The sequence below is a fragment of the Salvia miltiorrhiza genome, chromosome 7, assembly GCF_028751815.1.
Source record: "Salvia miltiorrhiza cultivar Shanhuang (shh) chromosome 7, IMPLAD_Smil_shh, whole genome shotgun sequence".
NCBI classification, from domain to species: Eukaryota; Viridiplantae; Streptophyta; class Magnoliopsida; order Lamiales; family Lamiaceae; genus Salvia; species Salvia miltiorrhiza.
In genome coordinates, this window is record NC_080393.1 from 48,932,130 (window position 1) to 49,004,218 (window position 72,089).

Genomic DNA, 72,089 nt, shown 5'->3' on the forward strand with positions numbered 1-72,089 from the left:
TATAGAGAGTTGCATTCTATGACAACCATTCCCCTATATAGAAAACAAAGACCAAATCAATGCCATTCATTGAATCACAATCAACAATCCAGATTGCATCCGAATTTAATTTTTCATGTAATTAAAAATAGGTGTGCTTAGCATTTATTTAACAAATCCCGGAAATTCTTCTCTTTCCATTCTGGGACCTGATCTATTTCGACGAACGTATCTGGTGGACGTCGTATTCCACCAAATAATTCCTGCAATAGCTAAGAATTAGTATAGTTAGTAGCAAGCAGGGTCGAACCACAGAGTACGGGTAATTGTAATCAATTTCCCAAAGATCTAAATTTTGGTGTAGCCACCACGCCTTAAATTGAGAGAAAATATTAATTAACCTAAGAAAGCTGTAGTGTGTGGTGATTGGTAAGTACAGGTCATATATAAAAAGGAGTTAGTTGCAAATATCAGCTGAAGAAGGACTCAAATGCAAAACTAGAAGGAAGAAGCCAAAGTCAGTTATACCAAACCGACTCCAGCAGCTTTCTTCATGTAGTGAATCTTGCGGTTTTTTTTTATCTTCAACGACTGAGATTACTTTCTACTGGCAGTATATATATTGTATTTTCTAGCTACATTTCTCATTATTTCTTTTATTCTCTGTGATTGAGTGGTAAAAAGTGCAGCAAAAGAGAGAGGAAAATTGTGAGTGCAGAGTCTTGTGATTAGGCTTAGTGTTTGCTGTTTTTCTTCAATTTCTTTAGCTGTGTTGTATTGGTTTGATTCTTGTTGTTGATTAGTGAAAAGAGAGCTCTACAGTGGATGTAGATCTATATAGATCGAACCACTTAAAAATCCGTGTGTTCTTCAATTCTGTTTTGCCTTCTTCATTTTCATTTTTAGTTCAAATCTTGATTAGATTACAAGAGTTTTCAGCTCGTATTTAGAGTTGATTTCTCAACAAATGGCGCCGTCCGGTGGGAAGCGAAGATCACGGGAAAGAAGACGGTAGAGGAATCTTGTTTTCAACGCAAGAATCAACAGGAAATCGAAGTATGGCAACTGCGAAGTTCGATACTGAGAAGTTCACAGGCAAAAATGACTTTGCTCTGTGGAAATTGAAAATGAAAGCTATCCTAACTCAACAGGGTTTGCTTGGGGCATTACATAGCAAGAAAGCTCCAAAGGAGGAGGATAAGGAGAAGCATCAAGAAATGATGCAGAAGGCACACAGTGCCATCATATTGTGTCTAGGAGACAAGGTTCTAAGAGAAGTAGCTCGGGAGGATACTGCAGCAGGGGTTTGGGCCAAATTAGAGTCTCTTTACATGGCTAAGTCTTTGGCTAATAGACTCTATATGAAGAGGAGGCTTTACTCATACAAGATGGTAGAAGATAAGAGTATTCTTGACCAACTTGATGAGTTTACAAAAGCTGTAGATGACTTAGAAGATGTTGAAGTCAGCCTTGAAGATGAGGACAAGGCTATTCTCCTGCTGAATGCTCTACCAAAATCTTTTGATAATTTGAAAGATGCTATTGTCTATGGTAGAGAAAGCTCCATTACTTTGGAGGAAGTGCAGAATGCACTAAGAGCTAAGGAACTTCAAAAGGCTGCAGAAACCAAAAGAGCAGCTGCAAATGAAAGTCTCAATGTGAAAGGCAAGTTTTCAAAGGGAAAACAAAAGAAGCCCTGGAAGGACAACAAGAAGGCAGGAAATTCTCAATCTAAAGAGGAGGATGGAAAAGAGACAAGGACCTGCCACTATTGTAAAAAGCCTGGCCATATTAAGAAAGATTGTTTCAGCTGGAAGAATAAACAAGCACAGAAAGCTCCTGCAAATGCAGATACAACAGACATTGCAGAGAAATGTCAAGAAATAGAAGCTCTCAATATACTAGCTTCAAAACTGGGCGATAACTGGATTCTTGACTCAGGGTGCTCTTTTCATATGTGTTACATTAAATCTTTGTTCACTGATTTGCAGGTGGAGGATCAAGGCTCAGTGATTCTTGGGAATGATCAAATCTGCTCAGTGAAAGGCATTGGAACAGTCAAGCTTAAACTACATGATGGCTCCATAAGGTTGCTCAAGGAGGTCAGGTACATTCCTACATTAAAAAGGAATCTCATATCTCTTGGTTCTTTAGAAGCAAAGGGATATGAATTTAGTTCATCTGAAGGAAATCTGTTAGTGACTAAGGCCAATAAGATTGTTTTGAAAGGTGTTAGAAAACACAGTCTATATCATCTTGTTGCTAAAACTATTGTTGGACAATCTGATAATGCTGTCACTGATGATGCAAATATCTGGCATGTGAGATTAGGACATGTTAGTGAGAGGGGACTAAATGAATTAAAGAAACAAGGTCTGTTGAAAATAAATCAGGACACTAGCATAAAGAATTGTGAACAATGCATATTAGGGAAAAGTAAGAAACTTCATTTCTCTAAAAGTAAGCTGATAACTAAAATGCCTCTTGATTATGTTCACTGTGATTTATGGGGTCCATCTAAAACTTCTACTATTGGGGGAGGGAATTATTTTATGTCTTTAATATATGACTATTCAAGAAAAGTTTGGGTATATGTTATTAAAAACAAATCAGATGCTTTTGATAAATTTGTTGAGTGGTGCAGAGAAGTTGAAACTGAAAAGGGCTGTAAACTTAAGTGTTTGAGAACTGATAATGGACTCGAGTTCATATAAAAAAAGTTTCAAGAATTCTGCAAACAAGAAGGTATCAAAAGGCACAGGACAGTTCCCTCTAATCCCCAACAGAATGGAGTAGTAGAAAGAATGAACAGAACCCTTCTTGAGAGAGTCAGATGTATGTTGTACAGCTCAGGGTTACCTGCTAGATTCTGGGGTGAAGCAGTAACAACAGCAGCCTACCTTATAAATAAATGTCCTTCTTCAGCAGTGGAGTTTAAAACTCCAGATGAAAGGTGGTCAGGACAGCCTCCAAACTACAGTTTTCTGAAGAGTTTTGGGTGTTTGGCATATGCACATGTTAGACAAGATAAACTAGAACCTAGGGCAATCAAATGTGTGATGATTGGATATCCCACTGGTGTTAAAGGTTATAAGCTATGGTGCATTGAATCTAGGAAAGGAAAGGCATTAGTTAGCAGAGATGTGATCTTTAGAGAGGATGTAATGCCATATCTTAAACTCTCAACTCCTGCAGATACTACAACAGTGGAGGTGGAGTTTTCAGATGCAGAAATTGGAAATGATAAATCAGATGGTGTTCATTCTGAGGAAGAACAAGAGACAGAACAATGGGAAGAAGGGCAAGTAGCAGACTTTACTGCAGATGATAATCTCAGAACCTATCAACTAGCTAGAGATAGAGTTAGGAGAAGCATTAAACCCCCAGATAGGTTTGGTCATGCTGATCTTATAGCATATGCTCTTAATATTGCTGAGAATATAAACTACCAGGAACCTAGAACTTACAAAGAGGCTGTTAGTTGTACTGAAAAGGATTTCTGGATAGAAGCAATGAGAGAGGAAATAGATTCTCTTGTTAAGAATAATACTTGGAGGTTAGTGAGCAGGCCAAAGACACAGAGGTGTGTTAGTTGTAAGTGGATTTACAAGAGGAAAATAGAGTTAGTTAATGGGAAAGAGACTGTTAGGTATAAGGCTAGATTAGTGGCTAGGGGTTTTACCCAAAGAGTGGGTATTGAATTTAATGAGATTTACTCTCCTGTAGTGAAACATAGTTCAATAAGGATACTCCTAGCTATAGCAGCTCAGTTTAATCTAGAACTTCACCAACTTGATGTAAAAACAGCCTTCCTAAATGGAAATCTTGAAGAAACTATCTTTATGAACCAGCCAGAGGGATTCATAGTTGATGGTCAAGATTCTAAAGTGTGTTTACTTCAAAAATCCCTATATGGTCTTAAACAAAGTCCTAGGCAGTGGAACAAACGTTTTGATGAGTTTATGACTAGTATAGGATTTCATAGGTCCTACTTTGATAGGTGTGTTTATCTTAAAAGGACTAAGGATCAGGGTCTGGTATATCTCCTCCTATATGTAGATGATATGCTTATTGCTAGTAAGTCTAGAGCTGAAATAGAAAAGGTTAAGAAATCTTTGAGTTCAGAATTTGATATGAAGGATTTGGGGGAAGCTAGAAGGATCTTAGGTATGGATATTCTGAGAAATAGAAGCAAGGGTGAGTTATTTCTGTTTCAGTCAGATTATATCAAGAAGGTGTTACTAAGGTTCAATATGCATGAAGCCAAACCTGTTAGTGTTCCTTTAGGACAACATATTAAGCTCTCTGAATCTCAAAGACCAGAAACTGAAAAAGATAGGCAGGAAATGGGTAGAGTGCCATATGCCAATGTAGTTGGCAGCATTATGTACTCCATGGTTTGCACCAGACCAGATTTAGCTCACTCCATTAGTGTAGCTTCCAGGTTCATGGCAAATCCAGGAAAAGCTCACTGGGAAGCTCTAAAGGTAATTCTCAGAGTTTCTCAGGTTATATTTTTCATTACTTAACAATCAAGGTGGAGATTTGTAGTGTGTGGTGATTGGTAAGTACAGGTCATATATAAAAAGGAGTTAGTTGCAAATATCAGCTGAAGAAGGACTCAAATGCAAAATTAGAAGGAAGAAGCCAAAGTCAGTTATACCAAACCGACTCCAGCAGCTTTCTTCATGCAGTGAATCTTGCGGTTTTTTTTTATCTTCAACGGCTGAGATTACTTTCTACTGGCAGTATATATATTGTATTTTCTAGCTACATTTCTCATTATTTCTTTTATTCTCTGTGATTGAGTGGTAAAAGTGCAGCAAAAGAGAGAGGAAAATTGAGAGTGCAGAGTCTTGCGATTAGGCTTAGTGTTTGCTGTTTTTCTTCAATTTCTTTAGCTGTGTTGTATTGGTTTGATTCTTGTTGTTGATTAGTGAAAAGAGAGCTCTACAGTGGATGTAGATCTATATAGATCGAACCACTTAAAAATCCGTGTGTTCTTCAATTCTGTTTTGCCTTCTTCATTTTCATTTTTAGTTCAAATCTTGATTAGATTACAAGAGTTTTCAGCTCGTATTTAGAGTTGATTTCTCAACAAAAGCAAATTAAATCAAATAAAATAACTCTAGAAAATAATCAATAAAAGGTAACTCGGCTCGAATAAATCCACACTAATCTCTGATCATCGACGCAAAAAATAATTAACCCTATCAACCAACCAGTTATAGGATATCGTGAACGCAACAGACGTACCCCAATTCATTCTTACCGTGTCGATAGACAACCGGAGACGCCAGACCTGCCTATTTCTCTTATTAAAATATAACCTAACTGGAGACACCAGACCTAAATTTAATATTCTATAATAGCTTTAAGATGAAGGAACCCAATTTAGATAAATTATCCTAGAGACGCTAGTAATAATTCATCCACCAATTTATTCCTACTACGAACATGGTAGCTTTATCACGAATCAGCCATATTCTAACAATTACGGATTGGCAGGAACCGATTGACTGTAATCCAATTCATCCTAAGTTGATCAAGCTTAAATTAAATCAGAACTATCTTTAAACACAAAAAACAAATCGAAATCAACAAGAATCAATTATATGAACAATTAGGTCTCACAGGTATTAAATCAGTATTTCATTATTCTCGCCGAATTAAAGATTTAACTACTCATAACTAAACTAATAACAATAAAACAAATATAAGCAACATAAAACAAGAGAAATAACATTACAATTGAATTAAATAAGAGATCACCACTATGAGAATTAAAAGAGGAAATATTCGTCTACTGCACTTGATCTCCAACTAGCCGCCAAGTACCAAGAATAAAATAATAGCAAAAGTCAAAAGCTAATCAAAAACCTAAGCAAATTAAAGTAAAAGAGTTTTAAACAAAGTCTCCCTAACTCCTAATCTAAGAAAACCTAACTCCTAATCTAAGAAAATAAAATGTGTCCCTCAAAAAACTAAACTAATTCCTATATATATTCCTAATGTGGCGGCCGCTAAGTGGAGCACAAAAATAAGGTTTAGGGAATTAAATCACTTCATGGCCGTTGTTAGGTCCGGAGGGTCTCGAATAAGTGTATGGGGGGAGAATACACCTATGTGCTATTTTTTGATAAAATGTAACTTTAAATACAAACTGACTCAACCTGTTTACTGAAAAGAATTTTGTCAAAACAGGGTTGACGACTGATACCGAACACTCTTCAGTAAGGAGTTATCAGTTAAGTCAAAGACTTTATCTGATACACGTAAGGCTTCAGTCGAGTTTGATAAACAGAGAGATGTTATGAATCTTACTAACTATCAGAAGATAGATCAGTTAGACTGATAACACACGCAGCGGAAAACTTTTATTTCGAAATAGCCTGTGATATTAATCACGTTGTCAACAGTTAAGTTTCTCTTTACAATTAATCAGTTTTCAGTTTAGGAAGGTAAGAGCACAAGTAAGAAGGTAAGTGCTGAAAGCTGTAAATAACACAGAGATTTTTACGTGGTTCGGAAAACACTTCCTACATCCACGGTCGGTTGATCAGACCAACAACTTCACTGGGCATGTGCTTACGGGTGCACATCAAACCGATGTGTATGCTTACGGGTGCACAACAAACCTGAACGTGTGTTTGCGGGTGCACAACAAAATAAGACTACTGAAGATCCTATCTTCAGTACCAACACACTGGGTTGGATTTCTCTCTCCTAGCGCGCACTGGGGACTAAGATCTCACGGAGACAGAACACTGGTCTGAACTCCTTTTCGACACAAACACTCAATTCGGTTCGTTGAAAAGAGGTTTGAAAGCTTGTCAACTAAACCACAAAGAACAAGTTCTTTGCAGTCAGTTTTACCTAGGCTTTGGATATACAATATTTGCCTAAGTTCTAAGAGAATGTATGTAATCAGCAGTGACTGATTTTTGACTTTGTGATTCTCTTCTTCGATTCAAACTTTTGGGAGGTTTGGTTTTGCTGAGTAACGAATTCGGCAGCGTTTCAGCTTATGTTGTTGAATCGGTGAAGATTGAAGTGATCCTCGAGCGCAATTTATAGGAAACGTCTAGAATAGAGCCGTTGGTGGAGATGGTCTTCAAGATTTCTTCCGTTAGAGAGTAATTTGAACTTGGGCTGAGGCTTCAATCTTCGAGGTTCCTTGTTTGGTGAGAACGGCTACTTTGAAGAGCAGGAGATGCGACATCTCTGAAAAGGTGATCACCAAAAAGAAATGGCCTCTGCAGAAAAAGGACGATCCTGAGATCTCTGCATTTAATGCGGCTATACTTCTGGAGTGCATGGCTTCCTTTGAACGTTAGAGGTTCAGTCCGAGGAAGAATGTTTAACTGATACTTGATTTTAGTAGCAGTCCGCTGAATCCACGTGGCGTGCATTAAGTAATCAGTCGAAACTGATCCTTCGACTGATAAGTCAAATATCAGTATTTGACTTTGCCTTAATCGTTACATCAGTCGGCATCTTCAGTCTTCAGTCTTCAATCCTTCGTTCTTCAGTCTTCAGTCTTCAGAACAACAACTAAACTAGAAAAAGAACTCTAACACTTGAGTTCGAACAGTTCTAGTCTATTACAAGTGAAACCTATTGATTTTGGTATCATCAAAACTAGGATTAGGATATTTCATTAAGTTCCCAACAGTCGTCTATCACTTAATAAATGGGCCAATTACAAAATAAAGCCCAAAGGTAATTAAAACACAAGAGTTTAAAGGCTTAATTAAATCTAGAATAATTAACTTCAAGCCAAATCTCTAATTCCTTCTTCAAAAGCACACGAACTTCATTAAATTCACACCATTCTTGAGCTTTCTTCATCCATGAGTCTTCAACTCCGATCCATGCAATTCCTGCGCCAAAACACCAATGAACTTGGGCAATATTAAATAAAAACACACGATAATAAACATGAATCTAGACAACTAAATCGCACACATCAAATCTCCTCACACTTGAATCACACTTGCCCTCAAGTATGAAGTGAAGAAAAGACTCAAAAGTGGAAATAACTATCTAGACACGACCTTCCCCCGACTCGACATACTAACACACGGAAAGGAAAAAGAAATATGGAAGATAAGAGGTGAGACTCGAAAACACAACCGCCAAGTAAATGCCAACAGCTAGCTTGTAACTTAAACTGCCAAGATGAACCAAGTAATTTATAAATAACTCTCAACCTTCAAAATGAAAAATTTAGAATCTCAAGAATGCATCTCTATCATCAAATTAGTCAAAATCAGGCAATAACAAGTACAACTCACGACTTCATTCATACGCTCAGATTGCAATTAAGGACATTCACACATACAAGAAAAGATCCACTCAGTCATGATATGTCGCGGTCAAATAGTGACTCAAAAAGGACTTTGTTCATTTGGCGTAATGGGGCTAGGGACAATTCATAAGATTGGACGGATCAAAGGGGTTCCTAGGCTCAAGCAATGAAAATCAAAGTGTACACATCTAATACAAACCATCATCCAAAATTTCAAGTTCATAGAGAAAGAAAGAAAGCAACTAAACTTAGGGGAAAAACTCCATCAATAACAATGATACTACTTGCTCAACTCAAACTGGTGCAACATCTTTTTTTTCTCTTTTTTTTTTCTTTCTTTCTTTTTTTTTATTTTTTTTTCTATACAGAAGTACCCTTCTGATTTTTTTCTATGTCACTCCTCAACATGCAACAATTATTTCCATAATATCCCCACAAATCGTCTTCCAAACACAATCTGAAATCACTGCCACTGTTTGGTCAAACGGATCACAGATCCTTATCATCTAGCACAAAACAGCAGTTTGGGCAAACGGCACATGTAACACAGCTTAAGGTTCTCTAGTAATTAATGGAATGAAGTTCAAAATTAGACATGCATCACTGGGCCAAAGAGAGAGTCCAAAACAGGTCTTGGCTAATTATTTAGTGACTAATAAGAACAAATGGTCAAGGCTTCAAAACTGGCTCACTAGGGGTTAATGTATGGGTAGGCAATGAAACGCAGGCCAAATGGGCTTTCCTAGTGCCTTTTATCATTTGTCACATATGACACACTTAATATCACGACCTCATGAACATTAAAGCACTCAAAAATAAATATAGTAGAGAGTGCTCTACTCTATTAAGCTCATATCTCACTTATGTGTGGTTTTTACTCACTTATTGCCTTTCTTCGTCATCCCAATTTTCATCTAATAAAGATTCATCCATAAAATCACAATTATTCAATTCTAAAAGTATCAAGTCATCTGCTTCATCACAAAGTGCAACTTGGCAGCATGCATACACAAAACTAACAAACCAACACTCACTTGACTAACATGCAAGACAACATAGTGACTCAACATAGACACACAAAAACAAAGACACATCCCCATCCTTACACTTAGACGTTGCTTGCCCTCAAGCAAACAAGAAAAAGCATAAAAAAGGGATGCACACAAAATACTAACAAAAACACAAGACAAAGTGAAACAAAAAGAAAAATCAAACACAAGAGAAGGACATCACCGTGTACGCTGCCTTGTGGAGATGCCGGCAGAGGGCGGAGGGCGGTGGTTCTAGAGGGGGTCACGGCGGCGGTGTTTCAGGAGAAGAGATGCGAATGGAGATGGAGGGCGATAATGGAAGCTGGTGGTGATGATTTCCAGATGCAGATGAAAAGATATGATGGTCGGAACATGGAGGTGTTGGATTGTGGAATTGGAGAGCAGCGGCGGGTGCAGGTTGGAGGTGTGTGGCTGCTGCGGCGGTTCTAGAGTGGTTTTGGAAGAGGTGGAATTGAGAGGGAAACGATAGGGGGAATTTTGACTAGGTCAAACCTTCCATTAAATCCTAGAATTGCAGTTAACTCCACCACACTTAGCATAGTGTCCAAACCCTACCTCTTTCAAGTCTACCTTGGATAGCTTCACAACAGATGGCATAATCGATTATGTGATGGTCGATTTGGGCATCCTGCTCGATAGGTGGCGAATTGGAATTTCGTCCGTGGAGTACAACTGCATGATAATCTCTCGAATAGCATCATTCTCCTCTATTTTAGCATCCTCATCATTCAGCACACTAAAAATAACTTGCTCGAGCTCCTCTTCCCTGAAATTCTCAACAAAATCATCAACCGAAATATCAATCACAGTTATGAAAATAGATTCAGGATCCTCTTCGATTTCTGTTTCTGCTGAGTCAGGATCCGTTTTGGCAAACATATCCTCTTCAACAGTGGAGGCACTGAGTTCAGCTTTGAGAAACAGTTTTGTTTGGACAAACAGAACAATTTTCGATTCTGACAGTTTTCGCAGCTTCCTCGCCTTAGCCTCTTTTCTCAACCTGGACTTTTTTTTTTATTTTTTATTTTTTTAAATCCTACTCATAAACAACAAAAGAAAACAAATAAAAATAATGAAAATAAATAAATAGGAAAAAGAAAATAATCAGCATCGTTCTCCAGCAACGGCGCCAATTTGGTGGACGTTGTATTCCACCAAATAATTCCTGCAATAGCTAAGAATTAGTATAGTTAGTAGCAAGCAGGGTCGAACCACAGAGAACGGGTAATTACAATCAATTTCCTACAGATCTAAATTTTGGTGTAGCCACCACGCCTTAAATTGAGAGAAAATATTAATTAACCTAAGAAAGAAAATTAAATCAAATAAAATAACTCTAGAAAATAATCAATAAAACGTAACTCGACTCGAATAAATCCACACTAATTCAATCTCTGATCATCGACGCAAAAATTAATTAATCCCTATCAACCAACCAGTTATAGGATACCGTGAACGCAACAGACGTACCCCAATTCCTACTTACTGTGTCGATAGACAGCTGGAGACGCCAAACCTGCTATTTCCCTTATTAAAATATAACCTAGCTGGAGACACCAAACCTAAATTTAATATTCTAATATCTTTAAGATGAAGGAACTCAGTTTAGATAAATTATCCTAGAGACGCTAGTAATAATTCATCCACCAATTTATTTCTACTACGAACATGGTAGCTTTATCACGGATCAGCCATATTCCAACATTTACGGATTGGCAGGAACCGATTGACTGTAATCCAATTCATCCTAAGTTGATCAAGCTTAAATTAAATCAGAACTATCTTTAAACACAAAAAACAAATCGAAATCAACAAGAATCAATTATATGAACAATTAGGTCTCACATGTATTAAATCAGTATTTCATTATTCTCGCCGAATTAAAGATTTAACTACTCATAACTAAACTAATAACAATAAAATAAATATAAGCAACATAAAACAAGAGAAATAACATTACAATTGAATTAAATAAGAGATCACCACTATGAGAATTAAAAGAGGAAAAATTCGTCTATTGCACTTGATCTCCAACTAGCCGCCAAGTACCAAGAATAAAATAATAGCAAAAGTCAAAAGCTAATAAAAAAACCTAAGCAAATTAAAGTAAAAGTGTTTTAAACTAAATCTCCCTAACTCCTAATCTAAGAAAATAAAACGTGTCCCTCAAAAAACTAAACTAATTCCTATATATATTCCTAATGTGGTGGCTAAGTGGAGCACAAAAATAAGGTTTAGGGAATTAAATCCCTTCATGGCCGTCTATCACTTAATAATTGGGCAAATTACAAAATAAAGCCCAAATGTAATTAAAACACAAGAGTTTAAAAGCTTAATTAAATCTAGAATAATTAACTCCAAGCTCAATCTCTAATTCATTCTTCAAAAGCACACAAACTTCATCAAATTCACACCATTCTTCAGCTTTCTTCATCCATGAGTCTCCAACTCCGATCCATGCAATTCCTGCGCCAAAACACCAACGAACTTGGGCAATATCAAATAAAAACACACGATAATAAACATGAATCTAGACAACTAAATCGCACACATCAGTATCGATGAACATTAGTATGTTTATTTGTTTTTATACGAACAAATCGACGAACATATCAACGAACATTAGTATGTTCATTTATTTTTATACGAAAATATCGACGAAAATTAGTATGTTCTTTTATTTTTATATGAACATTAGTATATTTATTTATTTTTATACGAACATATCGACGAACTTGATTCTGTAATGGAACAAGTTGGGATTGGGCTCATGAGTTACAAGGGATAGGAGAGAAGATTGCGAGTGATTGTGGTGGGCTTCCTCTAGCTATCAATGTGATTGGAGGGTTGTTGTCTAAGGTGGAGAGATTAAAATATGCTTGGGAGAATATTGGGAACGATGTAAGAGCTGCAATTGGTGAAGCAGACAAGCAATTCTCCAATATACTATCCTTAAGTTATAACCATTTGCCGCTTCACTTGAAACTAGGGATGTAAACGAACCGAATCGAATCGAATATCATTGGATTCAATTCATATTCGTAAAAGTAATTGCATATTCGAATCTGTATTCGAATATCTTTCGAATCATATTTTACTATTCATATTCGATTCGTATACTGATTCGCGAATACTCGAATCGAATCGAATATTCGTTTCATTTTTTCACAAGTGTATGTTATACAATTTAAATCGAATATTTTATTAGAAAATTCCTACTATTTAGTTTAATTCGAATATATCCAATTCGCGATTTTAATAAAGAAAAATTCTAAAATAATATTTCAAATAATATGGAGATCACGCACATTACATTTACTTAAAATTCAATAATATATGTTAAAAATGTATTCTTCTGTTTCAAAAATCCAACTCCCAAATTATAATAACTAATATTCAAAAGTTTGGATAGCATTACTAAGCATTTGAATAAAGCAAGCATCAATAAGAACTCTTATATAATACTTCAATTAATAGAAGTACGTCGTACTATTTCAATTCACTAGAATTATTTGAATAAATAAAGCAAGCATGCGGAAGCTATCAACAATGCTATTATTGTAAATCACTTTTATTTTAATAAATATTACTAGTATTTTTTATTTATTATACTTTAAATCTATTTTATTATTTATTTTTTAGTATATATATGTATATCGAATAATTTCCAATACCGAATCGAATATCGTGATTCTCAAATCGTATTCGATAACTAAACGAATCGCAAAAAGTATTTGTATTCGTATTCAAATCATAAAATTTCGTATTCGAATATCAAAAATTCGAATCGAATACCGAATCGAACCAAAATTATTTGATATCAGTACTTGAAAACATGTTTCCTCTATATGGCACCATTCCCCGAAGATTGCGAGATGAAGGCCTCAGGACTCATATGGATGTGGGTAGCAGAAGGATTTGTGAAATCAAATGGAGATAAAAGTTTGGAGGATGAGGCAGAGGATTATTTAAAGTCCCTTGTAGAAAGGAATGTAGTTTCGGTTAGACGTTGTAATTGGTATGGAAAAGCAAAGAGCTACAACATGCATGATCTTTTGAGAGATTTATGCATTCGGAAAGCTGATGATGAGAAGTTTCTACATGTCAAGAATTCCATCGAGCTCACATTCTCTAACCAGCCGCGTCGTGTGAGTTTTCACACATCATATGGAATGGAAGATGATGAGTATGCTTCATCAGAGATGTCACTTGTTCGATCATTTCTATTATTTGTCAAGGTCATGATATAAATCAGAAAAATTGACAATCTTTAGGTATTTTCCGACAATAACCCCTATATTTTGAGTTTCACGCATGGAGATTAGATTTAGAACCTTATTTTCTATTTGGTCAATTGGACTCGTTATTTATTGTGAATTCTCATGAGGATATTTACAAATCACTTAGTGTTATTATAGATCAACTTTTAGAACATGGAATTCAAAGTAGGATTTGACTATATTTCTTGTATCATTTAGTGTATCCTTGAACCATTTGCTAGTGGGAAATGTAGGAAGTTTTGCCTTGATTTTTGTTTGAAGATTGCTTCAATGATTAGTGCTTAATAGAATTGGCCTCTGGGATACTGCAGGTTGCGATTATGCATTGTTGAATGAGTATTATCAATGAATAGTAAATGATTGTTGAAGCATAATTAAGTAGCACTAGTAGAATTGTGGATTGAACCCTAGATTATGATATTCAAATACATGAGTTTGCACCGCTTAGATGTCGTCTCATTGGGGACGACTATAAATAATTAAAAGTTTGAAAAAGTCTTTTTATCAATTTTAAATTGCCCCATTGTTTTTTTTATTTGTTTTTTTTCTAGCAAGTTGTCCTCCCCTCCTATTTTTCTCCTTTAATTTCTTTATATATGTAAGTTTCTTGGTTTGATGCAACTTTCAAATCCAAAGAAACCGAAGTATATTAATGCATGAACAAGTCTTGAAGAATCAATCTTCAACAAAGATGAAAATTTTGTCAATTGTTTAAAAAGGCTTACTTCTTGAGAACCGTGTATTTTAGAATGTCAAGGTTCATATTGATTTTGTCACATTATCTTTAGTAGAATAAGCTCGTGATTTCGGGAACAACAAGAAAAATATTTTGTATGAAAAATGGTACTATAATTTTGTTGGTCATTATGTATTGTATATCATCATCATGTGAACTACATATGATCTTTATGGTAATAATAAATTAATAAACACGATCTTGTAATTTGTGATTGTGCTAATTGTGTCACAATCATGTTGTGGTTCTTGGAACATGATTATGTAAAGAATACCATTACCGTGTGAATTTTAAAACGATCATAAAGAATTGCATTTTATGTTACAAACAAACACATACTCTTATCTTTCATGTAAAAAATAATTCTATGAGAAAATGATACAGATTTTAATAATTATGATTGAGTTTATTATGAGAGAAAAAAGAAACTCGCTTTAAATAAAGTATTAAAGTAGATAAATGACACCTTAGTGAATAATGAACTTCAGATTAAATAGTTAACCATGTATGATACAATAGATAAAATAAATTGATATAAAGATAATATGTACTAGTATTAATTTGTTGTGGACAATGTCTGAAAATAGAATAGGACTATTTTTTGTGAACATTTTTAAATGAAAATATATGACTATTTTTATTAGACGAATGGAGTATAAGGTTATTCGAAAGTCTATTTGATTGGGATTCTGTAGGATTTTAAAGGACTTTAAAAAGTCCATGAATTTTAAAGGACTTTCGAAATCCATAGACTCCGCGTGGAGTTTAGAGAAATCCATCAAAATCTCAAGTCTGAAGCTCAAATTTCATCCTTTGTATTTTTTTTTTTTTTTGATAAATCCATCAGAATTCATGAATTGTTAAAATCCATGAAATGTTGAATACCATCTAATTTTAAAAGACTTTAAAAACTTTGGTTTGAATACCTCTGGATTTTAAAAGACTTTAAAAAATCTGGATTGAATACCTCTGAATTTTAAAGGACTTTTAAAAGTCTGGATTGAATGCACCCACTCTTTCAAAATCCTACAGAATCTCAATCCAATACACCCCCCTAAGACAAAGTAGTAATATGCATAAATGTCTCAAAATTGTGCAATGTCAAACTCGAATCCAGTCACAACTTGAATATTTTCTTGAACAATATGAAATCTCGAAGTTGAGGTAACATGCCACTTGTGATGATATCAACATCTTGAAACAAATTCTAAGCAAAAACAAACACACCTCTATCTAAGTCGATCATCCTTTTTGCAGCAGCAGATCCAACTATTCTCTCAAGCTGATCACAAACACAAACAAAAACAAGATGTATCACTTTAAATAAATATTTAAACAAGTATCCTAAAATATACACTTAATATAAGAATGGGACTCGTACAAAAGAAGAAGCATTGCAAATACAGAATCAACAAGCATGCAGACCATAAATAAATTTAATTTAAAAAAAATCCAATTTAGAGGTGAGAAAGAATAGGCCATCAAACATCTAAATATTGTGAAGGAAAAATGTGATATTGACTACTCTCCATTGCTTTATGGTGTTTGTAATAATATTTAACATAGAATAAATGGAAGAATAGATTGTGAATCTATGAATGTCAAAACCAGTCTAATCCCCAATGTAAACTGAAACAAAGACTGGTATAGTATACAAGTGATCTAAATATAGAAAAATAAATGACCAATTTATATGATAAATATAGAAAAATAAATATAGGATACTAATCTCTTTCCGAAAACAAACTATTTTAAAGATAAATGACCAATTTATATGATCTTGCACAGATAAACTATTTTGTTGGAGGATTTAGATTTTTCACAAGTTAGGTGGAGAATTGTTATTTTTAACTTGTGTAAAGTCGTTTCTCAAAACTAAAGAAAGGCACGATTTCAAAGTCGGAGGGCCTTATCTGCAAATAAGCTTCTCAGAAGGATTTAGTTGTGCAAATATGTGCTTATATCGTAGCTGTTGGATTGAAGCTTACGGTTGAGATCTAAAGGGAATGATCTGGTTAGTTTAGTTATAACTAACCAGCTACTGTTGTTTGTCTTCTACGTCGTGAGGAAATTTCCAGAAAATACAGTGAGGGAATTTGTTTTTCTATCCTCTTCTTCAAAGCTAGGGTTTGTAGCGATAGAAAGTTTCTGAGTCTGTACTCTCTTCTAATCAAAGCTTGATTGATCAATAAAAGTCTCAGTTTTCTTTGGCCCGTGGACGTAGGATCATTGATCCAAACCACATTATATTCTTGTGTCGATTTCTTTTATTTTTCGTCGATTACTTAGAGAACCCACAATGGTGAGCCAAATGGGAGAGCCCACATTGGCTCTCTATGTTGGGAACCTTGTGGAATATCCTAATCCTTGTTTTGATGATACCAAAATTCATAGGTCGTAATTGTGATAGACTAGAATTGTTTTGAACTCAAGTGTTAGAGTTCGGTTCTAGTTTAGCTTGTGGTGTCGAAGACTGAAGACTGAAGACTGAAGACTGAAGACTGAAGAACGAAGGACTGAAGACTGAAGACTGCAGATACCAACTGAAGTATCAGTTGAAGAATCAGTTAGGAACTGATTACTAAATGCGTGCCGTGGACTGATACTAAAGTCAAGTATCAGTTGAATATTCCTCCTCGGACTGATCTTCCAACGTTCAGATGAAGCCACGTACTCAAAAAGTACAGCTGCATTAAATGCAGAGATCTCAGGATCTCCTTATCTCTACAGAGGTCATTCCTATCTGGTGGTTACTTTTCAGAGACGTCACATCTCCTGTCCATCAATAGAGCCGTTTCCACCCAGACAAGGAACCTCGAAGATTGAAGCCTCAGCCCAAATTCGAATTGCTCTCCAACGGAAGAAATCTTGAGGACGTTCTACGCCAATAGATCTATTCAAGAGTTCTCCTACAAATAGCGCTCGAGGATCACTTCAACCTTCACCGATTCAACGACATAAGCTGAAGCTCTGCCAAAATTGCTACTTAGTCTAAAGCTTAATCTCCCCAAAGCTTGAATCGAAGAAGAGAATTCCAAAGCCAAAATCAGTCACTGCTGATTAAACACATTATCTTAGACCTTAGGCAAACCTCTGTTTACCCAAAAGCCAAGGTCAAACTTGCTTCAAAGAACTTGTTCTTTGTAGTATAGTTGGCACTCGTTCAAACCTCCCCCCCAAAAGAGTGTTTGAGTGATTCGGAGTTCAGGAAGGTACTCTGACTCTGAGTGAGAAGTCTTAGCGCGGGTTGTGCTAAGCAAGAGAAATCCGACACGAGTGAAGTGTGGGTACTGAAGAAGGCTTCAGTGGTACGGTTGTGTGCACCCGGCAAGCACACGGTTTGGTTTGCAGTGCACCTGTTAAGCACTTGCGGAGTGGATTATTGGTCTGATCAAACCGACCGTGGATGTAGGAAAGGGTTTTTCCGAACCACGTAAAATTCTCTGTGTTGTTTACAGCTTTCAGTTTTACATTCATATTTGTGTTGTTTCAATTGATAAACTGAACACTGATTAACTGCAAAGAGAAATCTAAGACCAACAACGTGCTCAATCGAGGCTATTGCGAAACTAAGTTTAATTTCCGCTGCGTATGATATCAGTCTGACTGATCTATCTTCTGATAGTCAGGAAGAGTGTTTTCATCTCTGTTTTTGCAAACCCGACTGAAGCCCTTACGTGCATCAGTTAAGTTCCAGCAACTTAACTGATAACTCCTTACTGAAGAGCTTTCTGTATCAATCGTCAACCCTGTTTGGTCAAAACTGTTTTCAGTAAAACAGGAGTCTGTGTTTGCATGTAAAGTTTTGTTTTGATCTCTATCTGAGATCTCTCTGATTGAGGATTTTAAAAATAGCCCATAGGTGTATCCCCCCCCATACACCTATTCGAGACCCTCAGGACCTAACAATTGGTATCAGAGCAGGTTGTTCGCAAGAACTCTCTGTATCTGATTAGGTTCTAACTGAACTAGATCCTAATGAGGGTAGTTTGTTTTTGATCTAAATCTTTTCTCAAGATTCCTCTTGAGATTGGTTGCTTCGTGCTCTCTTCCTGTTTTCTGTGTGCTTCTCCTTGTTATCTCTCCAACGAACAGGAACAAGAAAGACTCCTCCAGCGATTATGTTCATACATACTTTCGAGGAATCAACGGACTTGAGATCGGGAAATTAGATTCTGACGACGACGACAGATTCATCTATCCAGAAGAAAATCAGAGTCCAACCCACTCACAGTCAGAAGGAACGAGCAAATATGATCAAACACGATTAGACTATCAACACCTAAGTACGAGATTTGAAAATCTCCTTAGGGAGCACAGACAAATCATCAGTGAGATTGATCATATGCAAGATGCTCGAAGAATCGTCATGCGCCACTTCATTTCAGATGAAGACGAAGCTGATAGAAGAGATGTTCAAGAGCGCAGACTGATCAACAGACTGATCCTACTTCAGTCTCAGAAATAAGAACTTCTGCCACGCCTCAAGGAAACAGAGACAGAATTCAAAAAGGCGTCAGAAGTATTTGAAGAAGTGATTCATGAAGAAACACTTCAGTTCAGAAGAATGATGAAACGAGAAAGGAACGTGCAGCAACAGTCGATAGATTAGAAACCGAAGAAGAACCAGTCATTCACTTCAGGGGGAACTTGCACTTCAATCAACGACTATTTTAGTGGTAGTCACTGTGTAAGCTTCTCTCAATAATCTTACTTGTAATTATGACTGCTTCTCTTATCTTTTTCGACTGTAATGTGCTTAGTCTGACGTGTCATTTTATTAACATTCTCATTTCTTTTTAATTGACACGTGCAAACTTCGTTCAAAATGGATGACACACGATCACACGATCCCTCCCTTTTTACTAACAAGCGGAGTGATCCACGTGCCACGTCTCTATTCACACGGATTTCAAAAGTTTATTGAAACCGCCTCGTGCACGATCTTTCACATTCTCTACTAAAACGTTTCACCTTCGACTAAAGATTTACTCAATCTCAGAGAAATCATTTGTGCAATTTTCCTTGAGTGTGCTTTCCTACAAGGCTAACAGTGAAAATCCACAGTTCAATCTCTGTGAGAACCAATTTACAGATTTTTGCAGAAATCTTCTTCACTCAAAATTCCACATGGGAAAATCAGCATCTCAACAAGTTGTATGTTACGAATCCCTTGTAACATTTGAGGCACTCCAGAATCTTGCTGAGTTCAACAAGATTAATGAAATCTTGGAATGCCATGGATGGATGAAGTTCCTTCAATGCTCACCCGAGTTTCTTCTTGATGAGTCGACCATCAGAGAATTCTACGACAACATCAAGACTGATGAATCACCTGGTCATCTCTCAAGACCTCACAAACTGGTGTTGATCGCCCTGCTTCAGAAAGGCCCATTCAACTGGGAGAAGGCCTATCTTCAAATCCTTGCTGAAGAAAAGAAGGAATCCCATTCCACCAAGCATCTTCATCAGGGAACCAGAGTTTCATCACTGATTCTTCACAGTGCAAAAGAAACTCGATGCTTCTGGAAGAACACCACTCAAGTGTCTTCCACCATCCATTTGTTCGAAGGACAGAAAAGCTCGACCAAAGGGAATGTCAGTCTGACAACTGAAACCCCTCTCTCCACTGCAGAGCCACGCTACAAGACTCGAGGCTCGATCAAAAGAAAGTTCGACAGTTTGTCATCTCCAGTCAAGATCTCACTTGACACTCATCAAAGGTCTCTCAATGAGGAGTCAACAGAAGCTGCACAGAAAGCTTCAGAAGAAGTGTTAATTCCAAGCACTAAAACATCTCAGCAACAGTCTCCCACTGTTCCTGTCACAGCCCACTATCCCAATGACGGGTTAACCGGGGTTATGACTTGGGTGAACAATAAGAAATGGAAATTTAAAAGGGATTTACTAAATAACCAACATTAAAAACAACAAACTAGTGGTATATATATATATAACCACTTGAGTAATTAACAAATGAGCCAGCCATAACGACTAAACCCCAAATGAAAGTTAAACAAAATGAAGGAGTAATAAGTTCCACAATACGATAACAAATTCAGAGTGTTTGCAGCGGAAAAACGTGTGAGTTATGCATATGGACATGCATACTCAAGGTTTCATTACATAAACATCAAAAGGGAAATCCGCTCAACACCGATCCATTCCATCGCCTGCTCAACCTGCACATTTAGAAATACATGCAGGGCTGAGTATAAAAATACTCAGTGACATAAGCCGAAAATACAACATGCATACATATATAAATTGAACTGCCATAACAGTAACACACAGGGGTTTTCATAAATGACCTGCGCTTACTAAAACATTTCGTTCATTTTCATAAAGGTGGATGCATCCCATTTTCAGTCTATATGATCCATATCTGTCCTTTCTGTCACGCGCCGGGAAGGAGGCCTCCTTACCACGGACGCCAAGACCGGTCGCAAGCGACTCGCGGTCTCCATGAGTGTACACGTTAACCCTAGCTAGCGACCTTTGTCTAGCATAGGATCCCAATTGGATTTACTTTAAAGTTGGCGAACCAACACAGATAGGATACATATAAAAACATAAACATTTTGGCAGTCAATCATTTCATAAACATTTCATTTTCATAACATTTTCATTTTCATAAAGGGCATTAAACATATAAGCATTTCATAAGAACTGAATAAATAGTCAAAACATATCATGCATATATATTCGCATATGAGGCCTACGTCACGCAGGGGATCTCTATATACGTAATAATAAAATAATGCCCACCTCAATTGTTCTTAAAGCTGGCGTGGAGTCGTTTCTTCTTCTGCTTCACTTTCTGTCGCCCGGACCTTCATTGATGAAGAGTCGATAAGTTCGTGAATAAATTGTCATAAGACAAAGTCTAATTCTACGTGCCTAAGGTATATTTTAATGTTTTAGGGTTCTAGCATCCATATTAATCTCGTTTCATTCAATCAATAAAATGTAACCACTTATCATGTAACTATCATATAGGTTCGAACCCATTTGTTCGAACATCAACATGTACATAATCCATAACTTCCTTCTACACCCGTCATTTAGTCAAGTACTCCATTAATTAAGAACAAGCTATATATTATCACCCTGAAAATTTAATCATTATAAATCATGCTTTCTCATACTTCGCACATTTTCATCACTTAAATAAATAAATCATTTATAAACACATGCTTAGCAATTTAATATCTCAATTAAATCCCAAGCTCATTTGATAAAGTAAATCATATACTTAATCATTCTATAACACAATTCCACATTTTTTTATCATGTAAATAAATAAGAAATTCCATTATTCATTTATAAATAATAAAACATTTTAAAATCCATTGAGATGAAATAAAACATTTTAACCATTTAAAAAAAAATCCATACTCGTAAGCTTTGAAAATAATTTTATCATGTAATAAATGGGGCTTAATCCCAAAATATTTGCTTCAAAGTCCATTAATAAATTTAAATAAAAGAACGGACTTCATTTAAAATAAATAGTCCCAACTTTCAATATTAAAATTAAGTCAAGAGATTTAAATTCACTAAAATAATTTAGTGAAAAAAATCAAGCATTTTTAAAAGAAATTAGGCCAAAATTCGTAGGCTTCATTAATCAATAACAGCCCAAAATTAATTAAAATGAGCCCAATCAATTAAATAAAAACCCATCAGCTTTTAAAACGAAATGGGCCCAGCAATTTAAATAAAAACGGCCCACTCTCTCTTTTTTTTAAAAAAAAATTTGGGCCCAACCCACAAGATTGAAGGCTTGAGCCCACAACTAATCCTAGCCCTAATCTAACACACATAAACACAAGACACACACACACAGACAAGCATCAGCGCCTCACTCTCCCTCTCTGCCTCTCGGCTCTCTCGCCCCTCTCGCCTCTCTGCTCGGTCGAGTGCGGCGCCGCCTCCGGCGCGCCGCCTCGCCGGACGCCTCCCTCCTCTCTCTCTCCCCTGTTTCCTTCGTCCGTTCCTTCTCTCTGGCCCTCTCACTTCAAGAAACGCACACACACACACAGCTCATCTCTCTCCCTCTCCTCGTTTCTGCCGCCGCCGCCCGAGATCGGCGAAGGTCTGGCATATCGCCGTCGTCCTGCTCCTGTCCCGGTGAATCGACGGCAGCCGCGCCTCCTCACGGCCCATCCCCTCTCGGTATCTCTCTCTCTCTTCCTGCTCGCGGTGGGCAGTCACCCCGGCGACCACAGTGCCGCCGCGACGACCTCAACAGCACCGATGCCTGCTCTTCTTTCTCCCCCTCGGCCGGTCGAGCAACGGCATCCCGAAGGGCCGCCGCTCGTGCCGCTGCTTCCGCCGCGTCGCCGCCGTCTCTGCCGGAGAAGATAAGTCCTTTCCCCTTTCCTACTTATTCCCCTTTTCTCTCTTTTCTAAATCTAAAACTCAATTAATCTTTCTCCTCTCCTCCCAATGTCTGACAGAAAAAAGAAAAGGCGGCGGCTTGCCGCCGAGCCGTCGCCGTCGCCGTCCCTGAGCAGCCGTCGGCTGCTCTCACTCCTCCCTCCGTCCCCGGTCACACACAATAAAGACACAAGAAGACTCAATTTCAGTCCAGATTCACATATAGAAAGTTAGGGTTTTTGTTTAGAAATTCTGTTCTTTCATCATTTCTTTTTATCAGATCTTGAAATCCTTGTAATTGTAATAGTTAGGTGAAAATAATGATTATGAGTGTGTGTTTGTTTGTTGGTGGTCCTCTGATGCTTGATAAGATGATGTAATTGAAGCAATAATAATCTAAAAGAAGTTGTTTATGCTGGAAATAACCTTGAAGAGGCAGATGAGGATTTGTGGCTTCTGCATAAATGATGCTAGGTGTTAGAATGTAATCCTCGAAAAATTAAATGGAGGAAATAAACAAAATTTACACACCTTGATTCTTGATTTGGAACTTGAAACAAACTTGATAATTTCTTTGAAGGACCCGTGAGGAGTAGGAGGAAAGAAAATGGTAATTTAGAAGATTAGAGAGAGAGGATTTCTTAATGAGGAATCTGCAAGATGTAGTGCTGAATATGGAATGTAGTGGTGGAGAAATAAAAAAAATGAAGTGTGTGGAGAGTTAGGTGTATTGGTGGGGAAAAAGGGTGTAGTAGTGGGGAGGTAGTGGAATAATGATTATTTAGTGGAATGAGTGTAGAAGATGGCCGGCAATGATGAGTGTAAAGAGTGTTTAGTGGAATTAGTGGAATTAGTGGAATAATTTGCATATGATGAGTGTTTTCAATACCATCAATTTATTTAAGAGATAGATGTATGTGGAAATGAAAAGTATATGATAACGTATTTGTAATACTAATTCCGGGTTTCCATATAACGAAGCTTCGTTATAACTCTCTACAAATTACATATTTTATAACTCGTTTTATAAGTCAAAAATTAATCATGACTTCAATTAAATAATAGAAATACTATTTCTATCGTATATAAATTAAATAACATGACTTTGCTAAGTCAGTTATAATCCGAAATAATAATTATTGACTACTCAATAATCCTTTAAATCTCAAACGGATTCAAATAATAATAAGAATTTAGCACATCAAAAACACATATATAACAATTAAATCACATCAGATAAATCAAATCAGTTTTATTATTAATGGATGCCGAACCCTAATTATTAAGTCTTTAATCAGTGATTAAAAACTGGGATATGACAGTTCCTCCACAAGATGAAAGAAATCGACAGTCGGAGGAGACACAAGCAACTGACACCAGAGGAACCGATTCAGAAGAGCTACCTCTCAGAGGATTCTTCCACTTCTGCCTGGAAGGGTTCGGCAAAAAGGCAAAGTTTGATGAGCCTGCTGACATTGATGTCGCATCTTCATCCTCATCTTCTGTCAATCAGACCGCCCTTCTCAAAGATTTTGTGACACAACTGGCCCAACACTGTGTCACAACCACCTTTCCCTCAATCATAGCAACCCTGAATCCTGAAGAGTTTCGGGATCTTGTCAACTACTTCTTCTTCATCTTTGTTAAAACCTTGCCCAAATCTCAATATAAGGAGATTGATGAAGTACTCACTGAGGAAGAATTGGAAGCCTTAGAGAACAGTATCTTTGAGAAATTCAAAGTCACTAATCTCTGGGATGCTATTCATGACTGGGCACCCAACTTCAAACTGTACCTGATTTCCAGAGGCCTTCTCAAAGAAGATGACACTGAGGACACTGAAGTCCACCGTGAGTCTCCACCGCGTCAGACTGCTCCAGCCGATGCAAAAGGTGAAGAAGCACCTGTTGAAGATCAAAGACCTACAAGACCTCTCTCCGATGAGGAAATCCAAATGCTTGACGAGAGGCTGCTCATTCAAGAAGATGCAACTTATGAGCTGAAAGTCAAAATGGCTATTCTTGAATCAACAGTCACACATCTTCAACAGCAATTAGAAATACAGAACAAGTACAACAGTGTTCCTGAGTCCGATGACAAAGACAAACGAGAAGAAGACAAGAAGGGAAAAGGGAAGATGATTGAAGAACCAAAAGGAAGTCCTCCTAGGAAACCAAGCAAGCAGCTCCGCATCAACTGAAGACAAAGAAAGGTCAAGGAATATCATCTGATCAGAAATTTCTCAATTTTGTAAATGATATTCTTAGACTGTCTTAGTTCATACTTCCTTGTTTTGTTTTTCTGCACTTTTATGCAACTTTGTCCTCCTATGAATTTCAAACTGATTTACATTTACCACTCTTTTACTCAATCGTTGTTCCCTATGCCTTTTTACTTGAGTTGATAATGGATTATCCAATTTAGGGGGAACTCTGCTTAAGCCTTATCAGTATTTGACTGTTTTCCTAACTGATTGTTGGGAACCTGCTTGTATCGGATTTTATCTTTGACTGATAAAGAAAATAGGGTCTGTAGGTCATAATGATTAACTGACGAATTTGCGTTTAGTATTGAACTTTTAATTTCTGAACACCTCTTTTTGAGCATATCTTTTCAAATCATTGCATGCACTGTACGCCGCCTATTTTCAGCAAGAGATCGTGTCCAATATTCCATATCATTTTAAATCTCTTATTTTAAGGTATTCCTCTGACGGGCATTAATTACGGACGTCAAATTTCATTAAACCTGACTTGGCGCGCAGATTTCAAACCGCCCACGTCTTTTCGATTGCCCTAGGAAACTGTTCATCCTCTACGATCACACTTTCTCCATTACGCCCACTCCTCCATCTTCCATTACTTTTGCATTATCTCTAACTCCCAAAATCCACAGCACACTACTGTGAGATTACTCTCTGCAAATTTCTCTTCTCAGATTTCACATTCGAAATGGCCAAGACCAACATGAAGAAGAACGACAACAAGAAGGAGGCTCCGATCGAGAAAGAAGTCAGATACGAACAGTCCGTGCACAAAGAATCTTTCGAGAAGAAGCCTGAATATGCGAAAGTCTCGACAATTCTCAACCAGCACGGATGGACCAAATTCGTCACCAGTGAAGCGAAATATCTACTTGATGATGCTGTCAGAGAATTCTACAAGAATCTCTATTTCAACGACTCCGAAGAACTCATCTCAAAAGTCAGTGTCTACACCTCGGCAGATTGTGTTGTAGAGACTCTCAACGTCTCTCAGATTGTCAGAAAACTGTTCAAACTCCCAAACAGTGGAACTTCCTTCTCCAGACTGACTGATGAGGAAGCTAACAAGACTCTTAAGTTTGCTCTGAATGATGAAACTGAATCGACGGAAAGCCAAGTCACACTTTCCCACCTTCATCCTGAGTATGCCATGCTGGGCAAGATAATCCAGAAATGCTGGATAGGTGCAATTGGAACCCCCGACAAAGCTTCTCAACCCCAGAAGAATGTTATGGCAGCTCTTCTGAAGGACGAACCCTTCAACTGGGAAGAAGCTTATCTGAAGCTTCTCTACAACAAAGCCCACAACACAAGGCCGGCGACAATGGTTCGACAAGGGAACATGGTCTCCCAGATTATCATCCAAGGAACAAAGAAGCACAGCTTTGTGCGATGGTCAAAGATAATTGACTTCACAGACAGTCTTCGTCTCTTCAAACCTGCAAGAAGAGAACCCAAACCTTCTCCGAAGACAAAGGTAATCAATATCTCCTCCCCACAATCATCTGAATTTGACGCCCCTGAATCAGCTCCGTCAAATCCTCCTGCTCACACGAATGTGCCCCGCCGATCCCGTTCCACCCTCCCCCAGAAATCCTCCAGAAAACCAATTTCTCCGAAATCCAAAGGCAAAGCTGTCTTGGAAACTTTCCCTGAACCAGCCCCCACTATTCCTTCAAAAGGTACTCAGGAAATCGTTGACCTACAGTCAGAAGCTCAACGAGATGCTACAAATCACCTCCGTTATCTCCTTGGTGATTTCGATACGTCACTAGAAGTCTACCGAAACCTACATAGACTTCTCACGTATACCTACATGAAGACGGCACCCTGCCCACGGATCAACAGTCTTCAAAGCTGTCAAGCTGAAGACTCATTCAAGATGGAAGAGGCATCCTTGATCAGTCTCTTTCAAATTGAGAAAATTTGGGATATAATTTATGGCTTTGACAGATTCGCCATGAATTATCTGGATTCTTTCAATCAATCCAGACATCCCACCCCACTCAATGATGATGCTGGCACTTCAAAGGCGACTGAAGAGCCCTTCATCTCTGAACAAGTAGCTGATTTACTCAGCTCTCCAGCATGTGACACTGTTCCACCGGCGGAATCTGCAGCTGATCCTGCCGCCTCTACACAGCTGATGACTGATCCAATCAGTCAGATGAACTTAGTCTCAACTTCTCCTCCAACCTCAGTTGAAGATATTCAAACCGGTGTAATTGAAATAGATGCACCTCTCTGCTCTTCGCCTGCAGCAGAACTAAGATCAGCTGACAATGCTGATCTCTCGCCTATTGAAGGACGAGTCGAGGATGTCACAGAGACTCCCCAACCTTCATCATCGTCCCTCTTCAACACTGATGAGCCTACTCCTCTTGAAGGCATCACCATCAGTCAAGAGCAGACGAGTTCTCAGCCTCCTGCTGAAGAAAAAGCTGAATGCTCTGCTCCACCGAGCACAGCCGAGGCATCCACCTCAAAAGGTCCATCTGACGATCAATAAGCAAAGGCTTCTTCTATCAATCAGGAAATACCAATAGAATAAGTCGAGCTTCCTCGCCCAGCAGGACCTGTTCTATTTGATTCAGACGAAGAAACTGACGAGCTTCTTACAATCTGGAAACACAATCGACCACACAAGAACCAGTTTCTGATTTCTGCAGATGTAGAAGATCCGATCGCTGTCTTGCTTGACCACATCTCCAATCAACAGCTTGAAATCGAGTCACTCCATCATGAGATAGAACGTCAGAACATCTATGGAGAAAAATTTGTGAAGAAACTCAAAGAAGTCCAGGAACAGGCAACTGCAGACATGATTCATCATTCCGAGTTGATCAATAAGCTTCAAAGGGACTTGATGAATGAAGAAGTTGCTCTTATCAAATACAAGAAGGAAATGCTTGATCCTGACAACGGTCTCCCCAAAATCAAGAAGGATCACGATAACTTGTGCAACCTTTTTCTTGAAACAGAGATCCAGACAAAGACGCCACTTCTTGAGCTCAAAGAACGGGTCAACAAAATGGAACTTGAATTCTTGCAGACGCTCATGCCTTCAACTGAAGTCAGATACCTCGTTGCCGACACAGTACGCCCTATCCTGGAACGCCTTACAAAAGTTGAACAGCAAATCCAACGACCTCAAGAGTTCCCTGACTCTGCCCTTCTTCAGAAGATGTTTAATGACCTTCAGGAACTGAAAAGCCGACTTCCTCCCGATGATGCCAAAAAGGGGGAAGAGGATATGCTGAAGCGCATCCGAAGGGAAGAAGATTGGATCCCTTCATACTTTAACAGGGCTGAAGATATTATCTCAAAGGTTGCTCCTACCACCGCCTCAGTCGAACTCGACAGAAAGAGAGCTAGAGAAAGCTCTTCAAATGAGCCAGAGCCAAAGAAGACGAAACTCGACTTCGTATCAACTCTTATGGAAGGTCAAAAGCTCACGCACTACTTCAGTGAAGGATTGATGGTATCATACTTGGAAAAGTTTGAGCGTCCAGACAAATGGATACCATCTGAGTTGAACGACTGGTGGGAGAAGACAAAGGAATGCTACACCAAGTGGATGGTTTTTGCTAACATCCAAGGTGACAGGGATTACCGGAATGATTCTTGGAACTATTTCCTGATGCAACTGCCAGAACGAGCTTTGGTCTTAAAAATGCAAGAAGCTCAAAGAAGACTCGGAACAAGCATTCCTGATCCTCAGAAGAAGATAATGACTCCACCAAGGATCAAGAATGGAGTCAACAGAGACAAAATCAGGACAGAGTTCAGAGCCATCTGCAAGATCTGGAATTTGAATCCAGACTCCAGTGCAGCCAGAGATATCAGGGAAGCAGTCTTCAAGTTATATAATCAGAAACCGTGAGTCTTTTGGTTGTCCTCTATGTTGTTCTTTTCGGATTCCAAATTATAATTTTGACTGATGGCTTATCAGTCTTTTATTAATGGCAAGAACTTCTTTTTTATCTCAACCTGAAGACAATGACTTTTTGTCCAGGCTCTGATTATGTTTTTCTGTCTTCTCCTTGTTCTGTTTTAGAACTGTTTAGTTCTTAACTCTAAGTACAAGTTTTTAGGTTCTATTGTTAAGGGGGAACTGTTTTCACCCCAGTTTTAGAACTTGTGTTGTGAGTTCAGTCTTTTTGTTGTCTAGAACTGCTGTGTGGTTTTGGCATCATCAAAAAGGGAGAAATTATTGGGAACCTTGTGGAATATCCTCATCCTTATTTTGATGATACCAAAATTCATAGGTCGTAATTGTAATAGACTAGAATTATTTTGAACTCAAGTGTTAGAGTTCGGTTCTAGTTTAGCTTGCGGTGTCAATGACTGAAGACTAAAGAACGAAGAACTGAAGACTGCAGATACCAACTGAAGTATCAGTTGAAAAATCAGTTAAGAACTGATTACTAAATGCGTGTCGTGGACTGATACTAAAGTCAAGTATCAGTTGAATATTCCTCCTCGGACTGATCTTCCAACGTTCAGAGGAAGCCACGTACTCAAAAAGTACAGCCGCATTAAATGCAGAGATCTCAGGATCTCCTTATCTCTGCAGAGGTCATTCCTATCTGGTGGTTACTTTTCAGAGACGTCACATCTCCTGTCCATCAAGAGAGCCGTTTCCACCCAGACAAGGAACCTCGAAGATTGAAGCCTCAGCCCAAATTCGAATTGAGTTCCAACGGAAGAAATCTTGAGGACGTTCTACGCCAACGGATCTATTCAAGAGTTCTCCTACAAATAGCGCTCGAGGATCACTTCAACCTTCACCAATTCAACGACATAAGCTGAAGCTCTGCCAAAATTTCTACTCAGCCTAAAGCTTAATCTCCCCAAAGCTTGAATCGAAGAAGAGAATTCCAAAGCCAAAATCAGTCACTGCTGATTTTACACACATTCTCTTAGACCTTAGGCAAACCTCTGTTTGCCCAGAAGCCAAGGTCAAACTTGCTTCAAAGAACTTGTTCTTTGTAGTATAGTTGGCACTCGTTCAAACCTCCCCCCCCAAAAGAGTGTTTGAGTTATTCGGAGTTCAGGAAGGTACTCTGACTCTGAGTGAGAAGTCTTAGCGCGGGTTATGCTAAGAAAGAGAAATCCGACACGAGTGAAGTGTGGGTACTGAAGAAGGGTTTTCTTCAGTGGTACGGTTGTGTGCACCCGGCAAGCACACGATTTGGTTTGCAATGCACCTGTTAAGCACTTGCGGAGTGGATTATTGGTCTGATCAACCGACCGTGGATGTAGGAAAGGGTTTTTCCGAACCACGTAAAATTCTCTGTGTTGTTTACAGCTTTTAGTTTTACATTCATACTTGTGTTGTTTCAATTGATAAACTGAACACTGATTAACTGCAAAGAGAAATCTAAGACCAACAACGTGCTCAACCGAGGCTATTGCGAAACTAAGTTTAATTTCCGCTGCGTATGATATCAGTCTGACTGATCTATCTTCTGATAGTCAGGAAGAGTGTTATCATCTCTGTTTTTGCAAACCCGACTGACGCCCTTACGTACATCAGTTAAGTTCCAGCAACTTAACTGATAACTCCTTACTGAAGAACTTTCAGTATTAGTCGTCAATCCTGTTTGGTCAAAACTGTTTTCAGTAAAACAAGAGTCTATGTTTGCATGTAAAGTTTCCTTTTGATCTCTATCTGAGATCCCTCTAATTGAGGATTTTAAAAATAGCCCATAGGTGTATTCCCCCCCCCCCCATACACCTATTCGAGACCCTCAGAACCTAACACTCTAAATTACATTTTCATTTTCTATTTAGTTTATTCTTGTTTTTAATTAAATTTCACATTAAATTGAAAAACTAATATTTCACTAAATTTAAAAATTAATCCCACATTGATTGAAAATTAAAATTGCAATACAATTAAATAAAATCCTAAATTACTTAAAATTTAAAAAAACATAAAATAAAACACCATAAAATCTATGGAATATTGTTGCGTTGCTTGAATTCCGCCACCTTAGCCAAGTGAAACGACAACTCGTCCGGATTCATTTGAGAGGTGTCCCTACTCATCAACATGCTATCGGCGAGATCGCGTTAAGTTTGGGATAATACTCCCATTGCCTTTGCCATCTCCGCCATGTACTCAGGAGCTTGAGCATTGTCCTCCGACGTCTCCTCCTTCTTCTTCTTGCCTTTTTCTTTGTCTCTCTTGGCCGCCTTTTGCCATTGGGGCCGTGTGGAGATACTTTGATCGCTAGAAGTCGTTGTGCCACGACGTCTGAGCCCTTCGAGCGTTTATCCGAGTGGACATCCTCGCTGATGCTTGCGAATTTCTTGGACTCGTGCAATACCTTCCATGCATACGGATACCTGAACTTAGCACAAAACTCAACGATCCACATCTTTTCTGCTTGCTCGATGATTTGATCATCACTCATGTCGGATGCCCAATTATCGCGGCACTTTTTGTGCATGACCTCAAACCTTTTGCAGTCCTTCGCCACCCGTTGAAAGTGTGATTTGATTTGCTTGATGTCGCGTGGAATAGCTCCTTGGGGCCTTTGAGCATTGTAGGATATGCAGATGGCGCCCCAATACTGTTGTGATTTTTTATCGATCCCCACCACAGAGTCGTGGGTGTGTTTGAGATACAAACGACATATGAGTATCGTTTCTAGCGGATAGTAGTTACCACGTTGTTTGGTGGTCGTCGGCATAGAAGCAATCTCCTCCACGTCGGGCTCGGGGTCGGCCGCCACGGCAAATCGGGCGTTCAAATTGGTGGCCGCCACTTAAAAGGCATTTGATTCTTGCGTGAACTGCGAGAATCCTTGGCCGGATGCATTTGATTCGCCAGGAGATGGATTTTGGGGGTGTTCACGCCAATAATTTCTCCAATCTCCTTCCATGGTTATGTGAGAAAATAAAGTGTAGAAGATGAAGAATAGTAGTAGGGAATGAATGAAGATGAGAAAATAGGGAATGAATGATGAACATATTTATAGAAGAAAATAAGGAAAAAAAAAATTAACATGGCAATGGCCATAAAACAACAGCCACAATTTTGATTTTTTTTTTACACGAAAATGGCGCAAAAAAAGGGAAGTGAAGGCACGCGCTCTCCCTTGCACCGGGCGCGCTGCCTCGCATCGGCTCTTTGCACCGAGGGCTCGGCATTGGGGGCGGGTGTGAAGGAGGGGGGCTCGCACAGACTAGCGAGCCCCCATTGCCGATGCTCTTAACAGTGATTGTGCTAATTGTGTCACAATCATATTGTGGTTCTTGAAACATGATTATGTAAAATTATGTAAAGAATAACATTACCGTGTGAATTTTAAAACGTTTGTATTACCCATAATTGAGATTTAGGCCACTAAATCAATTAATTTGTTGCACCATTTTAAACTTCTAGTTACAGGTGACTCAACTAAAAACACCTCTAAGTTGACTTGCAATAGAACAAGGACATCCTAGTGATGGTAAGTTGACCCAGTGTCATCTCTCAAGGAAAGTCTTAAAGGGCTTTTAGTAGTATCGTAGGAAAAAGCAATAAAAGAAAGCAGTAAAGAGTTTGATTTTAAAAACTGGAACTTAAACTTAAACTTAAACTTAAATTAAACTTGACTTGAATTTAAACTTAACCTAGGCAAGAATTTAAACAACTCAAATTAAACCTAACTTAAGGAATTAAATACTTGTAAATTTAAAAACCAACTAATATAGGCGTGAAACTAAAGTGCATAATTTAAATTGCATAATTAAAAAGAAAGCATAAACATGAAAGAAAAACGTAAACATGATTAAACAAAATAAATTGAATTGAAATACGAAATACCGTAAAATCCTTGAACGTGCAATTGTGTCACGCAATCACAATCCAAGAATTAAAACTAAACAAAACTAAATTGAAATCTAACTAAAAACAATGAAAATCGACAACTATGAAAGCAATTAAATTCCTAAGCTTCGGATGCCAACAGATCTCAAAGATGGCGTCTAAAACTAGGGCAAGGGATTATATTTTTACAATGAAAAGTATGGCCCTATTTATAGACTTCAAATCCCTCTAGATCACCATGGAAGTTGCCATGCAAAGCCGGACTCTAAAAGGAATAGAATCGTGCAAAGGAAGGTAACTTCCAGCTGTAACGCGCGCTCTGGAAATAATCTCCACTCTAGCGGAAATCGCGGCTCTCGCCAGAGAAACGGCTTCCGCTCTGGCATTTTGATTTCTCTGGCTTTGATTTCTCTAGCTTTTGATTCCTCTGGCGCTTGATTCCTCTAGCGAGTGATTTCAGCAGCGAAGTGATTTCTCTGGCGAGTGATTTCAGCAGCGAAGTGATTTCGCTGCTCTGGTTTTCTCTATTCGCTGCTCTGGTTTTCTCTCCTCTGCTCTGACTTTTGACTTCGCTGCTCTGGGTTGGTTCCGCTACTCTGGCTCTGGGGCATTTCTCTGGCTTCCCATTTCGCTGCTCTGGCATGCGGGGCTTCGCTTCTCTGACATGCCAGAGTATGCACAAAAACGTAATTCTTAGCCCAAACTTCTCCAACATTTGCACTCTTTATCTCGAAATCCTAAATCTCCTGCAAAGCATAAAATACACCATAAAACGCACCAATTTCCAGAAGATTACCTAAAAATAAAGCTCATACAAACCCCAAATTTTAGAACAATTAAGTATAAATCAACAGGCTTTAAGATCATTTCCTCAGTCTTAAGGTTGGAGATCATCTTGTTATGGTCCATTTTTAATGTAGATATCAATTTATATCTGGGAAATGAACACTACAATCAGAACCAAATTCTTAAGCAAAATGATATTAGAACCGTTGTTAAGAAGAATTGCATTTTATGTTACAAACAAACACATACTCTCTTTCATGCAAAAGTAATAATATGAGAAAATGACACAAATTTTAATAATTATAATTGAGTTTATTATTAGTCAAAAAAGAAACTCACTTTAAATAAAGTATTAAAGTAGATAAAGGTGAATATTGGATTTTAGATTAAGCGTATGTTTGGCTAAATGTTTTAAGAGATTGGAAAGAGATTCTATTAATTAAATTCATTACTTATTTGATTCAAGTAATTATTTAACCATTACCCTTACTTGAGGGTAACCTAATTATCCAAATTATTATCCCTCAAAATAAAGGGGAAAAAAAAAAGAAAGGAAATATCTTACAAGTGATTCCTTTTCATTGTCACCATTACACTTCTTTATTTGATTGCATTCCATTTCCATTCCTCTACTTGAACCAAACGACCACTAAATTAAAGTAGTTAACCATGTATTATAAAATATATAAAATAAATTGATATAAAGATAATACTATGTACTATTAATTTGTCGTTGACCTCTTTTGAAAATAAAATAGGACTATTTTTTGTGAATGTTTTAAAATAAAAATATGAGTATTTTTATTAGAGGAATGGAGTATAAGGTTATTCGAAATATAACACTAAGACAAAGTAGTAATATGCATAAATGTCTCAAAACTGTGCAATGCACTCAAATCCATTCACAACTTGAATATTTTCTTGAACAATATGAAATCTCGAAGTTGAGGTAACATGCCACTTGTGATGATTTGAAACAAATTCTAAGCAAAAACAAACACTCCTTTATCCGAGTCGATCATCCTTTTTGATGCAGCAGATCCAACTATTCTCTCAAGCTGATCACAAACACAAACACAAACAAAAACAAGATGTATCACTAGATAACTCTTTAAATAAATATTTAAACAAATGTCCTGAAATATACACTTAAAATAAGAATGGGACTTGTACAAAAGAAGAAGCATTGCAAATACAGAATCAACAAGCATGCAAGCCATAAATAAATTTAATTTTAAAAAATCCAATTTAGAGGTGAGAAAGAATAGGCCATCAAACATCTAAATATTGTGAAGGAAAAATGTGCTATTGACTACTCTCCATTGCTTTATGGTGTTTGTAATTATATTTAACATAGAATACATGGAAGAATAGATTGTGAATCTATGAATGTCAAAACCAGTCTAATCCCCAATGTAAACTGAAACAAAGACCGGTATAGTATACAAGTGATCTAAATATAGAAAAATAAATGACCAATTTATATGATGAATATAGAAAAATAAATATAGGATACTAATCTCTTTCCGAAAACAAACTATTTTAAAGATAAATGACCAATTTATATGATCTTGCACAGATAAAGTACAAGAATGATACCCGGAGATTATCCAAACGAGAAAACAATACTCGGCAATTCATGCTATCAGACTCTTCCAGAAAGTTAACTATCTGGAAAAATAAGTAACAATTGTAGTGAGGGAATATCAACATACGAGAAAAGGAAACAACTGCTACTCAAAAATGGAAAGATACCTGTGGGTAGAATTCTTTTCTCTCTGGCAAGGAGTAAATTATCAAATTCTTCACACCGCGAATCTATTTGAAGTGGGGTGGGGGGAAGAGAGAAAATGAGAAGTAATACCAGTAAATGATCAAATTTTTCAGACGGACTAGTAAGTAATACTAGTCCGTTTATAACTGAGAAGTTCCGTGTGCAGCTGTTTCTAAGAGGCACCGGTAATAATAAGTTCCATCCCTTACTATGGCTCGGGGGGTTATACATGGCTTAGGTAGGATTAAGCAGTGCATTATTGGAAGAAAAATCCAAGGGGTGCTTAGGCAGAATTAGGTAGATTTCTTCTTCTTTTTTTGTGGAAAGAGCAAGGTCAACTCTGAAATAACTATTTGCGAGAAAGACAAGGACTAAACATAACAAACATATCTACAGACTACAAACATAAGGGAGTTTGACTAACCTTGTATCTGTAATAGAAATGGGCTCGCTCAGTGTAGAGCATAATTTTCTTTTCTCCTCTGAAAAACTCACCCCTGACATGAGAAATCTCATTTCGCTTTATATACCTACACAACAAAGAATCATTTTAGGTCTCTCAGAACACGCTTAAAAAAAATTGAAACAATGGAGAGGGGGATACAAAAATCAATTCATACAAGAGTTTACAGAACCAAATAGAAATGAAAATTTGCTTACTCTCCAAACAAGCAGACTGAAGCAGACTGAGATTTCAAATAATTCCTAAGTCGGACATACTCAAAGTAAGAGCTGACAAAAATCATCACTCCATCCTGGAAAAGGAAGAATACATAAAAAAAGTCACTCATTTGTCATGGATATGAATTTTAGAATCATATACAGATAAAGCTCCATGTCACCTGAACAGAATCTTTTATCTTGGGGAAGACCTGCCAAAAAAAAAAACTTTATCATTGTCATATTTGCCCAATGACCAAATCAAAAAAGATTTGTTAAAGTTGATCAATGAAGAACACAAGAACCAATTGCAACTATACTACGTTTCAAATCAGTGAGAAGTATCATTACTCCACAGGTGCCCTTTGAGAAATTTGGAAGTATTAAATTCAGAAGTATTAGGCTATCTGGCTATGCGATCACTCGTTTTATTACCATTCTGCGGAAAATTTTCAAGTGTTTTAGCTCTTTCTTTATTCTTTATCTCGCCATTTGCTATTTTTGATCAATAAACTGATCACAAGATAACTAGCATTTTGCGCTAACATTTTCAGATCTCTTACAGCATCTCTGTTTCCATTGTCACTTAAGCACTTAAGCAATGTAATTTTTATTCAAAATTGAAAGTCAAACCTCTATGTTAATACATAATATTGCATGTCAAATTGCAATAACTGTAGAGCAGTAAGTATTTAAGCTCTGATCCCACCAATGTGGCAGGAAACATCTAAGAATTTAACGGCTTAGAACTGAAACATATGAGAAGATCTGGATAAACCTTTTCACAGAAATATTTCAGACGGGCATTGTCAGCTTCCACTATTGATTCTATATCAAAACGCTCATAGATCTGCAAAATTGATAGATGACTTGTCAGATCATGAAGTAACTAACTGAAGAACCTATTCTAATATAACAATGCTTTATTAAATCAGATGAGAGACTACTACTAAAGCATACAAGGCAAGTGCACGCTTGTTACATACATTCATATTTGAATTAAAAGTTTAAACAATGTAAAATTCAAAACAATAATTACTACATTCAAATTCATTTAAGCACAAAAGTTGCTGTACTTGAATGAGAACATGAGCATGGACTGAACACTATGGTGGAATATGATATGGGTACTCTCAACTCCACATAATAGGGAAACTGCTCAATTATCGTTTTTACTCGCACCTAGATGCAAGTTATATGCTTCCGCAATAGTGCTTATAATAGTTATTACTTCATTGAGTCACAAATGTCATATGGTGATTGACTTTGGAGGTTACCTGTCGTGCTTGAATTAATATTTTTGGAAGAACTCCTTTGTATGAGCACTCCAATTTAACCTGAACCAGTGAACACCACGAAGAGAGCCTCACCCAATGAACTGAACAAAAAAAATTTGCAAATGGGAAGATCGATGTAGCAATCATATCATTTAGTAAAACATTTAGATTTATATGTCTTCAAATAAACATTTAACATAACCACTGGTTGTCTAAAATATATGCTCTGGTTAATACCAACTGACACACAAATTATGCGCAATTGTCGGTCCAATTCTAGAAGACTGACAAATATCTAAGGGAAATCAATGGTGCCCTCCTGATGGACATAATCTACAAGTTCTTGCTCCCTGATCGCCAGAACAGCACTGGCAACATAAATCAATTAAAATAAACCCATGCAATCACAGTACACCGAAATGAATATGGAAAACCTTGAGAAGTAATGAAAGTTCTACTACTAGATGTCACTATATTCCTTCACAGAGGTTAAAAGTGGTAGCCCAAATTTTGGACAAGCACATAGAGATATCAGGATAAACTTTTATGAGCAATCAATTAAATTGTAACATTTAAAAAATTAGTTTGACTATACCAGTCTAATTTAGTTGCCATTTTGATACGCTTATTACATATGTTAGCAATTAAAATCCTTACAAAATAACCTCTAGGTATTACAGTTTATTGTTTCAAGCAAAGTTTCATTTGGCACCCTAACAAACAGTGCAGGGATGAATAGGGCAACTCGCAGTACTCTGGTAGAAATATGCTAGAAATGACCCTGATAGCACGCACCCGACCTCTACACACACGATTTCAGGGGTTTATATTTCCTAAGGGCAACTAATAACTAAAAGATATTGGCAAATGTGATTGAATAGAAATGAGAATTGCAAAAACAAAGTTCAAGCTGAAAGTAAGGTAAAACTTAGCACATTGCATGAATTACAATATAGAGAATATGAGCAAACCTTTCCTCGGTAGTTAAGGCAATGCTGATTAAACAACGCATTCATTTCTGCAAAAGTAACAATATAAGAATGTTAAAAGAGATACTTCAACTTCAAACCAAATTGGAAAAGCCACATCTACTCAAGATGCTACTCGCGTTCAGAAAATGTTTTGAGAAGAGAGATCATAGAAAGGATAGAGCCACTGATTACTAGGTTTGAAAAAGCCCAAGGCGCCCGAGGCGCAAACATGCCCCGGAGCCTAGGCGCAGGGCTTTAAGCTCAGGCGCGGGCTTTTGGTAGGCGAGACGCACCTAAAATATAAAAATTCTAATATATTTATCTATAATATATTTTCTACTTAAAACACAAATACTTAAAATATACAAATACTTAATTTAGAACAATAAATAACACCATATAAAAATAAAAAAAGATATACATTATGGGTTTATATACCTCCATATATTACTTTAAGAGGCAAATACTTTGTGTATTTGTATAAAAGTTGCAGTTGGGCCCCTTTTTATTAAAAGTTGCGGCTGAATGGGTAATAAATGGGGCTGAATGTAATAAATTAATATTAAATTTACCTTCATATATTACTTAATAACAAAGTAAAAGTTGCAGCTGGGACCCTTCTAATAAAAAGTTGCGGCTGAACACAGCCTTTTAATTAGGCTGCGCCGCCTGAAAAAGCAATTTCCCCTAGGGCAAGCACGCCTAGGCGCGCTTTTTTTGCGCTTTTCCACACCCAGGGTGCGCCTCTTGTAGGCAGCCGCGCTTCGCACCAAAAAGCCCCCGACCCATGCGCCTAGCCTAAGGCGCGCGCCTTGGCGCGCTTTTTAAAACCCAGACTGATTACTGTTAAATCTAAGGATTAAGTTTTTTGTGATCTTATTTTCTTCCCTATCTCATGCATGTGCTTCCATGTTCCATCTGCATAACAACACCAACCGAGATTCATAACAGATATATTATCAACTGCATTACCTGGATTTGTATGAGAACCTAAAATTACTGTCTGCCGATAGAAACGTGCTTGTCCATCTAGATACCTGAAAAGCGAAGATATTTAATTACAGAAAAATATATAACACGAAGCCAGTAGATTAACAATTAGAAAGGCTCTACTTCATCACTTCCCAACAAATTACCGACAGATCCTCATCACTTCCTACTTTGGAACAAAAATACTACTCCCTCCGTCCCTCAATTTGGTATCCCTTTGAGAATGGCACGGGTTTTAATAAAATAGTTGAGTGTGTTGTGAGTGGAGTAAGGGCCCCATATTTTATAGGGTTGTGTGGAGTACTTTTATTAAAAATAGAAAGGGATACTAAATTGGGGGATGGACTAAAATGGCAAAAGGGATAACAAATTATGGGGGGTGGAGGGAGTACTAATTAATACAAAAATACAAAATACAAAAATACAGATATACACCAAATGCATACCATGGTCTTAAGCGCATAACATCAGTTCCATGCTGCTTACATGGCAGCTTATTCAGTTGTTCAACAACAGTATTCACATGGGACCAATTCTGGAGAATATCATAGAATGAAACAGAGCCAATACAAAATATCAGTTATAAAATATGATATGAGTGAGAAATTAAACAAATAACTGGAACACCTGCATCAACATAACATCTGCGTGGTCAATGATTAAGATCTGCGAAATTCTCATCGATCAGCATATTATTTAAAAGCAAAATTATGCAACATAACTCATGGATAACAAGCAACTTTCTTACTTCTATGGAAGAAAGATAATCAACGTCTTTTTCCTTTAGAGCTTCTGCCTCCCCAATTTTCTGCAACCAAAGAATTCAATAATTAGAACAACGTAGGAAAGAATCATTTATCTGCTAAACAAATCTATATATTATATTAAAGACCAGTTAAACGGTCACTTTTTCCCGGAAAAATTCAAATAATTCCCCGCTAAATTCAAATTTATGTTAACCACTTTAGTCAACTTTTTCATCATAATTTTTTGTGAATATTTAGTTTGACAGCTGTATGACAACTTTATTGATTGCTTAATGGGGCAGTTTTCGTCAGTTTTCGGAAAACGTGTACATATTAAATTCCCAGTAGAGCATTGTTTAGTTATCAATATTTATATTTTAAATTAACTGCCATTTACATAAATGAACAGATTAAGAAAATAAAAAAATAAAAAAAAATAATTTTTCGTAATACATACCCCACAAAGCCACGTTTAACGATTGTTTATGAACGGCAGTTACATATCACATACAAAATAAAACTGACAACTTATTTATATATATCCAATATTCACATTTCACCACATACAATTTACAACCACATTCATTTTTGCTCTTTAAAAGGCACCATTGTTCAGATTTGCTCGAATCAGCACATAAAGCATCTCCACATATCGAAAATGGCACCATTGTTCAGTTTGATAAAAGATTTGGAGCCCAATAGAAGGAACATCGCATTAAAGAAGAAATAAAGCTTTTCTACAGGTGATTTTTGTATACTAGAATTTGCACTCGTGCGAAGCACGAAAAATATTTTTATATTTTATTATATATAAAATTAATTATTATTTGATTATTATATAAAAATTATAAATATAATTAAAAATACTAGAATTTAAGATAAATATAAAAATTAAAATATATTTAGTTTAAAACAAGATTATAGGTAGATATTAGTAGATATACAAACCCTAAAGAAAGTTGAAGCAAAATCTAGGTGAAACCTACAAAAAGCTCATAGAATGATAAGACCAAGCTCTTTATCGAGCTTTTGTATATGAAGAGATGGACAAGCTCTTCATCGAGAATAATGACCACTTTTTATTGGTTTCTTACATTCACCCCAATTTAGTTTTGATATACATATACCACACTATCCAAATAGATATTTTGCATTGACGAATAAGAGAAATAAACAACCTCAAATTACATGTGAAGGGAGTTTTAAAATTTCATAAATTATTAATTTAACACATGACGAATCATGTCCCAAACAATTTTCTTCATTTATTTATTATTCAAGAAATAGCATAAATGAATGTGGTACTTCATATGTAAAAGAAACAATGACGTGTCACAGACTCAGATTTATTGATTTAACAAATGAAGTGTTATTTGACGTATAATCTCTTTCAGATTTGGATGATACAATAGAAGGTAAATTAATTTTTTCAAATAAAATTTTACTCCCTCCGTCCGCCAAGATTATGTAAAAATTACTATATTTGGCGTCCGCCAAGATTATGTCACTTTCCTTTTATGGCAATGGTCCCACCATCCTCTTTAATATTTTATCCTTACTAACACTCTTTATTTACAAAAAACCCACTCAAAATTCAATCTCAACCACACATCTCATAAAGTGGTGGGACCCTTTCTCCACTACATCAAAATCATCACCAATTTTATTAAATCCCGTGCCCAAGCAATTTTACATAATTTTTGCGGACGGAGGGAGTATTATTTTATGTATTACTATTTATTGATAGTAAATGAAAATAATGAATATTGCCATATTGGCGGTACATATAGAACTCTTATTTGATTTTAGCATTTAATTATAATTTGATTTGACTTACTTACACGCACGCAATGTCTTATATGTATGTTCTTTTATTTAAAATATTATTTAAAAATAATGCTTGCCGGCCGTGCAATGCATAGGTGATGTTCGCCGCGCATCGCGCGGGTGGATGTACTTTTTTTTTTTTTTTGATCAGAAAATTTTCATTAAAGAAAAACAGTGGTACCAGGGATACCTAAAAGTTAATACAAGAAGGGTAGATGTACTAGTACAAATACAGAATTGGGGTCATATATGACTCAAGATCTAGGGGGATCAGACAGAAACTGAAAAACAAATTTAGTGTCTCATAATTTATCAGAGCAAGGACTATATGCAGCGCACACCTAAACCATAGATATACATTTAAAAAAAATGAAAAAAAAAAAAAAAAAAAATTGACCAAGACATATGATAGTGTAGGATTTGTAATAAGGAAATTCTTACAGTGATCAAGCCGAGAGGAGATGCAATAATGATGTCTGAAGTATAGAAATCACCATACAACTTAATGCCCCTACAAAAAAAATATATATCAAAGTTGTACACAAACCACTTGGAATTGTTGGATATCAACCAGATAACTATTATGATGCTATCTACACAATTTTCTGAGCCTATGTGCCTAGTATTTTTAGGAGAAAAAGAAATAATTGTGCTTGCACTACATACAAGACAGCAGCACACTACTGCATACAAAATCAGAAAATGAAGGAAACTGCAAAAATGTGTTCTGATGGGAACCACATGTTGTGACTCGTGATTACCTATTGGTATACTTTATGCCAATCATGAAGTGGTCGTTGTTGTCGTCACCCCTGCCAAAAAGGACCTGGAAGTCAAGTGGTTTTCCAGATGTTCTGAGTTTAGGGATCTCAAGATCATCATCTTCATCCTTGTTCTCAGTCCGTCCAGATCCAAACTCTTCACAAAATCTTTCCAAATTTTCCACAGTCACCTGTAAAGGGAAAATATTTTCAATGAACCTTTACCTATGCATTGTGATAACCAAGTAGCTATCTACATTGTACATGACCCAATGTTTCATGAGAGGAGGACTAAACATATTGAGGTTGACTGCCATTTTATTCGCGAGTGTGTATTGAGCTAGACTATTGCTACTCCATTCATTTCTCGTCTAGCTAAATTGTTGATATCTTCACTAAACCGTTTGGCGGGAAACGCTTCTCAGAACTTTGTACCAAGTTGAACATGATCGATGTATATGCTCTTGCTTGAGGGGAGTGTTGTAGAATATTTTTTTTCACGTTTTCCTTCTTTATCTGTTGTTATTTTAGGAATAGATTTAATCTAGTAGTAACCCTAGCTTTCTACTCCCAACATTTATGGGAGACTATCTTGCTCTGAATATATAGTTTATTCTTTCTCCTATATGTCTATACTTTTGCTTCACAGATGTCATCACAGGTACTCATACCATAGTCCATAAAGCAATAAACACTGTACCTTATGTTTGGTTGGAGTCAACTGTATCAACCTCTTGACAACCCTGCGCATGATGCCCGCTAGAGGCAAAAGCATCAGAACCTGAACAGAACAAAAATAAGAAAATCAGAAGATGCATCCAACGCCACAAACATGTAGTAGCAAGTGCAAGTGACCCATAGAAAAGTACTGGATAACTCAGTAAAGCAAAGCCTGAATAGGAGGCTGCTTGGGTTGGGCAGGAATGTGTACTGACAGACATATTGACAATATTTTTTTGAAAGCAGGAATAAGCAAGAAACAGTTGAACCACACAAGTAGTGCATCCAGTGGTTCTTTGCTTTCTTTATCTTGTTACTATTTAAGTGCAATATGTGTCCAGGACTACACTTAATAATTCTTCATTCCAAAGTTTCAAGTAATAATTCTGCAAAAGATCTTTCTCTTTTTTTCTGGAGAGAGGGGAGGTAAGAAGACATCAAGTAAAAGTTAGCTCACTCTATTATTTATAACTATTGGTGAAATTCTCATCAAAGTAACAATTTTTCAAAAAATTGGAAATGTAAAAAATAAAAAAACTAGCTTACACCCCAAATATAAAGTTATCTACATAAAATTTATAGTTGAACTCCACTATGAGTTTTAAGCTGTTTGAGTAATCTACAAATGAAATCACAAAATAATTTAGACAATCAAGCATCAAAGTTCCCAGCTATTCAAGTCAGGATCAAAGAACACATTTTGCAATAAGAGCCACAATCATTGAACAAGATAACTTTATTTCATAATTGCAAGGGAATAAAAGCATAATAGCATACCTTAGGACGAGTAAAGCCACGATCCCTGTAAGCGTCATCATCAACACTTTGGCACTCGACACTTACTTGATTCTTACTCAGCTTCCTTTCATTTTTTACCATAAGATCCTTGCTTTTAAAAACGTGATTCAACTGCACAATATGATCACTTAAGTTAATGATAAAGGCAATAACTAAGAGTAGTATCAAGAAGATGACCCGTGTTCCACGTAAGTACATAGGTATGCAACATTTGTAGTTGAAAACATGTAAATATTATAATAAATAGAACAGGTCAAGTATATACCGAATGCATGAGATACGCATCCATGATGTTTGAATCTTCTTCCAATCCTTTGAGGTAAAAAGGCTCCTTGTTATAGTGCATTATATCATAATAGCTGCTACCTATTAAAGTAAACCGTTGAATCACAAGTGGCATTAGGAACTCATTCACATTTAGCATATAAAGTCTTAATACAGAGAAGAAAGAAAATATGTAATTTTAAATGGAATCTGTATGGAAGATAAAAGAAATTGTCCAGCCAACCACAATGACATTAGCCTCCCACAAACATACTCACCAATAAAGCAAAAGTGAAAATTGAAAGACATGAGATAATGAAAAGGAATACATTTTCAGAACATCCAAATGAAACCAAGCTTTAAAGTAGTACTCTATGACAATCTGATATGAAAAATTTGCACAACTCAAGAAACACATTTTCCCTCAACTCAAGAGAAACAACCGATATGAAAATTTTGCAAAAGTTTTTTAATCCCATATGTGGATGAACATACTATCACTCAGAGCCATGCCTCAAATACTCCAAAAACTCAATTGCATATGTATTTGACATGGATATGCTCATCCAATTTTCCCTCTGATAGAACTACAATACAGAATAGGTTTGTGCATATGGATTTCAATGTTTTAAAAAGCTTAAGGCGGAACTGAGGCGTTTTACCTCGGCGAGGCGTAAGCCTCACAACAAAGACGAAAAAAATCAAAATAATTATAAAAAAGGATAAAACAACATATATCAATCAAAAAATAACCAGTTCATCAAAATAAAATTATCTCAAAATATATTTGCTATAGGGAAGCTATTGTTTATTTTACTTACAGATTGAAAAAAATGATCTTAGTTTAGATTGATGACATTCACTGCTGCTTGATGCCTTGCAGCTTTCCAACCAATGCTTGTATAACCTCGGCTTGAGACCAGAGAGAGAATTTGTTTCCAGATCCTACATAAAATATTGTGTTACATGCAATATGCATCTAAAGAAAACCAATAAAAAGCCAGAGTAAGAATCAAACTGAATTACTGCCCCATATGATCTCTAAATTTGAAAAACAAACATTATTATAATGTTCTTAAAAGAGAATAGCGAAGAGAACATCTCAGTTAGGCAAATTCATAAATTTCCAGAATCCATGAAACAACATTCAGATGGAAGTTCCAGTGGAATCATTTACTTCATAAAAAAAAACCGCTCTAAGCTATTGAACCAAAACTATGCTAAATCACTATAAGCTATTGACCCAAAACTATGTTGTGTTCTAAGGCACAAGAAAATTTATTAGCTAATTCAATCCGCATTCTTGACTCCAACAAAAAGAGTTTGACACTTATAATTGAAGCATACAAAATGAAGTCTATGGATTGAACAGCAAAAACACCTGATGCATGAATTAGTAAAGGAAACAACTATTGACAAATTAATTTTAAGTAAATAATTGCTCACTGAGAAATAAGAAACCTTCAAATTTGAGAAACGAGTATCTGATATCACATGAAGAAGTAAAAGCATAAATAAATAAATAAATAAATAAATAAAACAAGAAAAACCTTAATAGAGCATTCTCCTGTTCCTTTCCAATGACAATTTGACATGTTAATAGCTGGCATCTTCCATGTGTACTTCCATTTCCTTTTTAATAAAGAGTCCACCTCGGCAGATACCAGTTTGTAACTCAAATGATTGTCAAAGTTGCTGCATGCAGAGAAAACTTAAATGTAAATTTTTCTAGGGATGCAACAGGAAGCAAGACTTCAATGTAAGGAATCATTTTACATTTCCCAATACCACAGAAACTAATACATTTAGAAGAAGAATTAAACGGAAACATAGACAATCAGGTCTCTCGTGTACTAGTGGACAAATTTCTTTAGCATAAAATACAATGTATTAGTAAATGTAAATCTAAAGAGAGACTGCATAGTTTTCACAAGCCTCCAAGTCTAACAAAATAAAGTTCTTTACCTTCCCAGTCACCTAGTTATCACTCGGGCATCTTTACGCACTGATAATTTTATATCAATCTTTAGTTGGCTAAAACATTAGTAGCTCAAAAGGCAGCCAATGTTCTATTTCGGACAACACAAATGTTATTCGGACACAGAAAAAGATACATAGAAGAAAGATTTCTTCTGCAAAATTAAAGACGTAGAGCATTGAGTTCACAGAAAATATGCCCTTGTCGATGACAAAATTAAGAAAATGATCATAATCACAAATAGTGATGTGAACTAAAGAGTACTCAAAACTCTTTAGTAGAACAAATACAACACATGATTTTGCTAGGAAAAAAAGAAGCTAAACAAACTAAAGTAACATTGTGAAAAAAAAAGTCTAGTGACATTCAGCATCAAAAAACTTCTATCACTATTTCAATCATTTCAGAAAGAGCTCTTTTGAAACTAGAATACAGTCAGATTTCCATATGCTACATCATGCTGCGAGTTCGCACTTCCTCGAAATAATGAATAACCACACCCTTAGGGAACATTTTAAATGCTGTGACTGGATCGGCATATATTGAAAGTATCATTGAAAAGCATAATACCTTATAACTGAAGATGCATCTGAAAGGGCTTGATCGTTCGCTATTGATGTGGCTTCTTCATCTGTGTCGGACATTACATCATAATCATCTGTGTCGGACATTGCACCTTCACTCAGTTCCACATGGTCCTTATCTTTTCCAACAATGTCACGCCTAGGCGACGTACTATCATCGCCTACATAAAGCAAAAAGGGCAATGATGATTTGAACTCAAAAAAAAAAAAATTTGTGTCCTCAACAAGCTCTTAAAATTATATGAAACAAAAACAGAGCAGCTTGAGAAGATCTCAACTTCCGAGTTTCAAAAGATTTATCACGACTTCAATGAAAAGAAAAATAAATAATTATTGTTTTGTTTAAAAGTATGTAAGATCAAACCAATCAGCAAAACACATATTAGTGGTAATTACTTCATTATAATGAGGTTACCAAGTAAGATTGGATAAATAATAAGAAGCAAATAGAAAAGAACTCTTGGATGAAACTTCTATCGCTTGAAACTTTAAGGTTGCATCCTCTAGTCTAAATAAACCGCTCTTATGAATTTAACTAACTAAAAGCATATACTAACATTCTATCTCTAAGGGTATCTCAATTGAGAAAGCTTAAGAGTAAATTAATCCATTCTATATAGATTAGCTTACAATTAATAACTAAAACACCAATCACTTAGCATAGTTCTAAGAGTTCTTTTCATAACTATCCCAAGTAAGAAATCTCAAACATGTATTCATATATGAATCTCAACTTTGAAAAATCATATAAAATCAACCACTTCAAAGAAAAATATAAACTTCACCTTTTAGAAAGCTATTAAAGTCTATCTTTATTAGCAAGTTACAAAAACACAATACATCAAGTGTATAAGAAATCATATCATAAAAGGTTGAATCTGCCACTGACTTTGCTGATTCATGCAGTACATCTCATAAAATAGTTTGACATATCTAAGAGTGTCGGATTAAGTTGAAATTTTGCAGAGATCTATCATTTGGACTACGGAAACATCATCAAAAGCTTCCCACAAGATATTGTTATGTCAAGCCAAAAACTGACAACAATGCATTCTTTGTTTCAATTCAACATATATCTGATATTTGGCCAAATAAAAAGTGTATAAACCCAAATACATCATCTTAATACATACTAAAATGCTTCAACTTAAAATTTAACTCATCTTTATCACGTCAACATATAGTAGCATACTTGATATCCCCCAATTACTATCATATTACTCGATTCTAAATAATTACTAGCTTAAACACATAAGAATTAACATAATTCAACATCAAACTAATTCCCCTCCCAATACCCCTATTTTCAAAAACAGAATAAGGAAGAAATAAGGAAAACTTCTTCGATTTTGATCACAGACGAAGCTTGACTAAATGATTCTTACCTAGAGCAGTTCTCCAACAGATTTCAAAATGGTTGCTAGTCTCTTTGAAGCTTGAAACAAAATAAAATGAGATTAAAAAGAGGTGGAAAGGGGACGATGAACTGAAAAAAAAAAGGAGAAAGTTTGGCTTTCACTATAAGCTTCGTTTAGTGGCTACTCTAATAAAACAAGAATAATCTATACTTATATAAATACACAGTTTTTTACTGAATTTTTTTTTCCAGCCACTGTACACATCTTTTTATCCACTGAATATTTGGTTGCAATGTTGTCCAATGGGTAATCTTAAAAATTTATTGCAGTAAAATCATTTCTTTTTTGCTTTAAAATTCTTGGTTGTTCAAATTCTTTTTATGTTTTTTATGTGGTACTTTCCTGGAGACTCTCTTTAATCGTAGTTATTCTATGTCTTTTCTATGTTTTTTATTTTTTTTATGTGGTACATTTCTTTCTCTCTTTAATTAAAAGGTAGCTAATATTTATGAATTTTCTATGGAGATCAAGACTCAATCTTTCAATGGAGCACGGAAGTATGACACATCAGATCTGCAAAAGACAAAAGACAAAAAAAAAATAGTTTTAGTGTATATTCAAGATTTACAGCAAGTTGGCTTAAAGGGTTTACTCATGTTAATGTTTACACAAAAAAATAAAGCAATACATTATAATCACATGCAAAGACATATATACAATTCGATATGTATTAAATCGAAGAATATATTGTATATTTGTAATCTAGAAATTTTGATGGACTAAGAAATCCAAGCATCTCAAGAACATTATTGAACACAAAGAAATTCATTATATATATATTCATTATATATATATATATATATATATATATATATATATATTTATATATATATATATATATATATATATATATTTATGTGGATGCTCAACTCATCATAATTGTGAAAATAGTGTAAAATAGCCAAGTTAAAGAAACTATTTCAAATAGGGAAACTGTGTTTCAATAATCAGTGTTTGGTAATTTGAAACGGTTTCTGAATTTCTTTTTCTCTTTTATTTGACAGAGAATAATGAATAGAATGGAAGAGAGGCAGGAAGAAGAAGCGTGTTGATGATGATACCTGATAAACAATGGCGGAGGTGGCAAGACTGTGAGTGTGTAAGAAAGGTGAAGAGAGAGGAGTGAGGTGGTACCGTTTATCTGCAAATTAACTCAAATTAGCTCCAAAACGCCAGAAACCAAAATAAAACACATCACCAAGGTTACTACAGAAGAGCACCAAAGAGACACCAGCTATGAGTACACATATTTAGTTACATTGTAAACACAAAATAATACCATAAACACAAAAAAAAAAAAAAAAACTTTTCTTTTCAAATGATCTACAAATATGATACTAATAAACGAAACAAAAAATTAGAATTAGATCTTATGCAGACGGCCGAGATCAGGAGAGTACTCGTCGTTTGAAACCCGGACGGCGGCGGCTGGATACGGGTTGTGCAGAGGGAGGCGGCGGCGAATTTATCGTCGTCGAGGAGGGAGGTTCGCGCCATATGATATAACCTTAGAGGCGGGCTCCAACAGCTTCGTCAACCAGTCGCTACTATCGTTGGTATTAGTGTTGTTACCACGAATGGCGGTGGGGAGAAGGCTGGCAGGGAGAAGGATGCAGAGTTGCAGACGAGGGAGAAGAGGAAAAGAGAAGATCGCTGCGCCGCTCTGTGTTAAACCCCTAAAACCCCCAATTTTTACTATTTTTTATTTTTGCCTCATCCTTTGATCCTTTCTCTGAATTTTCTATTGTGAATATGGATATGGACCCAATATTTTTGCAATTGTTTCGAATAATTTATTTCAATATTTATGAAACAAGTCTTCTCATTTTAGATATAGTTTAGCTTTATTTATTTTCTCCAGCATTTATGTATTTTTGGTATCGTCACACGTATAGTATTGGACTACTATGTCTAGATATAAAATGTCGTTTATTCTGCTGAAATAGAAATTTTATTAGAAATAAAAAAAGAAAGACAAGATTCAAAACAAAAGCAGTCTCAAACACCCGCGAGAAACCACGGGTAAACGAAAACAAACACCCAAACTATGAGAAAATATTTAGAGATTCATCCTCATCCAAAGAGTCGTCGTCATCCAACATATCTCCCCATCTTTTAGAAACCACCGCCGACATAGCTCGAGCAGCGTCGGAAGAAGATTGAATCACAAAATTTTGTAGAAGCGCACCTCCATCCTGAGCATGTTGGACTTTATTCAAGAACTCCACTGGCACAATATGTGCTCCTGCGCCCTGCAAAACGGCACCATCCGCACGACTCTTACTCATATCCATACCATTCTTGATTATACGCCGGAGCCGGTGCTTTATAGAGGAATCGGAAACCCTCCCCTTCTTGGTAGAACCCTTTGGACGCCCACGGCCGCGAGGAATGGGAGAATCCTCCATCATCGCCTTTCCTGGCATCACCACCAAAGCTAGATCCGATTGCGGGACCTGAAGCATAGTCTCCGCAGAGGAAGACGACCCAAGTTGGGCCTCAGGGATTGACTCCTTTCCTGGCGTCACAGTCAAAGCCATGTCTGTATTGCTACAATGCAGAGTGACAATATCAACCTGTGTATCTGACACTATAGTATTTTCCACCCGATGTCGGGTAGTGTCATTCATCATCGGAACAATCTCCATACCAACAGACTTGTCCGCCCTGTTATCATCAACCGAGTGTTCAGAGACATCATCATTATCCAACTGAACCTCAGCATCCAACGACTCCAGAGCAGCAAAGGGGTTGTGAAGGTCCACCTCCACCTGCGCAGCATCCGATCCAAGATTTAGGGAACCAACGACTTCCTTCCTTGTTGAATCCGGGAAGGTGTCCATCTCGTCATCCCCAAGAGCAGAGTCACGATTCGAGGGGGTCAGGATTCCACCCTTCTCATAAACAACCATCTCAAGAGAAGCCTCAGAGCAGGCCTGTTTACGATCCACTTGTTTCCAGTTGGAGCGATGTTGCTGAACAGGGGCTGGGTCGGTACCTTTGCCAGCTGACTGACCCTCAGTATCATTCCTCCCCTCTTTAGATCTCCTGCAAGAGGTAGTAGCATGACCAACAACACAGCAAAAGTGACAATAATATGGGAGGTCTTCATATCCGAATTCGAGAACAAAAACCCGATCCCCACATTTGACATCCAAAAAATCAGGCACAGCCTTAGGTTGAAATGGCTGAAAATTGAAACTGAAGTCTAAAATGCCGTTTATTCAAATGGCTGAAAATTGAAACTGAAGTCTAAAATATTATAGATTGAAATATTTATAAATTAAAATATTTTCACCTTAGTGTCAGTTTATATTTGTGATTAATCTCATCTTTTGCCTTTGAGTTTGTTTAGTCTCATATAATAAAATAAATATAGTTGAAATTAATAATCGCATAATCAACATTTATAATAAAATTAAATTGTTTCAAAGTCCATAAAAGAAATAATAGTTGCCAGTATGATATATCAATATATATATATATATATATATATAACATAAGTGTGTGTAAGTAAATTCAATTATAAACGGCATAATTGAAATTTGGAAGAAAAAAAATACATAATTCATGCTAGTGAAAACTATCTTAAATTTTTAGTTAAGAGTTTACTATTGTTGTGAATGTAGTTAAACATTTTTAATTCCTTCCTCTTTTTCCTTTATTTTAAGAAAAACTAACTCAATAATCTTATCCAACTAATTGAAAATTACGTTATTTTTAAAATTATAAATTACAATCCATACACACATACTTTATCAAACTCTCATCCAATTAATTAATTTATAAATCTTTCTTAAAATTATAACAAAAAAAATGTGTGCACGTATCTTTTCAGTACTTTTACCTAAGTAATTGGTTATTAAATTTTACTCTACATAAAAATAGAAAAGTGAATATTTTCTTACAAAAAATATGGATCATGTAGAAAAATATCTATTAATATATTAATTAAAAAATAATGTTGCCAATTATTATGTAATATGGGCGGGCATGTTTTAAAAAACGACGAGGAGTGTGCATATTTTTATTTTTATTTTATTATTCTTGACACAAAACACAATTTTATTGTTTTTATGTGGTTTCATCTTGGATAATATAAGCATCTTAAATCAAAGATCATGGAAAGCCATTTAATTCAGTATATGAATTTGAAATAAATAAATAACTATTTTAATCAATTAAATAACTTTTTATTTTTTATTTATATCTTTCTTTTCTAAAAATCAAACATTTTTTTTCTTATTTTATCTTTTTATTTTTATTTTTTCTTTTTTACATTTTTTTGATTTATTACATTATAAATTTCTATCTATTTTATGTATAAAATTGTTAATATAACAAATAACATTACTATGTAGAGACATCAAATTATGTATAGTTCATTGTATGAAGGAAATTACAAAATGATGTATGTAAATATTCTATAAATAATAATATTAGTGTTGAATATGTTGATCATCTTCATCATCTTTTCTTTGTTGAAGGAAATTACAAAATGATGGACACCTTTTCTTTGTTGAATCGGCTGATATAGTCTCGAAGAGACTCGCCACGCTGTTGCACCACGGTGTAAAGATCCTCTGATATCTTTTCAAGTTTCCTGCTACTAGCATATTGCTGCACAAATATATCTGTTAGTTGAGCAAAACTTAAAATAGAATAATTTGGAAGGTTAGTGTACCACTGGAGGGCCGGTCCTGTCAGACTAGAACCGAACCCCTTACACATGCAGGCCTGCCTCAATTCACGAGGAATTGCGGCAGTGAACATCCTTTGCTTGTATTGAGCGATATGGTCGGTCGGATCCGTCGTGCCGTCGAACATTTGCATGCTCGGGAAGCTAAACTTGATGGGCATTTCCACCAAGGCAATTTCATCCACAAATGGCGAGTCGGCATAGCAATTCTCTGAACTTTTGTGGATGGGTGCCGGGACACCGGGAATTCGCTGGATCAAGGCCTCCATTTCCGCCAGCTTTCTCGCCAATTCTCCATCTCTGATTGCGTATGGGCCGGTTGTGGCTGGTTGAGTGAATTCATTGGTGAACAGCTGGTCTTGGGTGGACTCCCTTGGACCGTGTCCGTCAGGCTGTTGGTTAACCTGGGTTGGCGGCACGGTCGTCTGATTTAGCCCTAGTATGGTAGGTTGTGCGCCTCCAACGGCGGCATTGCCCATTGTTACGCCCGGCGTGGTGAAGATGGTTCGAGCATGTTGTCCTCCGGTGACGGTTGTTCTATCTTGTCGGAGTGTTCCTGGCGTTCTGGCGTTCGGGTTGGGTTGCCCAAGTTCCCGCACTTGCTCCAACGCGGATGTTGTCATGTTAATGCCTGCATTCAAAGTTACACGACCGGGGTCAGTCTGGTTACCAACTACACTACGGTTTCTTACCGAAGATGACGGATCCGTCACGAGGTGGTTGGATCCGTCCTTGCGAGTGATCGGTGTATCTCCCAAAGGCTGCATGGAAGACACTTGGGCTCGGAAGCCGAGAGGTTCGATGATTTCGATAGGCTCCATAGCTTCGAGACGGTCATACAAGTTGGCGTTCTCCCTTTCCAACTTTTTGCACCTCTCTCGCTCCTGATTCATCTGTTCAGTTAGGGCGGCGATCTGGGCGGCTAGGTCAGCCTGAGTAGTCACGTGGGGAGCGTCGGGGGTTTCGGATCCGTCACGACCGTCAGACATAATTGATGCTCGTAGAGATTTGTGGAAGGTGCGTTGATCCGCTTGATTGCTAGGGCCCCACGGTGGGCGCCAAATTGTGGGGGATGAATCCAACAATCACGGAAGTGACGTCAGTCACGTCAGGATCGACGGGCACTAGCAACCTGAGATCACAAGTAACGTTAGAGCCCTCCGAAGAGCACCGGTGGGGGTGTCGATGGAAGGGCCTCCGACGCTCAAGTCAGTAAATAATAATAATAAAAATCGTATTAAAAGCAGTGGAAAGTAAATGAAATGATGAATCGGATCGATTTGGTTGATGAAGTTGAAGGTGATTGAGCAATGAGCGAGGGCCGTTGGGTCGTCCCGGTTGATCTGATCACCGGAGAACCTAAGGCTGGGAGCGTGGAGGCAGAAGAGTGTTAGAGGATGTGTTGGAATGGGAATTATTGCAAGTATCAGTCTGAGTGTTAATGACGGCGTCCCCTCCCAAGTGTTAATGAAGTAGTATTTATAGGTTATGGACCGGCAAGGAGGCGACTAGGGTTAGGGTTTGTTGGAATGTTCTTTGAAACCCTAGCGGTTCCGATTTTCCAGGACACGATCTTCCGCGACTTTCGTTTGACCTAGTCACCCATGTTTGACTAGGTTTTCGTAAGCTTATAATCCAGTTTGTGTACTTTCGTGTTGAGATATTTACTATGGCGCTGCTACTAAAGCAGAGGGATCGCGCTTGTGCCAGAGCAGAGGGATCGTGTCGCTGCCAAAGCAGAGGGATCCCGCCTCTGCCCGAGCAGAGGGATCGTGTCGCTGCCAGAGCAGAAGGATCGCGCCTCTGCCAGAGCAGAGGGATCATGTTGCTGCCAGAGCAGAGTGATCGCACCTCTGCCAGAGCAGAAGGATCATTTTGCTGATTCCTCTGGCGAGGATTTTGTTGATTCCTCTGGCGAGGACTTTGTTTATTCCTCTGGCGAAGACTTCGCTGATTCCTCTGGCGAAGACTTCGCTGATTCCTCTGGCGAGGCGCCAGAGGAATCGCGGCGAGCAGGGAAGTCACCCCGAGCAGAGAATTCGCGGCGAGCAGAGAAATCGCCCCGAGCAGAGAATTCCTCTGGCGAGGATTTCGCTGACCTCTAGTTAGTCGGATTTTATCCACTACAGTTTGTCCCCCACTCCATAGTTGGAATTTTTTCAACTATGGAGTGCAATTTAACTTGTATAGGGTGCGCATAGTGAGCAGGGCATTACCCTTTTCTTTGATTCCCGGCAGTTCACGTGAAATAGGTGAGCCGAAAAAACATGGTATTAAATGGTCGGGGTGACATAACATTGGGCGTCCTAGAACCGCGGCACATTCAAAGGCCCAAAATGTATCCAATGGCGTTGGATGTTACGGTGGCGATGAATCATAAATGAATAGATTTAGAATCAATCGGTGAATTGTTGTTGGACCGCGAATTGTAACTAGTGTTTGATCGGAGAGGTGATAGAGTCATTGGATTGTTGAGAGCACGAGAGTAAATTGTTGTAGTATTGTAAGCAAAGATAGCGTAGGTTTCAAATTACGCGTACATGGCTTTTTATAAACCCATGCTGGGGGTACAATAGTAAAATCGTTGCTAAAACATGCGCCTCGCGTGATCGAAGGCATAAGAGTAAGTTCGCCCCCTAGGCGGGAGATTTCCCCGTTCTTTTGGTGATTTTTCCGGCGAAGGTGCGATTTCTCTGGCAAGAGCCATTTCTCTGGCGAAGGCCATTTCTCTGGCAAGAGCCATTTCTCTGGCGAAGGCCATTTCTCTGACACGAGCCATTCTTCTGGCGATTGTGATTTCTCTGGCAAGAGCCATTTATCTGGCGAAGGCAATTTCTCTGGCAAGAGCCATTTCTCTGGCGAAGGCCATTTCTCTGGAAAGAGCCATTTCTCTGGCGAAGGCCATTTCTCTGGCGAATGCCATTTCTTTGACACGAGCCATTCTTCTGGCGATTGTGATTTCTCTGGCAAGAGCCATTTCTCTGGCGAAGGCCATTTCTCTGGCAAGAGCCATTTCTCTGGCAAGAGTCATTTCTCTGGCGAAGGCCATTTATCTGGCAAGAGCCATTTATCTGGCGAAGCGAAAATTTTCCAGTTTGGGGAAAGCGCACTTTGCGCTGATGGACACGATGGGTCTTTACCTCAGGTTCGTGAAACGGGCTTGTGCCTTGTATAAGTAAGTTTTTCCCCCCATTTAGACTTAGTTGTTGAAACTTAAGTCTAAATTCAGGATGTTCGGGGTGGGACGGGCTTGCGTCTTTTAAATGAAGTTTTCTTCCCCCCATTTAGACTTAGTTGTTTAAACTTAAGTCTAAATTCAAGAAGTTCGGAGTGAGATGGGCGTGAGCCTTTGACATAAAAATTTTATCCCCCCATTTAGACTTAGTTGATAAACTTAAGGCTAAATTCATGGTGTTTGGGGCGAGATGGGCGTGAGCCTTTGACATGAAAATTTTCTCCCCCCCATTTAGACTTAGTTGTTTGAACTTAAGGCTAAATGCAGTATATGCGGGGTGATACGGGCTTGCGCCTTTTACATTTAAAGTTTTTCCCCCCGGGTTTGGAGAGCCATTAATCTGGCGAGTGTGATTTCTCTGGCGAGAACCGTTTCTCTGGCGAAGGCTATTTCTCTGGCGATGGCCATTTCTCTGGCGAGAGTCATTTCTCTGGCGAGGTGTGGAGGGGGGGTTGCGCTCCTTAGAGCTGCCTACATACCCATTTAAGGGATCAAGCCCGGATGTAGTTCTCGACCTGCATGCAAAGGTCAGTAATTGTAGTAGATGACATGGGTCTCGGAAGACCTTATTGAAATAAAGTGAAATTTTGTAGAGTTTAGGGTCAAGCGTGGTACTGCTTGAGATGTAGGGCGTTCCAACTGTTGTTGATTTCACGTCCGTCTGTCGATTGCAGCTTGTATGCTCCACGTCCAACCACTTTGGTGATCAGATATGGTCCTTCCCAATTCGGGGCTAATTTACCCGTACTTGTTTCCTTGGTGTTCTGGAACACTTTTCGCAGCACCTAATCGCCCGGCTTAAATGTGCGAGTGCGGATATGTTTGTTGTAGTGTCTGGCGATGCTTTGTTGGTAGGAAGCTAGTCTGATATTCGCTTTGTTCCGTTTCTCGTCGAGGAGATCTAACTCGTGGCACATGGCCTCTTGATTCCCGTCGTCTATCGTGAGCTCATGTCTGGCAGTTGGTACTTCGCTTTCTGTTGGGATTACTGCCTCCATTCCATAGGCGAGGGAGAATGGTGTTTCCCCTGTTGATGCTCTTGTAGTTGTTCGGTAGGACCATAGCACGCCTGGTAACTCATCTGCCCATTTGCCTTTGGCCTTCTCTAGTCGTTTCTTCAAGGTGTTCATGATTGTTTTGTTGGAAGATTCCGCTTACCCGTTGGCTTGGGGGTACCTTGGCGTTGAGAAGCTTAGTTTGATGTTCCAAAACCTGCAAAAATCTTGAAAGTCTGCGCTTATAAATTGGGACCCATTGTCAGTGACGATCTCCTTGGGTACCCCATACCGGCAGATCACGTTCTTCCATATGAACCCCTTGACTTCTTTGTCGCGAACTTGGTGGAAAGACTCTGCCTCTATCCATTTGCTAAAATAATCGGTCACTGCCAACATATTTACCTTCTGTCCAGGCGCCATGGGCAATTTGCCTACAATGTCCATCCTCCATTTCATGAATGGCCATGGCGAAGTGATAGCAGTCAGGGGTTCCGGGGGCAGATGTGATATTTGGGTGAATTGTTGGCACTTATCGCATTTTTTGGCGTAATCAGTTGCGTCTGTCTTCATTGTTGGCCAGTAGTAACCGTTGGTTAAGGCGCGGTGAGCGAGGCTTCTGCCTACCGAGTGGTTGCCACATTCTCCTTCGTGTAATTCGGACAAGACGTATCTTGCTTCTACAGGGTTAATGCATTTCAAATATGGACCGGTAAATGAACGTTTATATAGTTTACCTCGGATGATGCAGAACCGTGCGGCCTGAGCTTTAATTCGACGAGCGTCATTCCGATCCTCTGGGAGCATATCTCTTTCGAGATATTCCATTATTGGGGTCATCCATGTTTGTCCGACTGATACTGCAGTCACGTGTTCCTCGGCCTCATCTCCTTGTATTGCTGGATATTGAAGGCAAGTGATAGTTATGGTCTTAGGTTGTGCAGTCTGTATTGCTGACCCTAGGTTGGCCAAGGCGTCAGCGTGGCCATTTTCCACTCTCGGCACTTGCTTGATGGTAAATTCTTTAAAGCACAATTGGAGTTCTTTCGTCTTGCCCAGGTAAGCCGTCATTTTCGCATCTTTAGCTTGAAATGTACCCTGCATCTGGTTAACTACGAGTTGAGAATCACTAAATACATTAATGCGTTTTACCCCAATTTCTTTAGCTAATCCGAGTCCAGCTATCATGGCTTCGTATTCAGCCTCATTGTTGGTTGTTTTGAAATCACATCGGATTGACCGCTCGATGTTGTCTCCTCGTGGTGATGAGAGGACGATTCCAAGTCCGCTCCCTCGTACGTTGCTGGATCCATCGACATATAGTTTCCAAGTTCCACTTTGGTTTGGTTCTTCCGCCAGACAGCATAACTCTTTGTCGGCCTGTATAGTAAGGTTAGGTGCAAAGTCAACAATAAAATCGGCTAATACCTGAGATTTAAGTGCGGTCCGTGGTTTGTATGTGATGTCGTATTCACTCAACTCTACTGCCCACTTTGTCAATCGACCGGATAGTTTCGGCTTGTGGAGTATGGCTTTGAGGGGGTATGTGGTCACCACTGAGATCAGGGTGGCATTGGAAGTAGGGTCGAAGTTTTCTTGCTGCGTGGACCAATGCGAGAGCTAGTTTCTCCAGTTGGCTGTATCGGGTCTCCGCATCTAGGAGGGACTTGCTCACATAGTATATCGGTGCTTGCCTCCCTTCGTCTTTCCTGACCAACACGGCACTGACAGCTGTCTCGGACACGGCCAAATAAACCAATAGGACTTCATGGTCTTTTGGTTTGGCCAGAAGGGGCGGGTTGGTCAGGTATTGCTTGAGTTGTTGTAATGCCTCCTCACTAGAGCTGTCAAAATGGGCCGAAATTGGCCCGGCCCGCTGGGCCCGCCCGCCCGGCCCGTAGTTTTGGGCGGGCTGGGCTAGGATTTCCAAGGCCCAAAAAAAATCGGGCCTCCCAAGCCCGACCCACGCGGCCCGCCGGGCCACGCGGCCCTGTGGGCCAAAAAGCCCGCTGGGCTTTTGGGCCTAAATTGGCCCGTTAGTTATAGGTTGTTTTAAATTCATTAATCATTATTCCTCCAAGAGTCCAAGTCCAAAAAAAGTTTGTCCAAGTCGTCTGCAATCAAAATTAGGATTTAAATCATCACTTAGTCATTTAATATTATAGTACTTAATATTAAAATAATTTCTAATTTAGTTATCAACCTAAAGAATAAAGATGAACAAGAAAAGCAAAACTTATTGATTTAAACGTGAATAGGTGATGAATGATGATTCACCTTTTACTTTTCAAAAGCATTTTGTTTTAAATATGAATGCATTTTAAACTTGTTTATCATTTATCAATATTCAAGATGGTGAATACGCGATTATTGAAAATATAATAAGTTAAAATTTTACTTATAAGAATTTGGCCCGTTTGGCCCGGCCCGCCCGGCGGCCAGTGCTGGGCTGGACTGGGCTTCAATATTAGTGGCCCGCTGAAATTTTGGGCCGGCCCGACCCGGCCCAAAAAATTGCCTAGGCCCGTCGGGTTGGGCTGGGCCAGCCCGGCCCGCTAGGTTTGACAGCCCTACTCCTCACACTCCTCTGTCCACTCAAAGGTTTTTGATTTCCTAAGAGTGTTGAAGAATGGATGATACCGCTCTGAGGATTTTGAGATGAATCGGCCCAACGCGGCTATCCTCCCTATTAATTTTTGTACGTCCTTGACGCATGTTGGGGATTGGATCTTCATGATGGAGTCGATTTGGGCCGGGTTGGCCTCTATGCCCCTTTGGGTGACCATATAACCTAAGAATTTCCCTGCACTGACACCAAAAGAACATTTAGTAGGATTTAGCTTCATATTGTATTTTCTAAGAATCTCAAATGTCTCCCTCAAATGATCAATGTGGTCCCTCGCGCGGATAGATTTGACCAACATGTCGTCGATGTAGACTTCCTATTGTTTGGCCCAGCAAACTTGCAAACATTCGATTGACCAGGCGTTGATATGTGGCTCCTACGTTCTTCAATCCGAATGGCATATACTTGTAGCAAAATAACGCTACGCTGGTCATGAAGGCTGTTTTCTCCTCGTCATCAGGGTGCATCCGGATTTGATGGTATCCCGAGTATGCGTCCATGAAACTCATCAATTCATGGCCTGCTGTTGCGTCCACTAGCATGTCGATGTGTGAAAGTGGGAACGAATCTTTCGGGCATGCCTTATTGAGGTCCGTGAAGTCGATGCAGACTCGCCATTTGTCATTCTTTTTCTTGACCACCACCACGTTTGCGAGCCATTCGGGATAGTGGACCTCTCGAATGAGTCCATTCTTGAGGAGCTTCGCGACTTCATCATTTACTACTTGGTTTCTCTCCGGTGCAAACTTTCTACGTTTCTGTTTCCTCGGTGGGTAGCCCGGGGTGACCTGTAACCTGTGAACAATAATATTAGGGTCAATCCATGTCATGTCCTCATGGGACCAAGCGAAACAATCGTAGTAATCAGATAGGAAATTGATAAGTTTCTCTCTGAGCTCTGGTTCGAGTTGTGCTCCAATCCGAACTTTGTGGTCCGGAAAGCTCGCATTAATTTGAATTTCATCTATCTCCACCATCTCCTCTTCGATCAGGCTGCAGTGGTCTCTTCGTTTGATTTCTCTGCTCTGCAGACTCTGACTTCTCTGCTCTGCAGATTTCGACTTCTCTGCAGCTCCGTGTGCTTGACTTATGTCTTAAGTGCACCGCAAGGTATGATGTGGATGTTCCTGTTCTCCCATGTGCTTTGAATGGGGCGGGGCTTCTTACTGTAATTGCTATAAGGATGGGTTTTTCGCCTTCATAGTGGTTTGATAGCACGCCCTGGAGTCCTTCTGCTCTCCCTTGATCTCCTTAACTCCCCACTTGGTAGGGAATCGTATGACTTGATGATAGGTAGATGGTACTGCTTCCATTTTGTGGATCCATGGACGGCCTAGGATGACGTTGTATGCTGATGGGGCGTCTACCACGAGAAACCTAGTGGAAAGGTTAACTCCCTCTGCGTAAACGGGAAGATCGATCTCCCCTACAGTAGTCGTACTCTCGCCACTGAAGCCAACGAGTACGGCCGCTTTCTTGATTAGTTTGGACTCGTCCAAACCCATCTCCCTGTATGCACTGAAAAACAAAATATTGGCAGAGCTACCATTGTCTATTAGCACACGCTTCGTTAAACAGTTAGCAATATAAATGGAAATAACTAAAGCATCATGATGAGGGTGTAGAAGCTTGTCTGATTCGGATGTTGCAAAGCTGATTGTTAGGGTTGGATCCGTTGGTCCAGCTTTGCCGGAAGGCGGAGCCACTGTTTTTGCTTGATCTAGCCTGTCTGGCGTGTCTCTTGGCGGCTGAGTGGGTGATTCTGCTGACTTCGGAGCCTCCGGATATCACATTCACAGTTCTCTCATGATGTGGCGGGTCTGGTGGGCTGTCGTTTCTGTGTTTCTCTTGTCTATCCCCTCCTTGTTGTAGGGTAAGCTTGCCCTTTTCGGTCAGGTAATCTGAGGGCGATGCAATCCTCTGTTCGATGCCCATGATCTGCATGGAACTCACACCATTTGGATCTGTCCCTCTGGTCAGCTGGGGCCCTCATCTTTTCTGGCCATTTGACTTTGTTGCCTAGATTCTTGAGAGCTAAGACCGCCTCGGCTGGCGAGATAGATAAGTTGTACTCTGGGATCTGGCCCTTTCACGTGGTCGTGTCTCGTAAGGTTGGTCATACTGTTTCCTTCTGTACTCTTGTCGTGGAGATGGGTAAGGCTCAGACCGCCTATCATTTGTCCTCCTATCCACCCTGGAGTCTCTTCTAGTGTTTCTGCTTGGTGAAGATCGGTGGTGGCTGTATTGATCTTCCCCCCCATTTGATTTGTGCCCATGCCTTGGCAAGGACGTCTTCCATTGTTCTACAAGGGTATTTGGTAAGGTCTTTGTAGAGGTCTGAGTCGGGTAGGAGATCCCTTTCGGAAGGCGGTGACCGCTGTTTGGATGTTGCAATTGGTGATGGACACATTTTCTTTGTTGAATCGGCTGATATAGTCTCGAAGAGACTCGCCACGCTGTTGCACCACGGCGTAAAGATCCTCTGATATCTTTTCAAGTTTCCTGCTACTAGCATATTGCTGCACAAATATATCTGTTAGTTGAGCAAAACTTAAAATAGAATAATTTGGAAGGTTAGTGTACCACTGGAGGGCCGGTCCTGTCAGACTAGAACCGAACCCCTTACACATGCAGGCCTGCCTCAATTCACGAGGAATTGCGGCAGTGAACATCCTTTGCTTGTATTGAGCGATATGGTCGGTCGGATCCGTCGTGCCGTCGAACATTTGCATGCTCGGGAAGCTAAACTTGATGGGCATTTCCACCAAGGCAATTTCATCCATAAATGGCGAGTCGGCATAGCAATTCTCTGAACTTTTGTGGATGGGTGCCGGGACACCGGGAATTCGCTGGATCAAGGCCTCCATTTCCGCCAGCTTTCTCGCCAATTCTCCATCTCTGATTGCGTATGGGCCGATTGTGGCTGGTTGAGTGAATTCATTGGTGAACAGCTGGTCTTGGGTGGACTCCCTTGGACCGTGTCCGTCAGGCTGTTGGTTAACCTGGGTTGGCGGCGCGGTCGTCTGATTTAGCCCTAGTATGGTAGGTTGTGCGCCTCCAACGGTGGCATTGCCCATTGTTACGCCCGGCGTGGTGAAGATGGTTCGAGCATGTTGTCCTCCGGTGACGGTTGTTCCATCTTGTCGGAGTGTTCCTGGCGTTCTGGCGTCCGGGTTGGGTTGCCCAAGTTCCCGCACTTGCTCCAACGCGGATGTTGTCATGTTAATGCCTGCATTCAAAGTTACACGACCGGGGTCAGTCTGGTTACCAACTACACTACGGTTTCTTACCAAAGATGACGGATCCGTCACGAGGTGGTTGGATCCGTCCTTGCGAGTGATCGGTGTATCTCCCAGAGGCTGCATGGAAGATACTTGGGCTCGGAAGCCGAGAGGTTCGATGATTTCGATAGGCTCCATAGCTTCGAGACGGTCATACAAGTTGGCGTTCTCCCTTTCCAACTTTTTGCACCTCTCTCGCTCCTGATTCATCTGTTCAGTTAGGGCGGCGATCTGGGCGGCTAGGTTAGCCTGAGTAGTCACGTGGGGAGCGTCGAGGGTTTCGGATCCGTCACGACCGTCAGACATGATTGATGCTCATAGAGATTTGTGGAAGGTGCGTTGATCCACTTGATTGCTAGGGCCCCACGGTGGGTGCCAAATTGTGGGGGATGAATCCAACAATCATGGAAGTGACGTCAGTCACGTCAGGATCGACGGGCACTAGCAACCTGAGATCACAAGTAACGTTAGAGGCCTCCGAAGAGCACTGGTGGGGGTGTCGATGGAAGGGCCTCCGACGCTCAAGTCAGTAAATAATAATAATAAAAATCGTATTAAAAGCAGTGGAAAGTAAATGAAATAATGAATCGGATCGATTTGGTCGATGAAGTTGAAGGTGATTGAGCAATGAGCGAGGGCCATTGGGTCGTCCCAGTTGATCTGATCACCGGAGAACCTAAGGCTGGGAGCGTGGAGGCAGAAGAGTGTTAGAGGATGTGTTGGAATGGGAATTATCGCAAGTATCAGTCTGAGTGTTAATGACGGCGTCCCCTACCAGGTGTTAATGAAGTAGTATTTATAGGTTATGGATCGGCAAGGAGGCGACTAGGGTTAGGGTTTGTTGGAATGTTCTTTGAAACCCTAGCGGTTCCGATTTTCCAAGACACGATCTTCCGCGACTTTCGTTTGACCTAGTCACCCATGTTTGACTAGGTTTTCGTAAGCTTATAATCCAGTTTGTGTACTTTTGTGTTGAGATATTTACTATGGCGCTGCTACTAAAGCAGAGGGATCGCGCTTGTGCCAGAGCAGAGGGATCGTGTCGCTGCCAAAGCAGAGGGATCCCGCCTCTGCCCGAGCAGAGGGATCGTGTTGCTGCCAGAGCAGAAGGATCGCGCCTCTGCCAGAGCAGAGGGATCTTTTTGCTGATTCCTCTGGCGAGGATTTTGTTGATTCCTCTGGCGAGGACTTTGCTGATTCCTCTGGCGAGGACTTCGCTGATTCCTCTGGCGAGGCGCCAGAGGAATCGCGGCGAGCAGGGAAGTCGCCTCGAGCAGAGAATTCGCGGCGAGCAGGGAAATCGCCCCGAGCAGAGAATTCCTCTGGCGAGGATTTCGCTGACCTCTGGTCAATCGGATTTTATCCACTACAGACGTCACATGTTTTAAGAAATCATGCAAAGTATAGTGTCCCACATTGATTATGATATATAGAGGGATAATTATTACTCCATCCATCCCTGAAATAAGTTCCTCTTTTTCCTTTTTGGGACGTCCATCAAATAAGTTCTTATTTCTTTCTTTCCATTTTTGGACAACTACCCCACCACTAATAATACTTTATTTATTCTTACTTTTCACTTTTTCATCACTCCCAATACTAATTATAACATTTTTTCACATTTTCACTACTCTCAATACTAATTATAACACATTTTTCTCCACTATCAATACACTTTACTACTTTTCCTTAAAACCTGTGTCGTCCCCAAAGAGGAAATTATTTCAGGGACGGAGGGAATACTATAAATGGAGTATGCATATTTTTATGGGATGGAGAAAAAAGATAAACCATGCATGCTTTTTATGGGACGAAGGGAGTAGCATTTTTATATTTTAATTATGTTTTGCAATTTTATTTTTCAAGTCATTTCAATTTTAAATAATCTCAAGACAATTGTTTTATTTTTTTTAGAATTACAAGAGATATCTAATATATAATTAAATCAGCAACTCGCACGCAAGCGGAACCACTAGCCACACAAAGGTAAGAACTTGAACTCATTACCTCTTGCAAAGGAGAGATAACACTACCTACACAAAAGTGAAAAAACTACCTGCACGCAAGCGGGATTGAACCCAAGACCTTTTACAAATGAGTGTCTTTGGGTGCCCGACTTTTGCAGGGTGCCCGACTTTTGCAATTATATATATATATATATATATATATATATATATAGGGGAGCACTATAATAAAAATACATTTTATTGTATAAAATAGGAACCATTTTCAGCCCTTGATTCATCACTTTGTTGGATGAATTCATGTTCCTGAGTTCGAATCTCATAGGTAGCAAAAAAATTATTTTTCGCAATTCATACCTTTATACAGTGAATTCATACGTGTTCTACATAAAATTCATACATTTTTGTTGGTTTGTAATTTTTACTTTAAGAGTTGTTTTTACTGTAGCCCTTCCCTATATATATAATTTAAAAATTAATAAAAAAATGGGTTAAAATTAATTGGAATTGTAGAATTGTCTATTTTCTATAAAATTAGTTATAATTGGTATATATTATTCTTGTGGCTAATCTTAACTTTTTTCTAAGTAAAATGATTATTTAGAGGTATTAACACAAAAAGATTATAGTTACTTAAAATTATGTATTAATCATATGCTTTTATTAATTTTATTTCTTATTTATTATAGTTAATTTTATTTATTATAACTATGGTTTATTTGATAAATATAATAATAATATAAATTGCATACATTAAATAAAATTAAAAAAAAAAATTGTGGGCTAAAATTTAATTTAAAGAAATATAAATGAAACAGTTTAGTGCCCCAAATTACCAATAAAGTAAAACTGTGTAACGTAAAGAGTAATGTTGGAATGAATGTGTTAGGTCCTGAGGGTCTCGAAAAGGTGTATGGGGGGAATACACCTATGGGCTATTTTTAGACTTCCTCAATTAGAAGGATCTCATATAGAGATCAAAACGAAACTTTACACGCAAACAAAGACACTTGTTTTACTGAAAACAGTTTTAACCAAACAGGGTTGACAACTGATACTGAAAGTTCTTCAGTAAGGAGTTATCAGTTAAGTTGCTGGAACTTAACTGATGCACTTATGGGCTTCAGTCGAGTTTACTAAAATAGAGATGATAACACTCTTCCTAACTATCAAAAGATAGATCAGTTAGACTGATATCATACGCAGCGGAAATTAAACTTAGTTTCGCAATAGCCTCGGTTGAGCACGTTGTTAGTCTTAGGTTTCTCTTTGCAGTTAATCAGTGTTCAGTTTATCAAAAGAAGCAACGCAAGTATGAATGTAAAACTGAAAGCTGTAAACAACACATAGACTTTTACGTGGTTCGAAAAAACCTTTTCCTACATCCACGGTCGGTTGATCAGACCAACAATCCACTCCACAAGTGCTTAACAGGTGCACTGCAAACCAAATCGTGTGCTTGCCGGGTGCACACAACCGTACCACTGAAGAAAACCCTTCTTCAGTACCCACACTTCACTCGTGTCGGATTTCTCTTGCTTAGCACAACCCGCGCTAAGACTCTCAGAGTCAGAGTACCTTCCTGAACTCCGAATCACTCAAACACTCTTTTGGGGGGGAGGTTTGAACGGGTGCCAACTATACTACAAAGAACAAGTTCTTTGTAGCAAGTTTGACCTTGGCTTCTGGGTAAACAGAGGTTTGCCTAAGGTCTAAGAGAATGTGTGTAATCAGTAGTGACTGATTTTGGCTTTGGAATTCTCTTCTTCGATTCAAGCTTTGGGGAGGTTAAGTTTTAGGCTGAGTAGCGATTTTGGCAGAGCTTCAGCTTATGTCGTTGAATCGGTGAAGGTTGAAGTGATCCTCGAGCGCTATTTGTAGGAGAACTCTTGAATAGATCCGTTGGCGTAGAACGTCCTCAAGATTTCTTCCGTTGGAGAGCAATTCGAATTTGGGCTGAGGCTTCAATCTTCGAGGTTCCTTGTCTGGTGGAAACGACTCTCTTGATGGACAGGAAATGTGACGTCTCTGATAAAGTAACCACCAAATAGGAATGACCTCTGCAGAGATAAGGAGATCCTGAGATCTCTGCATTTAATGCGGCTGTACTTTATGAGTATGTGGCTTCCTTTGAACTTTGGAAGATCAGTCCGAGGAAGACTGTTCAACTGATACTTGACTTTAGTATCAGTCTGTGGCACGCATTAAGTAATCAGTTCCTAACTGATTCTTCAACTGATACTTCAGTTGGTATATTCAGTCTTCAGTCTTCAGTCATTCGTTCTTCAGTCTTCAGTCTTCAGAACCGCAAGCTAAACTAGAAACGAACTCTAACACTTGAGTTCAAAACAGTTCTAGTCTATTACAATTAAGAACTATGAATTTTGGTATCATCAAAACAAGGATTAGGATATTCCACAAGGTTCCCAATAATTTTCCCCTTTTTGATGATGCCAAAACCACACAGCAGTTCTAGACAACAAAAAGACTGAACTCACAGCACAAGTTCTAAAACTGGGGTGAAAACAGCTCCCCCTTAACAATAGAACCTAAAAACTTGTACTTAAAGTTAAAAACGAAACAGTTCTAAAACAGAACAAGGAGAAGACAGAAAAACATAATCAGAGCCTGGACAAAAAGTCATTGTCTTCAGGTTGAGATCAAAAAGAAGTTATTTTCATTAAAGAAAGACTGCTAAGTCATCAGTCGAGGTACAGAGCAAAACTTACATTGGAGTAAAAAGAAAAACAAAAACAACATGGGAAACCCATGGACTCCAGCAGTCTGCTTGGCTGCGCCTTGAACTTCTTGATCTTCATCTTTTGTCTTCGTGTCTTCATGTTCCTAAGCTTGTTCCACTCTCACTTGTTTTCCGTTAATTTGAGGTCTTATCCTTTTGGCTAATCTTCCTCATGATCATTGGATGATCATTTTGCTTGATCGTCTTCAGTCTTTTGAGAATAAGTCTCTTAAGAATTTTCCCCCTTTTTGGAAACATCAAAAATGTGGGATTTGACTGAAGGATGAAGCTAAGACCTACTGCGTGGAAACAGAATCGCAGAATGGTCCAGAGAAAGATGCTGAGGGTCAGAGGTAGATGGAGAACGCGAAGGTTTAGAAGAAGAAAAAAAATGAAAGAGATGAGGGGAGGAGAGGGATGAAGGAGACGAAGAAAGGGGGAGGGGTGGATTCGCATGGCTCTCGAGACTGGGAAGAAGAGAGCAGCAATCATGCAAACCAAAGGAGGTTGAGGAGAGGGTTGTTGGTGAAGAGAAAGAAGTATGAGAGGAGAAGTGTGTGGGAAAGGAGAATCGAATCAGCGACTATCGTGAGGATAGACACTGTCGATGTTGCGCCGATTGACAACGAGCTCCTACTCATTTTTGTTGCACCACATGGCAGCTTCACGAAAAGGTGAGAAGCTTTCCTGAGAAGCAGGTGAAGACCGTCTTCTTCAGACAGGTACTTCAGACCGATGTGCCGGGCATAAGGATGGAAGACACTCGCTTCGCTGGATACAAGTGAGGGTAGAGCAAACTTTGACGTCGGAGAGACGTTGAGATCCAGTGGAAGGGTCCGATGAAGACCAGGTATGTGAGCGTCATTCTCCCACTCCATGACTTTGCAGTCATAGATTTCTCCTTTAGTCGGAACAAAATTTCTCTGCAACTTTGGAAAGTTTGAAAATTTTTCTCACAGTGAAGGTTGTGGAGAGTTGTTAGTTGATGCAGAAAAAGAATGAAGACAACATGGTATAAATAGACAAGAATTGTACCACGTAAGAAGATGAAAAGTTTTTCGAAAACTGTGCCTAAAATGTATTTGAAGAAAAATTCACGTCCGCCGTCACTGTTGGGGACTGAAGCTTCAAAAGGTGAGAGACATCATTGCATTCTGTCATGTCAATGAGGTTCTCAAGAAATTTTATCACAGAGGCAACAGGTTGGAAAGATTTTTGGAGAAGATTTTGACAAGTTCAATCAAAACAGATTTTCCCTTTTAAAACACTTGTCCTTCTCGGATATTCCATTTTCCAACAATCAGTTAAAGTTTTTTGAAAGAAACTGATCAGTTAGAGAAAGATTTTGAACTTAAAACTCAAAGCTCTTAACTGAAATAACTGATTTTAAAAGTCGTAAGCTTGAAAAATACTTACTGATCGACTGATCATTGTAGTCAGTCGATACCACTTGATCCTGGTTGAATCATCAGGATGACTTCTTCTTCAGATGAGCGTTTTGACTTCATTGCTTTCCACGTCAGCGATCGTAGAACAACAGTTGGTTGACCACCAGTCAGCATGACTGTTTGAGAGAATCTTCAAACACAACATTACTCTTTAGGGTTGATGAGGTCGATCTTTCCACACAGATCGTTGAACCTTTCTTCTGGAAGAGCCTTGGTCAGCAGGTCCTACTCTCTGAACAGCAGTTGGAATCCATTCCACAGAGATATTCTTCTTTTCGACGTGATCACGGATGAAGTGATGTCGAATAGCAATATGCTTGACTCTAGTGTGATGAACTGGATTCTGGGAGATTGCAATAGCACTGGAGCTGTCGCAATAGATTGGGACTTCCTTTTCGTCGATCCCATAGTCCTTCAACTGTTGGGCTAACCACAGGATTTGTGAGCAGCAGCTTCCGGCAGCAACATATTCAGCTTCAGTTGTGGAGGTGGCGACTGAAGTCTGCTTCTTTGAAAACCAAGAAATGAGCTTGTTGCCTAGGAATTGACAGGTTCCGGAGGTCGATTTGCGATTAATTTTGCATCCAGCAAAATCTGAGTCTGAATATCCTGTAAGCTTGAAGTCGTCGTCTGCTGGGTACCACAATCCTAAGTTAGGTGTGCCTTTGAGATATCGTAGTATTCGCTTTGCTGCATCCAAATGAGCTTCATTTGGATCTGACTGATATCTTGCACATACCCCGACTGCAAATGAGATGTCTGGTCTGCTCGCAGTCAAATACAGCAATGATCCAATGATTTCTCTGTACTTCGTCGAAGAGACAGATTTTCCTTTTGAACCTGGATCAACTTTCCAGTTTGTGTTCATTGGGATATTGACTGATTTCATGTGCTGAATACCGAACTTGGCTATCAGTTCATTGGCATACTTGGACTGACTGATCAGTATTCCTTCGCTGGTCTGCTTGACTTGCAATCCGAGAAAGAAATTCATTTATCCCATCATGGACATTTGAAACTTGTTGGTCATGATGTCAGCGAACGTTTTGCACATGCGTTCGGATTTGGATCCGAAAATTATGTCATCGACATAAATCTGAACAAGCAAGAGATCTTCTCTTTCTCTGAGAGTGAACAACGTTCTGTCCACAGATCCTTTCTTGAAACCTTGTTCAACAAGATACTCCGAGAGAGTATCATACCACGCTCTTGGAGCTTGCTTCAATCCACAGAGCGCTTTCTTCAGCTTGTACACCTTTTCTTGTCCAGCAACCTCAAATCCTGGAGGTTGTTCCACATAGACTTCATCTGTGAGCACTCCATTGAGAAATGCGCACTTGACATCCATTTGGTGTACCTTGAAACCTTTGTGAGTTGCGAAGGCTAAGAAGAGTCTGACTGCTTCCAATCTGGCAACTGGAGCGAACATTTCGTCGTAGTCGATTCCTTCTTCTTGACTGTATCCTTTTGCTACAAGCCTTACTTTGTTTCTCACAACGTTTCCTTCTTCGTCTTTCTTGTTTTTGAAAATCCATTTCAAACCAATCACCTTTGCATCGTCTGGTCGATCCACAAGCTCCCAAACTGAATTCCGGTTGAATTCATTGAGTTCTTCTTGCATTGCGATGACCCATTGAGTGGACTTCAGAGCTTCTTCAACGTCCTTGGGCTCTGTAGATGATAAGAAACAACTGAAAATCTTATCTTCGTTGATGCAATTCTAATTGATGTCAAAGACGAGGTTGCACATTGATATTCTAGTCTTGACGCCATCTGATGGTTCTCCAATGATGTTCTCCTTTAAGTGGAGTTCAAACCATCTTCGATACTTCTTGATCTCTTCTGGAGATGGTGGGGCTTCTTCGGTTAGAATGGTTCTGAAGTGTTGAGCACCTTCTGGAGCAGGGGAGAGTTGAGCTGGAGCTGCTTCGGTACGTTCAACTCGCTCTTCAGCAACTGGAGTTCCCCCTTGACTGATGCCATCTGCATTGGCTCCAGTCTGAACTTCAGACCTTTGGCTGATCTTTTGATACTGAAGTTTCTCAGTATCTTCATCTTTTCCTGGTCCCCACACCAAGACAGTAGAGGGCTCGGTGTTGTGGATTTCAGCTTTGGAACCTTCAGTGTTCTGGACACACTTTCAGTTTCCTGTTTCCTGAAATCATCTGTAGACTCATCAAAGACCACATGAGGTGTTTCTTCAACACAAAGAGTTTGAGAATTAAACACTCGATAGGCTTTGCTCGAACGTTCTGTTCCAGAGTATCCAAGAAAGACTCCTGCATCAGCTTTGCTATCAAATGTGTTTAACCTCTTCTTTTCATTGTTGTGGATGAAACACTTAGAACGGAAAGCATGAAAATAGGCAATTGAAGGCTTTTTGTTCTTCCATAACTCGTATGGAGTTTTTCCATGTCTTTGAGTGAGGAATGAGCGATTCTGCGTGTAGCATGCGTTGTTGACTGCTTCGGCCCAAAACTTCAAGGGGAGTTTTGATTCGGCTAGCATCGTCCTTGCTCCTTCCTTCAAAGACCTGTTTCTTCTTTCTGCAACTCCGTTCTGCTGAGGAGTTCTTGCTGCAGAAGTTTGATGACTGATTCCTTGTTCATCACAATACTCACGAATGATAGTATTGAGGAACTCAGTCCCACGATCTGATCTAATGCTGATGATGTTGACTTCCTTTTCAATGCTCAGTCTTCTCAGCAGCTTTGGCAGTTCC

The 72,089-nt window shown here is 38.6% G+C and overlaps 1 protein-coding gene and 1 long non-coding RNA gene across 2 annotated transcripts; both read right to left on the reverse strand.

Moving 5' to 3' along the window:
• Positions 1-20,261: 20,261 nt before the first annotated feature.
• On the reverse strand, positions 20,262-23,557 carry LOC130994598 (uncharacterized). The gene is made up of 4 exons (XR_009091820.1): positions 23,272-23,557; positions 23,167-23,196; positions 21,127-21,191; positions 20,262-20,540 (listed from the first exon to the last, which is right to left on the reverse strand). It is a non-coding gene; the product is annotated as an uncharacterized LOC130994598 (long non-coding RNA).
• Positions 23,558-34,448: 10,891 nt separating this feature from the next.
• Positions 34,449-50,059, reverse strand: LOC130994599 (protein NUCLEOLAR FACTOR 1-like). The gene is made up of 24 exons (XM_057919649.1): positions 49,780-50,059; positions 49,441-49,520; positions 48,347-48,892; positions 46,948-47,122; positions 45,950-46,094; positions 45,221-45,344; positions 44,401-44,501; positions 44,115-44,246; positions 43,318-43,398; positions 42,618-42,808; positions 42,298-42,367; positions 40,032-40,091; positions 39,911-39,949; positions 39,730-39,818; positions 39,266-39,330; positions 38,294-38,340; positions 37,323-37,382; positions 36,824-36,895; positions 36,228-36,257; positions 36,046-36,140; positions 35,810-35,915; positions 35,367-35,429; positions 35,211-35,282; positions 34,449-34,669 (listed from the first exon to the last, which is right to left on the reverse strand). Exons 4-24 carry the CDS (start codon positions 47,046-47,048, stop codon positions 34,595-34,597), a joined length of 1,818 nt encoding a protein of 605 aa, XP_057775632.1. The 5' UTR covers positions 47,049-47,122; positions 48,347-48,892; positions 49,441-49,520; positions 49,780-50,059; the 3' UTR covers positions 34,449-34,594.
• Between the last annotated feature and the right edge of the window lie 22,030 nt (positions 50,060-72,089).

Coding starts and splice junctions, on each gene's coding strand:
- LOC130994599 (XM_057919649.1), bottom strand. CDS start 47,048: ATGTCCGACACAGATGATTATGATGTAATGTCCGACACAGATGAAGAA. Junction 35,916..36,045: donor TCAGTCTGCTTGTTTGGAGA/GTAAGCAAATTT, acceptor TTTGTTGTGTAG/GTATATAAAGCGAAATGAGA. Junction 35,283..35,366: donor GAAAAGAATTCTACCCACAG/GTATCTTTCCAT, acceptor TTATTTTTCCAG/ATAGTTAACTTTCTGGAAGA.